The sequence below is a fragment of the Haliotis rubra genome, unplaced genomic scaffold, assembly GCF_003918875.1.
Source record: "Haliotis rubra isolate DU_JTF1 unplaced genomic scaffold, ASM391887v1 Scf1423, whole genome shotgun sequence".
In the NCBI taxonomy this organism is placed as follows: domain Eukaryota; kingdom Metazoa; phylum Mollusca; class Gastropoda; order Lepetellida; family Haliotidae; genus Haliotis; species Haliotis rubra.
In genome coordinates this window covers 721-70,468 of record NW_025765363.1, presented here as the reverse complement: position 1 = coordinate 70,468, position 69,748 = coordinate 721, and the positions used below count along the sequence as shown (strand labels likewise).

The 69,748-nt window shown below is 39.6% G+C and overlaps 3 protein-coding genes across 4 annotated transcripts; 2 read left to right on the top strand and 1 right to left on the bottom strand.

Annotated features, from left to right (window-relative positions):
- The first annotated feature begins 5,994 nt into the window (after positions 1-5,994).
- On the top strand, positions 5,995-17,837 carry LOC124269141. The gene is made up of 6 exons (XM_046704162.1): positions 5,995-6,067; positions 7,143-7,231; positions 7,879-8,042; positions 15,486-15,581; positions 16,688-16,785; positions 17,012-17,837. Exons 3-6 carry the CDS (start codon positions 8,000-8,002, stop codon positions 17,198-17,200), a joined length of 426 nt encoding a protein of 141 aa, XP_046560118.1. The 5' UTR covers positions 5,995-6,067; positions 7,143-7,231; positions 7,879-7,999; the 3' UTR covers positions 17,201-17,837.
- A 12,083-nt stretch (positions 17,838-29,920) lies between these two features.
- Positions 29,921-39,495, bottom strand: LOC124269145 (calpain-1 catalytic subunit-like). 2 transcript variants are annotated; one of them, XM_046704165.1, is made up of 7 exons: positions 39,457-39,495; positions 35,428-35,648; positions 34,538-34,669; positions 33,017-33,213; positions 31,383-31,557; positions 30,828-30,890; positions 29,921-30,085 (listed from the first exon to the last, which is right to left on the bottom strand). In XM_046704165.1, exons 2-7 carry the CDS (start codon positions 35,620-35,622, stop codon positions 29,936-29,938), a joined length of 912 nt encoding a protein of 303 aa, XP_046560121.1. In that variant the 5' UTR covers positions 35,623-35,648; positions 39,457-39,495; the 3' UTR covers positions 29,921-29,935. The 2 variants fall into 2 exon arrangements, with proteins under 2 accessions (XP_046560121.1, XP_046560122.1); XM_046704166.1 differs by lacking the exon at positions 39,457-39,495 and adding an exon at positions 39,109-39,170.
- Positions 39,496-54,787: 15,292 nt separating this feature from the next.
- LOC124269140 (calpain-2 catalytic subunit-like) lies at positions 54,788-66,481 on the top strand. Its single transcript, XM_046704161.1, has 9 exons — positions 54,788-54,986; positions 56,634-56,808; positions 57,296-57,358; positions 58,707-58,795; positions 59,752-59,921; positions 60,177-60,299; positions 61,652-61,734; positions 62,860-63,062; positions 65,875-66,481. Exons 1-9 carry the CDS (start codon positions 54,952-54,954, stop codon positions 65,912-65,914), a joined length of 981 nt encoding a protein of 326 aa, XP_046560117.1. The 5' UTR covers positions 54,788-54,951; the 3' UTR covers positions 65,915-66,481.
- The last annotated feature ends 3,267 nt before the right edge of the window (positions 66,482-69,748 follow it).

Sequence of the window (69,748 nt, the reverse complement as noted above, 5' to 3'; positions counted from 1 at the left end):
TTTGCGTTTGTAAGGCGGTGTCAGATGAATAGTTTTATGAGCCATGTTCCGACTGGAGTCATGGCATGTGACTTGTAGGCATTCTTCAGATTTTCATGGCACAGGTCCAATGTGTTATTCTGTATGCAGGAAACTTCAAATTCTGATGATAACTAAGGAGAACTTAGCACTTCTCTGAGAACATACAGACGATTTTCTATGGCAACAATATAAGCACCATCAACATCAGTGGGAATACACACGACTGTACATAATGAACACTTGTTCAAATTCTCAAGATAAATAGCATAGGCGGGGGCTTTACACATCAGTTCAATACCTTTTGTTGTAGAACCTGTACTGCACATAGTTTTCTGCACATTCTTCCGTTTATATGTATACAAATACCATCCAAACAGTTTTGCTAGTTTTCTGAATGTTCCTATTTAAACGTATTGTTGGCCGGAAACCGCTGATTTCAAGGCTACTCGTATTCACAGTATCATTCAACCAGGTTTCTGTAAAACACATCAAACTGCATTCTCTGAATTCCTACTGAGTTTTCGCACAGGCATCCACTTCAGATACTTGTTCACGAAGAGATTGCACATAAGACAACACTGGTTCTGTTACGTTTAGCTCGCGTATTCGGCAAATCAGACCGCATCCGTTCATGAATTCAATTCGTTTTTTCGTGTTCACTAGAATCCATGTTTACGAATATTTTGTAAAAGAGTCTTGTTCACTTGGAGACAGGCGTCTAACAGGATCGGGTGGTCAGGCTAGCTGACTAGGTTGACACATGTCATCGTATCCCAATTGCGCAGATCGATGCACATGTTGTTGATCAGTAGACTGTTTGGTTCAGACTCGATTATTTTCAGACCGCCGCCGTTTATCGGAATATTGCTGAGAGCGGCGTGAAAACAACAGACCAACGAACCAGCCAACTTCGAGCTAGTCTGTGTCTTATCTACGTGTAATACCCAAAATGAAATACATACAAGCCATGCAATAGTATAACGTGTCATTTTACCAAGACCCGGGGTTGAAAGGTCAGGATTCTCAAGTCTGTATCCTTTGTGATCAAATAATCACGGTCAGTCATGTCCTACTTGACAGTGTTGATTTTTCGATCACAAGGGATCGATATTTCAGTGTAAAAACAATGAACGATCTATTTAACCAGGTCATTATCATTTAATAATTGTGTTTTAAAAGACAGTGAATTGCTCTGAAAACGTTTGATATATATATTTTGCTGAAGCGATGTTGACAATCCATCTAGGGTCCATGCAGGAAGCAAACGACTCTATGGTCTTTAGTATCGTGATCTCTCTTCGATTTGTAGCTTGTTGTATTATGTTTTACAGATTAAAGATTGTATGCAGCAGAGAGGGTTCGGGTGATCCTGGCACAGTTAGGCTGGTAAAGCTCATCATCAGCTCAGGGCCCTTGCCCCCTCTACACGCAGCCCAGACAGCGAATGGGACTTCTCCCAGGAAACGCTGCCTAGTCGAACCCACCAAGAACTTTCCGGAGAATATGAAGGCTCCCCAAAACTGCAGCCTTCTTCATTACCCAGAGTGTCAGAAGGGCTGTACTCCCGGTGGAGAACCCGGGCACTCTCCTGATCTGCTCCAAGAGATCAGGAGGTACCAAACCAAGGGCACCGAGAACAATGGGGAGCCTGACGACAGTGTACTTGGGATGCAAGCGAGACATTTCAAAGGCGAGGTCTGCATATTTATCATGCTTTTCCTGAATCTTGCCAATCACATTGGTGTCAAAAGGGACAGAAAATTCAATGATATAAATAAATTCATTGGCTTTATCAAAAAGGACAATATCCGGTTTGTTGGCAGGAATTCTTCTGAGGCTGTATATGGGCCTATTCCACAGAAGTTTGAAAGCATCATATTATTATTATTATGTTTTACAGATTAAAGATTGTATGCAGCAGAGAGGGTTCGGGTGATCCTGGCACAGTCAGGCTGGTAAGGCTCATCATCAGCTCAGGGCCCTTGCCCCCTCTACACGCAGCCCAGACAGCGAATGGTACTTCTCCCAGGAAACGCTGCCTAGTCGAACCCACCAAGAACTTTCCGGAGAATATGAAGGCTCTCCAACACTGCAGCCTTCTGCATTACCCAGAGTGTCAGAAGGGCTGTACTCCCGGTGGAAAACGCGGAACTCTCCTGATCTGCTCCAGGAGATCAGGAGGTACCAAACCAAGGGCACCGAGAACAATGGGGAGCCTGATGACAGTGTACTTGGGATGCAAGCGAGACATTTCAAAGGCGAGGTCTGCATATTTATCATGCTTTTCCTGAATCTTGCCAATCACATTGGTGTCAAAGGGACAGAAAATTCAATGAATATTATTATTATTATGTTTTACAGATTAAAGATTGTATGCAGCAGAGAGGGTTCGGGTGATCCTGGCACAGTCAGGCTGGTAAGGCTCATCATCAGCTCAGGGCCCTTGCCCCCTCTACACGCAGCCCAGACAGCGAATGGGACTTCTCCCAGGAAACGCTGCCTAGTCGAACCCACCAAGAACTTTCCGGAGAATATGAAGGCTCCCCAACACTGCAGCCTTCTGCATTACCCAGAGTGTCAGAAGGGCTGTACTCCCGGTGGAGAACCAGGGCACTCTCCTGATCTGCGCCAAAGAGATCAGGAGGTACCAAACTCAAGGGCACCGAGAACAATGGGAGCCTGACGACAGTGTACTTGGGATGCAAGCAGAGACATTTCAAAGGCGAGGTCCGCATATTTATCATGCTTTTCCTGAATCTTGCCAATCACATTGGTGTCAAAGGGACAGAAAATTCAATGATATAAATAAATTCATTGGCTTTATCAAAAGGACAAGATCAGGTTTGTTGGCTGGAATTCTTCTGAGGCTGTATATGGGCCTATTCCACAGAAGTTTAGAAAGCATCATTTTCCATGACGCCCTGGACATGTTCAGGGTCGTACCATGGATGGACCTCGGAGTCAAAGCCACAGGCATGTCGGAGACGGTAGTAAAAGCAACGAGCCATGCCATCATGTCGTTTAAAGATATGCTGTTTGTGCCAAGGAAGGGCATCCACTGACAAGGTGTTCGACAGTCTCTGTGAATTCATTGCAAAGTCGACATTTCATATTGATATTTTCTTTAAGAATCACATTTAGGCGATTGCGAGTGGGAAGTGACTGGTCCTGGGCAGCAAAAAGGAAGCCCTCAGTTTCACATTTAAGACCAGCCGACTTCATCCAGGCGAAGGAGTCGGTGGGATTGCTATTCTGTTCCAAACACTGCATGTACACACGATGCAATGGTTTCTCAGAAAGCTTCTCCACAAAAGACCGACTCTGGGCAGACTTGGTGAAGGACTTCACCTGGTTTACTCCCATCACTGCACCGTCCAGCAGCACATCGCCATCAACAAAATCAACCTCAAATCTCAGATTCTGTCCAAGAACCTTGGCACGCTTAAAATAGCTGTGGAATTCCTTGCTTTCATCATGAATCTTGACATGCATCACCAGAGGATCATCTGATAAATAAATATGTGCAAAAGTACACAATAAAATTCTATCATGAAGAGCCTCCACATTAATCAAACCCCGACCTCCACAATTGATTGGCATGTATAAACGGTTAAGAGAGGAACGAGGGTGGTGGGCTCTGTTATCAGACATGATGCTTCTGGTCAGACGGTCAAGACTCTGGATGTCTTGTTTTGTCCAGTCAACTACTCCAAAGGAATAGGAGAGGACTGGCACAGCAAAAGTATTGGTGGCTTTGACCTTGTTTCGAGCATTTAGCTCTGAGCTCCAGATTTTCTTTAAACGAGATTTGTACTCGGCCCGAAGTTTTTCTTGAATTTGGGCATTCTGAAGCTTGTCTCGAACTTGCATTCCAAGATAGGTGTAGGCCTGATCTTCCACAAGATGCTCAATAACTCCTCTCCCTTGTAACTTGACCGATCCATCATTGCGCATTACCTTGCCGCGTTTCAAATGAAGAGTATTACATTTGTCGAGTCCAAATGTCATGCCAATATCATTAGAAAAGGACTCGACAAGGAGAACCTGTTCTTTCAAATTGGTATCTCCTTTGGCAAGGAGCTCGATGTCAGCCATGTAAAGGAGATGAGTAAGAGGTGTTGGGGATCTGTGCTGAGGAGGTCCGGGATGGTAACCCTCCTCTTTATTGAGCGGTAAGCTCAAAGGATATAAAGACAGACAAAAAAGCAAAGGACTAAAGGAATCCCCCTGGAAAATTCCCCTTCTGATTGGAATAGATTCCGATGTCTGCACCTGCCCTTGCGAGTACATCTCAAGTTGAGTCGACCAGCAACTCATTAAAGACTTGAGTAAATCAAGTAGTCGCTCAGGGAGGTCAACAATGAAGAGACTTCAGAATCCATTCGTGAGGAACAGAGTCGTATGCTTTTTTGTAGTCAATCCAGCACATGGAGAGGTTGCGGTGATATACTTTAGCCTCTTCCAAAATCATTTTTTGTACAAGAAGTTGATCCTTGCACTCCCAACATCCCTTTGTCGCCCCTTTCTGCTCTCTGTAAATTATATCATTGGAAGAGCAGTAAGATGACACGATGTCTGTCAAACACCCTGTGAATATTTTGTATTGTGTATTCAAACATGTGATAGGGCGGAAGTTTTTGGGATCAGTCAAGTCTCCTTTCTTGGGGAGAAGTCTTGTGCGACCTTTGCAGAACCATGGAGGAACATCACCTGTGTCCACGAGAGAATTGAAACAGTGTAGTAATGGTGTTTGGACACAGGGAAACAGTTTCCAATACCGGTTTCGAATGCCATCAGGCCCTGGAGCTGTATTAGATTTGGACTTTTTGATGACACTTTTCAGGCAATCTGGTGAGATGTAACAGACAAACGACCTATTTACTTTCTCATGCATTGCATGATCATAATCACGGACCCATGGTGCCTCAAGGTTACAGTCGCCGGGTACAGACCACAACTGTTTCCAGAACCGTTCATTGGCATCCATGGAAGGCCGTTTGTCATGTTCACCATCACTCTTTGTTTTCAGTTGCCTGTAGAAGTGCTTTTCATTGTTTCTAAAAAGTTTATTTTGTTTGATGAATTTACTTTTCTTTTCCCATTTTTCTTTCTTTCAGTCCAAACCTTATTTTGGCCTTAAGGGAATCGACAATTTGAAGAAGTACCTTTCCTTTTGTTGTCTTGTATTGTAATTTTAATTTTCTCCAAATTGCCTTTTGCCTTTTTGACATTGGACTCCTGATGATCTTAACTTCAGGCACAGCTCTATCCAGGAAATGTATTTTCTAGTTTCCGTTAGTTTTACTTGAAACCGGTTTTTCTTTGTTGTATTGTTCTTAGCATTGACTGACTATTATTATTATTATTATTATTATAGGATATTTATATAGCGCACATATCCACCCATCTAGTGCTTGCTCAAGCATGCAAAAAACGCCTTGAGCAAACACTAGTAGCGTGGATATATATATGTATTGGTTTTAGATTTACATGCTAGTTTTACATCTATATCTGTGATTTTCTGGTTGTTTTTAATGTAGACAATAGGTTCTTCAACATGTTTGTATATTCTCGATTTATGTGTCCTGAATGTATAGCGTGTATTGGTGACTATTGGTCATGGCTGAAATACCGCCGATGTGACAAGAAATCTTAACTCACTCACTCACTCATTAGGCTATAAGCGGCATGCAAAGCTTTTTAGCAAAACATATATCATTGTAATTTTCATATCACATTAAGTTTCCACAAATCTGTCCATTTTCAGGAGGTCACAGACTATTGTTATTTCACTGACTTGTCACAGTAAAACAGTTGCTCAAATAACCATATATTATGACTACGTGTCTCATTTAAAGTCCACATCGAACGAAAGCTCAAATCAAATCCTTCACATATTTTTCAACTCAGGTATATATGTTTCTCCTGTGATATAACCAGTTACCACAAATGTCGTTTCGTTTCAACACATGTATTATACCAGGTGCACTTGTCGCCTGTTGGGACCATGATGCCTACGCTCTGAACGCCTGAACAAACTGCCAAGGTAAAGACAACTAGTTCAGCTATATAGATCATAGATAATATCAACATTATTGTATTTTGATACCTGGACCTATTTTGTTTCTTTTAATTCTCTGTATTCATTGCTAAACATGCATCATAAACCTCAGTTGCCGGTAGGGACGTGTCTTTTCCATCGTTAGGTGAACTATTGTAATTAATGCCTAAGGGACAAAGTCCTATAATACGAACAGGCACTAATCATATTACACTACAGCATATGATGACTCCACGTACATTTCAATAAGTGAAAAGGTGAAGTTAAGCATTCTCACCCTGGTATCAGATACGATAGGTATAACTAGAGGATCTTTAGTATTTATGGCGTGCGTCGCGTGTCAAGTAAACAGAAGGAAAATATCGTTGATGTGGTGTATTGTTCTGTGTTTAGATATTTGGGTATGCATTGGGTCTGAAGTAAAAACAGAAGAAAAATATCGTTGATGTGCTGTAGTGTTTTGTGTTTAGATATTTCTATATAGATTTGGTCTGGAGTAATAGAAGAAAAATATCGTTGATGTGCTGTAGTGTTTTGTGTTTAGATATTTCTATATAGATGTGGTCTGGAGTAATAGAAGAAAAATATCGTTGATGTGCTGTAGTGTTTTGTGTTTAGATATTTAGGTATGGGTCGGGTCTTTAGTAATTGACGAACAACATCATTGGTGTGATAGTGTGTTCAGCATCTGAAATGTATGATGCAAATGTAGGTGCTGACATACCGCAATGAAGTTATTTCGATATGGGCCGGGTCTGAAGTAAACGGACAAAAATATCGTTGATGTGCAGTAGTGCTTTGTGTTTAGATATTTCGGTATTGTAATTAACGAAAAATATCGATGTCCAGTAGTGTTTTGTGTTAAGATATTTCGATATGGGTCGGGTCTGAAATAAACAGACAAAAATATCGTCGATGCGCCGTAGTGTTTTGTGTTTAGATATTTCTGTATAGTAATTGACGAAAAATATCGTTGATGTGCTTTAGTGGTTTAAACAGACAAAGCTAACATTGGTGTACGTAGTGGTTTGAACGTCTTAAATGTTTCATGTAAATGCAGGTGCAGAGATACAACGGTGAAGTTGTTTGTCTGATCAGAATAAGGAATCCCCATGGAACAAACGAGTGGAAAGGCAAATGGAGTGACCAGTAAGTTTGTTTCGTGTCTAACACCTTTCCTTTATGGAGTATTTTGCAGTTTTTAAACTTTTTGGGGTACATGGTTGCCCAGTCATACAATTCGCGTGGAAATATGCATCCATTTGGCATACCGAGTGTTCCACAAAAGGTTTCCCGTTCGCCGAGGTTATATTTCGTTCCTCATATATCAAGCTGACGCGCAGGATAGAACTGATAAATATTTCAACCCCAAAGTAATTCACCCAATAAATATTTCACAATGGGTTCATCATTTAGATCTATTAATTATAGCAATTCATTGTATAATTACTATTCAAATGTCACTGTATTCACAAATACATCATCCACGAGCATGAGCTTTTGAAAAACTTATATTTAACACGTCAAAACTTTGCATGGGCATTGGAAATCCACTATACGTGGAGTTACGCTGGCTGCATGAACAAATTGAACATGCTGAGGAAATCAAATATTTCAACACCGCTTCGTCACAGTTTTTATTTATTTATTCTCACCATAGTTCAACACACAGTTTGTGAAGAAACCGGGAAAAGAATAAAGGGACAAATGTGACAGAAAACGAATTACATTGTTTCTTTTTAGGACACCAGTAAGGGCTCAAGTTTGATTCGAAGAAATCATCATTTGTTTTGCAGGAGTCCTGAATGGGAGACTTTGGTCAAAGGCAAAAGATTTGAGACGAATTAGAGATGATGGGGAGTTCTGGATGGAACTGTCAGACTTAATGCAAAATTTACGCAAACTACAATTTGTTCCATGACTATTGATTTCGACAAAGATGGACAGTCCGATCCTTTAAGTGAGTAACTCCTGAATACAAGAATGTCTGTCTCTATTTGTAGATGTACGAAGCGTATGGAAATGGGGATCCTGACAAACAGGTTGGTGATGTGTTGTCCTGTACATAGAGCTCAGATCACAAATCAGTTGCAGATAAGCAGGGTTGGGCACGGTGATTCCTTGTATGGGTGACCGTGTTTGGAAGCTTGACTCCTGAGAGTTTCAAGGACTTCAGTCCTGCCCCACAACAAGTAGTGTCACGTTTGGCAAGTGAGTTTGTTCAAAATAGCCTCTGTTCACCCAGCAGGAAATGGGTACCAGTAGGGATAAGTCATGTGACTGTTAATCTTCTGGCACCTAACATGCAGTTTGGGTTATCCAAGGTGATCATGTGTTAGCACCTTGAGCATTCTTATGTGTGGATGTGTGCTCATTATCAATATTCACTATTATTATTATGTTTTACAGATTAAGATGAAAAACGCAGGGTTCGGGTGATCCTGGCACAGTCAGGCTGGTAATGCTCATCATCAGCTCAGGGCCCTTGCCCCTCTACACGCAGCCCAGACAGCGATTGGGACTTCTCCCAGGAAGCGCTGCCTTGTTGAACCCACCAAGAACTTTCCAGAGAATATGTAGACTCCCCAACACTGCAGCCTTCTGCATTACCCAGAGTGTCAGTAGGGCTATGCTCACAGGGGAGACCTCAGGCACTCTCCTGATCTGCGCAAAGAGATCAGGAGGTACCAAACCAAGGACATCGAGAAGAATGGGTAGTCCTGACGATAGTGTACTTGGGATGGAAGCGACACATTTCATTTAGCATGCTTTTCCTGAATCATGCCAATCACGTTGCTGTCAAAAGGGACTGAAAATTCAATGATATAAAGAAATTTAAAAGCATCATTTTCCATGACGCCCTGGACATGTTCATGGACGTACCATGGATGGACCTCGGAGTCACAACCACAGGCATGGCAAATACAATAGAAGCAGCGAGCCATGCCGTCATGTCTTTAAAAATATGATGTTTGTGCCAACAAAGGCCATTCACTGACAAGGTGTTGGACAGTCTCTGTAAATTCATCACACAGATGCCATTTCATGTTTCTTTAGAATCACACGACCGACTCTGGGCCAAAGTGGCGAAGGACTGCACCTGGTTTACTCCTATCGCTGCGCCGTCCAGCAGTGACAAAATCAACAAAATCAACTTCAGATTTCAGATTCTGTCCAACAACCTTGGCACGCTTAAATTACTGTGGAAGTCCTTGCGTTCATCATGAGAGACATGCATCACCAGAGGTTTATCTGATAAATAAATATGTGCAAAAGTACGCAATAAAATTCTATCATGAAGAGCCTCCACATTAATAAAAACAAACTTCCCGAATCGATTGGCATAAACGATTAAGAGAAAACGAGGATGGTGGGCTCTGTTATCAAACATGATACTTCTGGACAGGCGGTCAAAACTCTAGATTTATTATATTATTATATGTAAGTGAGATTGGGATTAATTAAAATCCAGCATATCCATGACGCTGTGTGATATTGAAACCTAAGAAGAAGAGAGTAGAAACTTGCCAGTGTTCCCCAACTGTAATTTCAAGAGACGCGTGACGCCAAGTCTTTTAAGGCTCCACCCCTTGGGCACGACAGAAACGTATGATCGTGATTTCGAGGCTTGGTTCGTCTGATTTTGTTTCTTAGTTTCAAACACCACAGCCGTGCTGGTGGTAAAAGCGAGATCTGCTTCACCTTCCGTCTTTCCTCCCCAATTAAGCTGATGTTCATTTGCAACGTGAATACTGTAATCACATTACTCCGCACTGAATATTGCATGGTAAAGTCAGTTCATTCATAAGGTAACAGAAAAATATCTTGGACAGGGTCGTGGGAAAACCCTAATGCAAACTTATTAGCTGTTAAGTTTCAGTAATATTTTGTTCGATATAGTATTAGTAATATTTTGTTCTGATTTTGTATTATCAAAGAGGGCATTCTGGGTAGGGCTTTTGTTGTCTTGTCTTTTTTCAGCCATTTTTTTTATCGGCCATTGTTTTTATTATGATGCCGCTGGTCTGTTCTTAAAACACCTGTGTGACCTCATTATGTTGATGTGTGTGACCTTATACATGACCTTATAACGCAGGGACAGACACTTCTGGAAGCTATGACCTCATGACACAGGTGCGTGACCTAATTACACAGAAACACAACACCATACACAATAGACATGTGTATTATACAGTAATTATTGTATACAATCATTCTGTATATGTGTAGTTTATACATTAGGTGCAACAACACAAATCTGTAGACATTTCTATCACAAATACATGATTCTTATTTACAAAAATACTGCTTGCCAACTACTTCACGGTTCAGTGAATTTCTATAGATGCATGAAATTTCTATAGATATTGTGTTTGACTGCTCAGGGGTCGCCTCACGAGGCGTGTGCTCACTATGTTGAACGTCTTCACAAGCGGCCACCCTGCTAATTCCTAGGCTGTTATCTATACAATGGAACAGCTCAGTGTGTACAACTCTTTTGTTAGCTAAACTATATTGTAACCAGTTTGTAGCCCGCCTCACTCATTGATAACAACGTATTTATTCAGGGGCATTTCAATAGATGTGAGTTGCCAAGCACTTAAATTGATAAAGACGCCATGCATGGTGAACATGCAGGGTGGCTTCAGTGAATTTGTGTACATGTTTGAACACACAGATTGAATGGGGTGGTGTGTCTTTTTGATTCTCGAATACTGACCATCAAAACTACATACCATTCGCATTTCCCACTCAAAGACGTTACAGAGACGACTTTGTCTCGATGTACGATGGCCTCAGTATAAGAACTATTATTTATGCTTTGCGAGAAAAAGGCATACTAGTCTATACATCTAGTTTAACGTACTTCCTACAAGAGGGATAATGGGGGATTCAACAGGTCATGTTTGTGTCATCTGGTGAAAACAGCTTGTCAATATCTTGGGGTATTATGTTATAACTATTCTACGTGTGAATCCTGGTATATGTCTGACACCTGGTCACATCCCAACTGTCATCTTGAAAGTGTTAAAGTTTGAATGATAAAACATTGCATCCAAGACATTAATATTGAATGCTATTTTCACATTCCTGTATCTAAATAGTTTTGTCTTGCCCATTAATTAGTTGTACAGTATTTAAACCTACCTGGTGCTAATCAATAATCATTTTGATTATAATAACCGATTTAAAGGCCTAGTGGCAGTTGACTGATCAAGGTAGAAGAGCCCCTGTTTTCCATTTACAATACATGGTCCTTAGAGGGGTGGTCTACCTTCAGTTGTTGGAGATCCTCAGTCTTTTTTATATTGTATTGTCCTAATCTGAAATCCTATTTTAGAGATATATGCTAGTTTTATTTCTTGATATTGTGATATTCTAGTTGGCACTCACTCACTCCATTTACAATAATATCAGGTTGCTCTCTATCCTAGATTCTCTCTATCCTGAATCTTTTTACTTTGATTGTTTTAAGAAATCAACACCCGTCACGATATGGCTGAAATATTGCCGATGTGACGTTAAATATTAACTCACTCACTAAGAACTCAACATGTAATTTAACGGTTTATGCAGAGTTGGGTTGTGACCCGTTTTTATTCCACAAGGAGTATTATATGATTAACTACTGGTGTAAGCTTCTTGTGAATGGTAATAGTATTTTATGGGGTTGTTTAGAGTATCTTGTATGAGGAGGTGGAGACTTGTGATGTACAGTATTGGGTATATCCAGTTAAATGTATTTTGACAGGCATTGGATTCAGTGAAATATGGTTACGGCAGGAATTGCCAATAGATTATTTATCAGTTATTAAAAGAAAATAGTGATCCTTACTCAGTTGTACAACTAACAGTTGATTAATGTCAGTCTTTCAACAATAGATATACATCATATGATAAACAAACAAGAAAGGTATGCAAATTTCATGTAATATTTATAAGATCTGTTTCCATCAGTAGACATTAGTATAGGAGCATTCCCAAAATCTACTCTACATCGTTTGTGAATAACAATGTCTCATTCCCCCTCTTCCTCCTCCTGATATATATTATTCGTGTCTTGTACTTACTACCGTATGTCTTCCTTTTGAGACCCAGTTGATTTTGAGAAAGTTGATTTTAGGTTTTAGGTTCTTTGTAAGAAGAAGAAGGCTGTCCTTGTTCTTCTTTTCTCTTTTGTTCTTCCAAGATATTAGGCAATTCAGGATCATACAGTTCCAGCATTCTATCTACAGACAGCATACCTGTTCTTTGACCACCTCTTATAACAGAGTAATAAGGATCAAGTTGACCATTGGCTTGTAACATATTACATCGAATCTATTTTTCTGTATCTTGCACAAACAGATTTCATTTTGTGGAATATTCAAGATGAAAACGGCCACTGCACTGGTCCACAGATAAATGAAGCTGGATTGACCGTGTGCCCTTCTATATAGATTTCCACAGTCTTAATGGAGCTTTGACCTTAACAACATCACTACCAGCATGTTCTGGATCGTAATGGATCTTATTCAAGTACTCTTCCCATGAAGCCATGACTCCAAATTACGAGAAGATTCAAAGACTAAACTATTTACATGAAACAGATCTCAAATGACATTTAATGTTCAATGTTTTATTCAGGTATAAAAAGCAAGGTACAATATTTACAACAACAACCTTTCACGGACGTAACGGTTTTCCCCCAGCCATTTCCAAGGTTGATGAATATCAGGATGAGATACATCTATTCCTATTCCCCATCTGTTACCAAAGGGCTTCGTCGGCTAGCTGCTTTGGATATGATTCAGTCAATACATGTTTCAAGTCACTGTTCTGAGACAATTTAGCCATTAACGCCTTAGTCATAACATGAAGGTTGGCAGTATCCCACACTTTGTGAGTAAAGCCTTTCACACATGTCCCAAGAAGTTTTTGCTTGGCTGGTGCAGTCTCTTGTAAAATACTTGCAAGTGTATGATCACCAAAGCAAATTGTCTTAGACTTCCATCCATAAAACAAATGGTCAGTCACTCCAACATGCATTGTCATTAGGGATACAGAAGATTTTGATAATTGATTTTGATAATCTTCCTGAAAGAGACAGGGAACCATGTCTTTGAGTTCGGGCACAAAGTCTGTCATCACATCACAACAATCCCTCAGTATTCTTTACTGGTCTAGGCACAATAAGATACTCTTGGAAGTAGGTACGACTTTGTCTTTGGTCGTTTCCCATTGTCTGAGATCCACACCATGCTGCTCCAATGTAGCATACATGTTAACCCCCATATGTGCAGAAGAACCTGAGGGACCAGACTTCGTGAGATCTTCTATTTGCTAGAACACACTGGGTAGTTCCAGCCAGTGTTTGCAAGGTGAGTACGATGCCACTTCGAGTAGGATAACTTCTAACACTAAAATACACATCATACTTCCTGATGTGAATATTCAGTACATTATCCCAAGACTTGGCTGTCACGAACACATGTTCACCAAGATCCAGATGACAGCGGAGATCCTGTGACAGGGTCAACGATTTGTCAGTAGGGTCAGAGTCTCAAGACCCAGCCATGTCAAGGTTTCTGTCTCTCCACTTTCTTCAAACTTAAAACTGTATGTCTAGGTAGGGTACACAATAGTTCTGCAACACTGTCAAAGGGGGTTTGAGTTTTTTCAATAATATCAGCCTTCATGTAGTTCGTTATGACTTTAAACTGTACCAGTTTGTTGACCACATTATCTACAAATTGTATAGCTGTCACTAGTCCACAGTGATTCTTCCTGAGAATATCATGGTGAACTGATTCTATTTTCTATGTGCCAACAGAACCGTTAGAGTCAAGAGCTTGGAATTGTTTTCATGGAGGAGACATTCACTTCAAAGATTTAGTTGAGAATGAATTTGTCAAACACTGTTTGGAGACCTTATATTGCCAAACGAGAATCTAAAGAGGTCATCCAGGTGTGTAACTAGATCACATAGGTGTGAGAAACAAAATGATAGACTTATGCTATACCCCCCTGTGTACAACAATCAGCAATATGTCCAATAATTGACATTTTGACCATCGACTTATCCAACATGCATTTGACAAGCAAATTGTTATGTAAATAAAAAGTGTTCCTCTATTCACGGCATGGGTTGCTGTAGATCCTGATATGGGCAGGTGGGTCCACTGCCATCCATACGCTTGCGGTTACTTAACAGATTATGTCGTGAAACATTTGACCAATTATTTCAGACACGTCATCATATATTTCCGACTACCCTAATGCAACGAGGGGTGGTGGGGAAGAAGTGTTGGTAAACGTGTCTGCCCGTCACCATTTCGATTCCCCTCGTGAGCACAATGTGTTAAGTTGATTCCTGGTTTTCCCCAATAATTTTGCAATATTGATATAAGCGGCATAAAACTTAACTCGCTCACACAACCAGCTCCATGAAGATTGCAGGTTTGGTTAAACGGTCATTTGGATTATGTGATTAAACTGGGTCATTTCGTTTTTTGTGTGTAATTGTATCCCATTGGCGTGGATAAGTGTTCAGACTGACTGACTGAGTTTAGTTTTATGCCACTTTTAGCAATATTCCAGCAACATTACGGCGGGGGGACACAAGAAATGGGCTTCACACATTGTGCCCATGTTGGGATTCGAACCCGGGTCTTCGGTGTGACGAGCCAACGCTTTAACCATTAGGCTACCCCACCGCCCCATAAGTGTTCAGAACATAAATCACTAGATTGTCTCATCGTGTGTATATATTTCACTTTCTAAGATAAGAAAACACTTTTGGAATGACCTACAATTCCATCTGGTCAATTATATTGCCTAATACTGTACGATGTATCAATTTCATACTTTCATATAAATACGAAACTCTAAGAGGCTGCACAGCTGCAAAGAAAATATATTCCCACATTCGAGGGGTGGTGGGGTAGTCTAGTGGTTAAAGCATTTGCTCGTCACCCCTAAGGCCTGTGTCCGATTCTTCACATGGGTACAATGTGTGAGCCCCATTTCTGGTGTTCTGTGATATTGCTGGAATATTGCTTAAAGCGGCGTTAAACAATACTCACTCACTCACTCCTACAGTTGTGCGATTTCGTTACTATAAGCTCCCCAAATCAGATGTTTTGAGTGGGTAATTTGGCTTAACGGCGTCATCGTTGCTCAGAATGACCGTGACAGCGTGGATCTTTGTTCACAATATCTATAACTTGATTGATTCGATCATTTAGAAACCGCCGTCACATATTGGTAAACAATCAATAAAACAACGTTTTTTAATGATTTAGTACAATACGTGTATGACTAGAAGTCAAAGGCAGCAGAGTCGCGCAGGTTAGAATCCTCTTTGAGTTGTTTTCGTGTTTAAAAGTGCCAGATTTATCAAACCTTTCTTCCTTTTTGTCAGACTATGTGCTCAGGATATTTGGAGAGTGGGGAACGGAGGTGAAAGTCAAGATCCCAAAGATCTGCAAGAAGCCGGAGTTTTCCGACAAGTATAGAGGTTGTAGTGTTAATTAATTCTCTTACTGTGATATCATTGTTATGTGTCAAAGTCTCAACAAACGATAAATGTTTTATGCAATGTTTTGTTTTTGGACGGTTCATAAAGACACAAGGAGCTCGTGCCAATTATGTTAAGGACAGAATATGTAAAACAATAACATTCGTGGCACTGAGCGTTTTCGACAAGTTGACATTTTTTATACATAAAGCTTCGTTCCGGACGTGACGTCACAGTTTCCATCACCCACAGGCAGAATCTCGCATGTGACCTTGAACTCAGCCACAAATCAATGTCACTCTTCTAACTGAGGAATTATCATAGATTTACATTCAAAGTATCGGTCTTGTTCGAGGGAAATCCCAATACATTTTGCCCTGAGTACTTCTTGCTGGAACTGTTTTCTTCAGTATAATAACATAGGGAGACGAGCCCAACTTTTACCATGTGTTTCCATTTGTATCTCAGAGATAGGAAGACGAAAGAATGGTTTCAGGTCGAACTGTTTAAGAAACTGTTTTTGGCTGGCACCATTATATATGTAGACGCAGTTACACTTCCATGTATGTATGTATGTATGTATGTATGTATGTATGTATGTATGTATGTATGTATGTATGTATGTATGTATGTATGTATGTATGTATGTATGTATGTATGTATGTATGTATGTATGTATGTATGTATGTATGTATGTGTGTATGCGTGTGTGTGTGTGTGTGTGTGTGGATGGATGATGGATGGATGGATGGATGGATGCATGCATGCATGTATATAATGTTCTGGCATAATAGTTTTTTATTTTTATATTTTATAAAAACATCTTTTGAAGAATATGTCCAGAAATAGTTTTGTCTGTGTTGTTACAGGATATTCTTGGTTACCGCGTTTCAATAGCATTTAATTTTCCAACAGTAGGGAAATATTTTAAGAGACTAAAAAGTTGTGTTGATGAAAGTGTGTTTGATACACAACTGCGAAACCTTAAAAAAATTTATGAACATGTTATGTGTTGGGAAATTATTTCTAATACCTAATTGGGGATAATCGTTAGATAATCGAGGATGGGTAACTGTTTCTCTGACCCTGAACGTCTATACTGTCAGGCCTCACACCGGAAGGAACTGTCCCTGTCGTAGTTCAAGTCATACAGGATGAACTCCGGCACGACAACTTCAGCAACATCGGCTGTGACGTATTAACCGTGAGTGAGAAGAGCTCTGGTCCTTTAAAACGAAGTAGGGTGACGAGGTTTCGTTAATGCTTCAGTAGCTAACCATCGTCCGCTTGTTGTGCAGAGTAAAACTCAAGTCTGATCAGTTTATATTTCACACTTAATGATCATTAACTGTTTGTATTACAGGAAATGTTCATGCAACACACATGATGTTAAAGTTTATTTCATTGTCAAAAACATCGCTCCATTGCAGGGGGATGGTCGTACACCTATTCAAGACATTGAGGGAAAGCCACAACACTCTGTTGAACTCCAGCGTGTGTTCCGCTACATCCTGTCACCTGGGACGTACATTCTGCGTCCTTCCAGAGAACGTGGAACCAGCAGGGAGTTCCTTGTACGGATCTTCTCACCCTGTCCAATCTATGAAGACAAGTATTAAGTGTCAATGAGTACATCACTAGTACTCAAGTAGTGATGGACTGTACACCGAAGTGTCACTACATTTCAGAGGAGAATTGGTCATTTATAGTATATGACGTATCAAATTAGTTTCGTTAACATAGGAGATATAATTTCATTGTCCAAGTTGGCTACGGTGATAGCACGACATGTCATACTTCATATAATTTGAAGTGTTTCAAGAGACAAGGCACCAGGGGCCGATACCGAGCACTTACTTCTATGTATTTTACTTCTATTAAACACACTTCTCAATATTTGTGTTAGAAATGTTCAGCCTGTGGTTTCTTATCTTGTCTATTGTTGGCCATCAGTTAATTGAAAACATTCCTAAACATTGATCACAACCTATTGTCAAGAACATTCCTCAAAATGCCTTCAATGAAATGATAATGATTACTTTAGAGAGGAAGTTAACTCTAAAATGGAATATATAATTCGTTCATTATAATTTCTATTACAGTTTATATCACTTGTTAAGCTCACAAAAATGTCATCACCCTGATCGCCTTTGGCATAAATCGGGTCAGTTACATCCCAGATTAAATATTCTTAAAGGACATTATATCCACATTCACCACTAATTTCCTTTAAGAATATAACGTTACCCTTGGTAGCCCCAAACACCAGTACTCAGTATTGTCAATTGACTGTCAAAAATATATAATTAAAAAAATATAAAAGATGCTGTCTTCGTGGTCACACTCGGTGACAGGTAATATATAAAGGCTACCACTGTTAAAACAATGGCAGTGTAAATTCATTACCCGTTAGAATCAGTGGTATGTGAGTCCTGAAAATGAACATGAAATATGTTGGGAAAACTATAAGATGCTATACGAAAACATTATAACCATCAACCCTTGTGGGTCGGTTTGAAAACTATTGACAAATGCATTACCCTCATTGTGATAGTGTGCCTCTCATAATTATTGACTATATTATTTCCAATAACATGCATAAAATGTTATGCTTATAGCAGTGCGAATTAAACCATTTGGATGAAATATATTTCGAATGAATTTGATCAATTAAATACAAGCTGTTCAATTTCAGTGGTTTATAGTTGTGTATCTCTCGATGATTAAAATGATTTTTTTTATTTCTTGTAAACTGACACATAAATGACATTTTACAATTTTAAGTTGGCATTGGTCTCTGCGAATGGCTGGCATATGTCTGTGAATATCATTAGTTTCTTGAAGTGTCCTCTTTCCCAATGATTGATGTTTGATGGGATATTTTACTTTGTGTGTTTAGGATGGGCAGGGTTTTATAATTATTATCTTGGTTATTTGCTTTTTAGTTGTAAGCATATAAGCATGCATATATAGTTGCTCAATTCTGGACTTCTAGTTCAAACTCGACTTTCAAACGTATATTCAGAGAATAAATCAATAATGTTCATGAAACAGTCCCGCGTTCATTGTCTGTTATGTTTCGTCATACGTGACTCACTGGATGGGCTCTAAAAATGATGAATGGAAACATCAGCATCACATCCGTAGATTTTAATACACAGTAGATACAAATATACACGACGAGGAATGACACAATCATGTCCGGTCTCACGGCGTTTCCTCCGAGTGACACATCCTGCTTGTTGTCATCCGCACACAAGCAGTTGGGTATCAGACAATGTGAATATCTACAGCAAGTATTACAAAGTCACACGCATTACACTTTAACATGAATATTGCAATTGCTCATTCAACAAGTGGGGAATTTTTAATAGGAATGGAATTTAAAACGTAACAATGAAAGTTGGTTGGTTGGTTTGTTACTTTACTTCGCACTCAGCAATATTCCAGCTATATGGCGGCGGTCTGAAAATAATCGAATGTGGACCAAATATTCCAGTGATCAACAGCATGAGCATCGATCTACGCAATGGGGACATGGTGACATGTGTCAACCAAGTCGGCGAGCCTGACCAACTGATCACGTTAGTCGCCTTTTACGACAAGCATGGCTGCTAAAGACCAATTCAGCCCGAATCCTCACGGGTTATAACACTAAAGGAATGTCTAAATTAGTTCTGTTATCAGAATTAAGCAATGTATGCTCACCAAAGCATGAAAACACTTATGAAGGACATGTGGAGCATATGTAGCTATATGAGACAGGGTATCCTAGTTTGATTTGTAGCTTGTTTTAGTTGAATAAAGGTCGCCACTGCTGGGCCACGATACGCTTATGTCTTTGTAAATACCTGGCATCACGATTTTTAAACAGTGATTCAGAAATACGTTCAAATAGGGATTATACAGTCGGAAGTGTGAAATGGACTCTTGTTTCTTATGATTAATATTTCGTTCTTATGAAACTGCTTTTGTCGATTCTGGCTTTGCAGTATGAGTTGGATAGCAACAGCAAATGGCGAAGGAAGCGCAGGCTTTTGTCCGATTAAAGCTGAGATAAACTAAAATGTATAATACACAAACATATCAAGCATAAGTCATACTTTAATATTGAGCTAATCCATGCAAGTAAAATACATGCAGCCAGATGACTGATTGGTAGTACACATGTATGCAGCATACTTTCTGGTAAGGTGATCACAGTTTCAGCTCTAAAACTCCGTTAATTTGTAGAGATTTGCTCAGCGTCGTCCAAAAACGTTTTGTTACTGTAATGTCTCCGATTATGAAGGGGCTGTTCAGTGGATCAAATATTAGAATCTCAACATGGCCACGGGGAGGCCATCTTGGTTAAAGGAAAAATAAGTTATTTTCCAAAGGTGACAGGATCAGAGGCCAAAAACTCTGTTGGACAAGAAGATTCGAATTAAAGACCCCCAAAACGTACCTCTTACATCCATATTAGTAAACGAATATTAAGCATAAAACATTGAAGCATTGAAGCATTAAGAAATATCTGAAGAAGGTGGATTAAGCTGCTAAATGTCACATCTGCATGACATCACTGTTCAAGTCAGAAACAAAACGCTCCTAAGCCTAATTCTGACTGTAACATTGTAAGTAAAAATCTATACTAAATACTTCTTGGTCATATCTTACACTACTGTGTAGCTATGGAACACGTATTAGTACACATACAGGATGAATTTGATTGATTGAGTGAGTGAGTATGCAGCTTTTAGAAAAATCCCAGCAATATCACGGCGGAGGACACCAGAAATGGGCTTCCTACATTGTACCCATGTGGAGAATGGAACCCCGGTCTTCAGCATGACGAGTAGCCGCTTTAACCATTAGGCTACCCCAAAGCCCCAGAATGTATTTGAAGGGATCCAGTTGCTTGATGCAAGTTGTATAGACAGGTGAGATATCGCCCATACTGCAAATGTATCCTTTACATGGTTGCTTATTTGTCCACTTTGTGTATACATTTATTGAGATTGGTATTAAAATGTAAACGGAAACATCGCTACAGTTTCAATAAGCATTAGCATCTATACTCACATATGTAAATGTCATACAAAGAGTTTGTTTTTATCTTTGAAAGGAGGAAGTGAAGAATTTTGTTTTTCGCAAAACATTTTCTTCTCAGGACACCCTCTGATCATCATGCTTAGGTATTATTCGGGAAACTTATCTTTATGTATTAACTATTGAAAATCTATTAGGTCTTTGAATGGCATTTAGAAGACAAACATGAGGAAGAGAGTCCGTAACGTTGTGTTCCTCGTAATGAAGAAGTTGACATCCATAAAAATTATCTTCCTTGTTAAAATATACTGTTATAAAATCAAGTTGTCTCTTCCGTGACATCCCTATAGAGTCATTATGCCATATTAATCTGCTGGATCTCCTGTTGTCCCTTGAGCACACCAGAAAACTAGGAACATGGGTTTAAGTCCCTAGTCGGTTCTTCACCACCAACGCCCGTGCTTGTGGGCTTCAGTAAAGTATTACACGTTTAGGACCAGCATCACGTTGAGCTGGCCAACGTACCCTGACAAGCCGTGATATACCTTGGATTCGGTTCAAAGTGCACTCACTCACTTACTCTCTGAGTCACGTAAGATGTGGACACTGCCACATTTGACATTGCTCCGGGAATAATGGCGCCGTTACTGCTCCAAGACTATGTCTGTGTTGTCGGCTACTTGGCTGAAAGAATAAAACATTGTTTGGAATCTAGTACGTACCTTGGGCGTGACGAGAGAACCCAATTACCCCATCAAACCTACCCTACTGCCCCATAACGTTTTGTATTTACAAGCGCGTCATGTACACATGCGTATTATTGTGTGTATTATTGCTAGTTACAGTCTACACATATGATCAGGACAATACAGCAGTAGGTCGGCATCTAAATAGAAAACTTCACTTAGAATGTTTTCGGTAGGAATGAGGAACCTGTCGAGCAAATGTGGTTTCAAATACCCTGAAAAAAACGATATGTGATAGGTACGAAAATTTCGAGTAATCTTTTGAGAAAAAAACACATTATCAATAGAATGTGAACTGGCTGCCAGATATTTTTTACAAAGGATTTCTACAGAATTAACTGACGACCAAAGGAACTATTACCAAACTGAGGAAATTTAAGAACAAGTTCAAAATAAATCAATGCAAACCGTATCGTCCACATACAACAATACTCTACGCTGTTAGTGATACACAATCACTGCGCTTTTGCTTGTAGAAACTGCGTAAAAGTTATGTTATACCGAAGACATGGGACACTCATTCTGAATAAAACACACGACGGACACCCAGAGGCGCCCATGCCCACATTGATGGAACTGTCGGATTATCCAGTGTTGTTGTAACTAACCTGACGATACGTTACAGACAGACAGGGTAGACATCAGATTAGTTTATTTTCTGATGTCCGGAATTACGGACTCGGGGATTACAGCTATAGATAGTGCGTCGGCAGAGACTGGCAGCGACGTAACTGGCAGAGGATCGTCTACACTGATGAAATGCGATTCTGAGCTGACAGAAGACTGCGTGTTTAACACCGGAAGGGACAACAAATGGCGGCATGGTGCGTATAGGAGGTCGTGGTATGTGGTAGAGGGGCTGTTGTGGTGGGAGGAGGAATTTGTTGGCAGATGAGAACATCACTTGTCATCCTACAGCGTTACATGGGAGACATTCTTCATCCAATCCTCTTACCGTTCCTAGAACAATTTCATCTGCATCACAACCCCAGAACCATTGCAGCCCACAATGTCAAGGTCTTGCCTTGGGCTGCGCTACACAAATTTGTCCCTTTTGAAATACGTTTGTGATGGTATGGATAGTCGTGTACGACAGTAGATACATCTTCCAGCTAACCGGCAAGAACTGATCCAGGTCCTCCAAGAACTTATCCCGGTCCTCCAAGAAGATTTTTCACGTATCCCATGTGACGTTTTCAGAAGACTGACTTTTCTTGGTTAATTGCTTGTCTTATCAGGAGCTATTAATGTGTCAGTGAACCGGAGCCATTTTTAGATGTATGTGGTCATTTTTCGTTACGTTGAAAGCTTACTTCTGCCACCCTACATCAATCCCGGCTAGCGCCATGCCAGTATCGGTCGTTATATGAATGTCTGGATTTATGAATTTCTGTTGAGACATTTGGCAATACATTTTACTTTCTTGTATCTGTTGTTTGTGTTTTTGAAAACAAGTTTGTCGAGTTTCCTTTGGTCGTCACTTAATTTGTTTAATCTTGAATACAATACAACGTCATCAGATCAGCAATACAACGTGAAGCAAAGAGTTTCGTTATCTATACAATCCATATATGAGCAGTAAGATGATTTATACTACGTTAAATCATAAGACATTTATTAGTGGACTCTGTACAATCCGACACACACTGGGACCCGGGAAAAATGTCGAATTATACAGAGTATCGGGTAGTTCAAATGTCTCCTTGTTGAATGTAGGAAAGAAGTAACAGGAAAATACGAAACAGGAAAAGTAACAAATAAAAGTAACAAAAAATGTGCTTGTAATTGTTTTGTTATACTTTGATATAAAAAATAAAACAAACAACTGAAAAAGTGTTTCTTTTGTTTCATTTTTTCCTAGCAAAATCTGTTACTTTTTCCGTTTCTTTATGCTGTTATTTTTTTCGATCACCCTCCTTGCTTGAATATTTTGCAAACAGTACCATAGTAACTGGCTTGTATCATGAAATTAATGCTTAATAGCTATTTTCTTGGTAAAAAAGGGAAAAACAAATTCTTTATTTACGTGTACAGGCGACATTGCTATTGGCTACGTCATTGTACACCAGACCTGACTGTCGATATAGATAATGGAGATCGGTAATCGTTAACTCAATAGCAATTGATTATCGATAATTATCGGAGACGTAGATTTGAGCAAAAAGGTCTGAACAAATTAATATTATTTACATCACTGGTAAGTAGCGACATGCTTTTGCATGGGTTATTAACAAAAAAGCGTCCTGAAAATAATTTAGAAGCAAGTCTTTAATACAGTCCTAAAAGTGTAATATATTGTGTATATCATTGGATTTATCATCTTCAGTACAATATACAAACATGTACTACTATCACAATCATATTCACACTTTGATATTTGATTAAATAAATTAATAGATCCCTTTTCACAGCCCATTCATCCTATGCTTGACATAAACATCCTTCGGAATGTACAGATCACGGATAATTCAATGTTTAAATGATGATAATATAGGAGAACGCTGCTGGGACCCTAAAAATATGTCGGAATTCACAGATTGTCGGATAATTCAGATGTGGGATTATACAGAGTCCACTGTATACAACTTGAAATCATAAAGGCATTTATACAACGTGAATGAGTGAGTGAGTGAGTGACTTTAGTTTTACGCCGCACCCAGCAATATTCCAGCTATATGGCGGCGGTCTGTAAATAATCGAGTCTGGACCAGACAATCCAGTGATCAACAGCATGAGCATCGATCTGCGTAATTGGGAACCAGTGACAACCAAATCAGCGAGCCTGGCCACCCGATCCCGTTAGTCTCCTCTTACGACAAGCATGGGTTACTGAAGATCAATATTCTAGCCCGGACCTTCACGGGTAGAGTGACAATTAGAAGTGATACATACAAAGGGGAGGTGGGAATGGGTCGGGTGGATTATGGAAGCCATCTGCAATATGCGAAACACAATGTTTCAAAAACTCTGAAGCAAAGTTACCTGCAGCTCGAGAGTGGATATGGTGAATACACCCGTGTGCTAGAAAGTCTCTGTTTCCTTCAAGTGATCGCCTGTGGAAGGAACCAGAATGTAACGACCCGGGGTGAGTTCGAAACGGAAATGTACGTCTGCCGCATTTTAGCGTAGTGTCTCTCATCCTGCTCCCGCTTGACGGTAGTGACTACTGTCTCATCGTCAGGACTCTTCGTCTGAAAGTAAACATTTATTTTGCTATAAGGCGCCACTTTTTTAATTTTAAGCAGATCGAAACAGCAGCCTTTTAGTAATTTAAAAGTTCAGAACATTTGGAGTGGATTGTCCACACATTCAGCGTTTTCGATGTTCATTGACATGTCATTCGTGTATGTTATTTACACTGCTACTGCATCGTACAGCAGATGTACAACTTGAAACAGATGGCCTTTAATATTGTACATGTTGATGTCAATACCTACTCACTGCAGGCTACTTTAAACAGGCGACATTGACGTAGGTGAGGTGAGGTTAGGTGAAATTGGGTTTTACGTTGTGCTTGAGAATATTTCGCTCATATGACGACGTGCATGCGTGTGTATGTGTATGTGCGGCTGCTTGTACTAACACAGACTTAATCTGGTTTTAGAGTGCTAGCCCACTGAGATACCATGCCGCAGTGAAGCATGAATACCCCACTCAGACACATTATACTGACTCCGAGCCGACCAGTCCTTGATGTACCCATTAATGCCGAGCGCCAAACAGGGACCAACAAGTACCATATTTTAACGTCTTTTGGTATGACGCGATCGGGGATCGAACCCGCGACCTTCCGCTCTCCGGGCGGACGCTCTAACCACTAAACCACGGAGGCGGTCTGCGATAAAGATAATGGAGATCGATAATCGTTAACTCAATAGAAATCGATTATCGATAAATATCGGAAACGTAGATTTGAGCAAAAATGTCTGAAAAAATTAATATAATTTACATCACTGGTAAGTGGCGACATGCTTTTGCATGGGTTATTAACAAAAAAGCGTCCTGAAAATAATTTAGAAGCAAGCCTTGAATACAGTCCTAAAAGTATATTGTGTGAAATATTTAACCTTTTTTCTATCAAAAAAGTTGATATACGATGTTATCGATGACACATTCAATTTTCATTTCGATATTCGTTAAAACTATTTCCTATCGAGGATATTTTCAATTATTGATCATTTTAGTCAGCCGTATTGTACATCTACTTTCAAAAGATGACAAGGCTTGTTGTACATTTCATCGCCACTGGCTATGTCATTGTACACCTACCTTGAACAGATTACATTGAATGTTGTACATTTCATCCCCACGGTCAGCACGCTGGATGGTGTTTACGACGATAGGTACAGAATCTAAGAATAAGGGTGAGTGAGTCAGTGAGTGTGGTTTTACACCGCTTTTAGCAATATTCCAGCAATATAGAAATAGGCACCAGAAATGGCTTCACACATTGTACCCATGTAGGGAATCGAACCCGGGTCTTCGGCGTGACGAGCGAGCGCTTCAACTACTAGACTACCCCACCACCTTGTGAATCAGAAGAAATCATCAAACTGATTTAAATAAATACATACGTACTGTCACAATCTGGCTGCACTACAATGAACATAATTTACACTAAAATGAAAATTTTCTGTCATGTGTAGTCGTTCAACGAAGCGATCTCAACATGCTTTTAGATTATATGGTTCGAGTTTACAGACGCACACATGGTTCGAGATTAGCTATACACACACGGTTCGAGATTTCAGATGTATCCCGGATCTCTTTCAAAACAAACATTTCTCGGATCGTGTTGCCTTGTGAAGATAACGTAAAACAAAACATAATTACTTTAGGATCCGAGACGGGTCTTTGTAGCATTGTCGCACTTTGCGAAACTTAAAGAAATATTCAACGCAGCGATTTATTTATCCAAGGTGAGTGATACATGAGAGTATGGCAATCTTTCATGCCATCTTTCATTACTGTTATATATGTTCGTAATCGTTGGTGATTCTCCATCATCACCATAATTCTGAAAACATCTTTCGACTTGTGAAGATCCGGGTGAGAATTTGTCCTCAACAACCCATGCTTGTCGTAAGAAGAGACTAACGGGATCGGGTGGTCAGGCTCGCTGACTTGGTTGACACATGTCATCGTATCCAAAGTGCATAGATCAATGCTCATGTTAATCACTGAATTGTCTGGTTTGACTGGATAACAGGAATATTGCTGAGGTAAACAACAAACAAAAACAAAGAAACAGACAGAAACATAAAGAAAAACGTCTTTTTATGCGTGGTTCAAGAACATCTGGTGTTAGCGATGAGTGTCAGTTGTCCATTCACATATTTTTCACTGCATTTTCACTTTTACGTCCATTCAAATCTCTTTTTACCAGATTATAGAGACTGCTTATTCTCGACTTATTTAAATACATTTGACAATACAAGCTAGAAAAGTAGAAGGTAATGAAGCATACAACCTTTAGATGACAATTTCTTTTTTATTGCAGAGAGCGACGTTTCGGTTTAGATTCTTATACCGAAACGTCGCACCCTATATAGAAGAAATATATAGAAGAAACTGTCACCTAAAAGTTGTATGCTCATTACTGACTCACCAACTTGTCGATCAAACAATTAAACTTGTAAAAGTATTCGCCATATTTATATGTCATATGATTATAAAACTTTTAATTTATTGGCACATGTTCTATACCATACCCTGAAAACCGTCTTCATGAGGAACCGTGAATGCCAGTCTTGGATTGTCTTGCAGTATCTGCGCATCGGATTCATCATCTCTGGAACCTCCCTTCCACTCCCCGAATATCCTCAAAACGTAATCTTTGAAAGATTAAAAGAGTGAGTGAGCATGTTTTACGCCACTTTTAGCAATATTCCAGCAATAGCACGTCGTCATATTAGCGAAATATTCTCAAGCACGACGTAAAACCCAATTTCACCTCACCTCACCTCCAGCAATAGCATGAATGGTAATCATGTGTGGAATCAATTTAGGAAATTACTAAATTAGGATAGGTAACCATGATCATGAGTAATTAAGATGGAAAACATTTTTACAAATGTCTTGAAACTTACGTAACTGCTCGGTTTGTCCATTAATGTCGAAATCGGGGGTTAGAGAACACACAGTCGTAATGAAGAAAATATCTCTGAAATCTCCGCAGTGCCATCCAGAACACCCTGTCCTCTTTGTCCCTCTAAGAGGTTTTTCCTGTCCAAACTGTTAACTTCTTCCAATTAGGGACTCCTGGAAACCATGGCAACATGTGTAAATACTAAAACTGAATCAAAATGGAAATGAAAGGAATTGGAGAACAATGTAAGTAGGGCTTGCTAAAATGATCGGTTATCGGAAATATCATCGATAGGAAATATAATAAATCATTATCGATATGAAATTGCGTTATCCATAATATATATTGATTGTTAGCTTATGTGACAGAATCTCACACAATATACAAATATTTAGGACTTTATTCATGGCCCGTTTCTCAAGGCGCCATTTTGTGAATAGTCCATGCAAAAACATGTCTCCACTCACCAGTGATGTGAAATATATTAATTTCTTCCGGACATTTTTGCTCAAAGTTACGCCTCCGATATTTATCGATGATCGATTGATAGTTAGTTGATTATTGATCTTTATTACCCATACGGGTGAGGAGATCCCGTGTAACATCTTTTTGATATTTGCACAGTGTGCAATTTAGTGATTCTCGACGTTGATTGGTTGATCGTATATTTGTACATTTTCATTGGATGCCGGAACTACTTTCACACACTACGTTCATTCATAAAGTTTCATCGATTCATTGATAAATTGACATTAAGTAATGTAATCACACATTCCGAGATCTAAAAAAGAAAACATTAAGGTTAAAGAATATGAATATTCTTTTTATTAGACGTTATTATTTTGGAATAAAACTGCGTTATAAATAGTAGTCTTTTTAAATTATATAATCTTTAAAAAACACACCAAACAATCGTTTGCATTGTTTGTAAACAAACATGGCCGCCGTTAGGCTAACCCCGATCAAGGTCATTTACCTAGTTAAAGTTGACGGTGACCAAATAGGAAGAGAGATAAGAATTTAAAAGGCCTTGAATTCCCAAAACCTGTTTGTTGTTGAAACTGAATTCGGGGAAATAGAAACAGCAAGATACCGACTAAAGATGTCATCTGAAAGTGTAACAAGTAAGTCGGACACGGCGTCCATGCCATCGAACCAGAAAACAGCTCCTTTCTTACCGGAATCAGTGCTAAATGTTCTTCTTCAAGATGACTTTTTATATCCATGCATTCCTAATCAATCTGAGAGGTTGGTCCTAGTAGAATCGGATTCCGACTAGAGTTATCCTTCTTGGAACTGCTGTACTCTACTAAGACGAGAGTGTAACACGCCTTCCACAGAACAAAATGTTGTTTAATCTTCAAACTTGGTGAGTTTCTTGACAGAAATCTTTTTCTAGATGTATTCGTGGGATGGTTGTCTTTTAGATTTCCCAACTTTTAACCGTTGACTTTCCCAAAAATTGACAGGTTTTTGCCAGAGTGTGTTTCAACACTACACCGTCACCCGTCACTAGAAAACACGTCAGTCATGAATGAACGATGTTCCGTCGAACTGACTTGATCGAATAATGTTTAGCTCTTATTAAGTTCAATGATATATTTCAAAGATCATTTTTATCATATTAACAAATGTTAATTAATTATTCCAGGCATAATAATTTTGTTGTATTTTAAAGCGATTTTATGATGTACTATTTCCATAGCGTAGTTATGTTATTACCGCTGGAGAAGTTAGGTTTAATACGCGCATGAATACGAATCAGCTGTTTAAGGTCACAAGTCCTGTCTCCGGGTGGTTTTTATTTCGTGGTTCTTCCTTTTAAATGGGTAATAAATAGAATATCAACGAGGTACGAGGATTATGAATATGCTCGTTAAAATAATGTTCAGTGCCTCGCCAAGGCTCGGCACTGTGAACATTATTTCAACTCGGGCATATTTCCCGTAATCACTCGTACCTCGTTGGTTATTCTCTAATTATTATCCATATCGATGGTCAGCCCTAAATGTTAGTAGATGCCTGTTTCGCAATACAGCATTGGTTACCTAATAGATAAACGGCTATCTGTTGACAGTCGTCTCAATCTCATAGTTTTTTATCAAATGTTATCATTGCATCATCACGATATGGCTGAAATATTGCCGATGTGACGATAAATTTTAACTCACTCACTCAGTTAACTCACTATCATTATACCAAAGGGTAGAATACTGTATATCCAAGTGTGTTCAATTCCTTTTAATGGAAAAAGTGTGTGAATATTATGTGCAACGCGCTAAAGCAGTTCCAATTAAATGAAATAATTGCAGATTGAGCCCAGTGACCAAACGTCGAAACAGCCGATCACATATTGTCATAATTGAACACAAATGTATGTGAAATGTGGATAAATCCGAACGGTTTCGTATGTTGCTGGAACACACCCGAGAAACATAACCGGATTGTATGAATTATTTACAGACCAATCTCTTATAGCTGGTCAATGGCTAAGTGTAAACAATATGCAAACAAAGAAATCCAGAATCAAATATCTCATAAAATACCAACTTGTCACTCCACTTTCCTGTCCATTCATCCGACCCCCATGGGTTGCGCATCTGCAAGAGGAAAACCCTCTTCCCGTTCTTTTTCGTTATCTTTGAAAAAAGAACACGAAGTTAGAGTGAGTGAGTGTCTTCCTCATAGTCTGGTCGGAGTGATGCGTGATACAAAGTTAGTATTACAAGCTCCAGGTTCCGTTTTGCTTTGTAGCTATGTTATAACGTGGTATTTCTTATCTTCGCCCATTATGTAAGTAGAAAAGACGTATTCCACATCCGTTGGAATCTCTGCTAAAAACAGAGTAGAATGTACCATTCTGACTGTATCGTGAGTTGGTTGGTTGGTTTAATATTTAAACCATTTGGACCAGACAATCCAGTGATTAACAACATGAGTATCGATCTACGCGATTATACAATTGGGACAAAACGATGACATGTGTTAACCAAGTCAGCGACCCTGACCATCAGATGCCCTTACTCGCTTCTTTACAACAAACATGGGTTGCTTAAGGTCAATTCTGACCCCGATCTTCTAAAGGATAATATCCCGACGCGGTTGCATGGCTGCTGGGTGAGACGAATGAATGTTGTTTTATAACAAATATATAATGGCAGCCACTAATCCAGCCTGGATTACACAATAAGGATAATTACTCATGACATGTTATCCAGACACTGGATGGCATTCAATCAGTTGAATCACCGAGTCTGACCAATGGATCAAATGTAATCAGCTTTTCTCATCACTATCTCTGCCCCGGAATCAACGCATTGGTGATAACACGTTTTATGTATATACATCTGTCATCATGAATCAGCCACTAGTCATATTTACCTCATGTGCACTAATCAGAGAGTAGGCGTGACCTGGAACTATTCCGTTTGATAATGACGTGCCCTGGAAGTTGCAGGGAACGTTTTATAACGGAGACAGTTTTTTTTATTATTCATTATTTCTCCGCATTTAATAAATATCTCAGCAAAGGTACACACCTATGCCATTCTCAAATTGTCAAACTGCTTTTGGTTCATGCAAGATAACACATGATAAACACAAGTATAGTTACATATAGCACATGTTTTGATGCTATCACCAGTTGGTATTCATTCACAAAGAAATCGTAAGAGTTAATATGGTTGGTTGGTTGTTGGTTAAATCCACACTCAGCAATATTCCAGCTACATGGCGGAGGCCACGACCAGACAATCCAGTGATCAATATCATCAGCATCGATCTACGCAATAGGGATACGATGACATGTGTCAACCAAGTCAGCGAGCCTGACCACCCAATCTCGCTGGCCACTTCTTAAGACAAGCAAATACGAATTATGAACATTTACAATGACTTTGCCATATGAAAGTCAAGACATAGAAACAAGGAACCTACTGATTTCGTGGAGCAAGTCACAAAGGCTCCACACTTCAGTGCATTGACTATACGTTGAAACAGGACGCTGTGATTGGTGTATTCCATCACTACCGTCTCTGGCACACCTCCTGTCAATGCTAGATAGGCATCACTTGGCATGCCACCTTCAGCAACACTGTACGAGTCGTGACATTTGTTCAAAAAGACATACTGAGGCATATAAAAATAAGTATATTGAACCTACATATTGGGCGAAGGTTATCAATATATGTTGAAATATATATTTCCAGGGGGATCAGTATGTTCAGCAGTTTCATTATTCAAGTTGCAATGAACATTACAAAGCACAGTGAACATGGTACAATGAACACCCAAGGTACACTGATCATCCAAGGTGCAGTGAACATCCAAGGTACAGTGAACACCCAAGGTACGGTTTACACCCAAAGTGCAGTGAACATCCAAGGTACAGTGAACATCCAAGGTACAGTGAACATCCAAGGAACACTGAACACCCAAAGTGCAGTGAACATCCAAGGTACAGTGAACATCCAAAGTACAGTGAAAACCCAAGCTACAATGAACAGCCAAGGTACAGTGAGCAACCAAGGTACAGTGAACATGGTTCCATGAACACCCAATGTACAGCGAACACCCATTGTACAGTGAACAACCAAGGTACAGTGAACATCCAAGGTACAGTGAACACCCAAAGTACAGAGAACATACAAAGTACAGTGAACATCCAAGCTACAGTGAACATCAAAGGTACAGAGAACACCCAAGGTATATTGGTAAGAGTATACAATAAATAATCATATATAGAATTGGAATGCTCCAACATGGAATTTAAATGTGGTAATGGTTTTGCTATGCATCCTTCATGTCAATGAAGATATTAAACGTTTATCGAACAAGTTTTATTAAAGGCATTTAGAAGTGACAAACATAAAGGCGAAACATTATGTATACAGTATATGTGAACTTCTTTAGGTTGAGGAAAACAACGTTTCGGGATATATTCTAAATTCTTCATCAGATAAATGTTTAATGAAGGAGTAGCAACATATCTCGAAGCATCGTGTTCCTCAACATAAGACGTTGACATCCATAATTGTGTTGCCTTTAATTCTTTTTGTCTGCAAGTATTAGCCAGAGGCAACCAATCTCGGATATCCGAGGGAACATAGCGGTAGCACTCAATGATAAAGTAAAGATCAGGCCTGGCACGTTGCTGTAAACTTTAGAAGATGTTGCTATTAGGATTGGCTAACATTATCCATAATCGGAAATATCGTCGATGGGAATATTATCAATGATTGTGGATATGAAAATTTGTGCTCTCGTGAATATCGTATATATATTTGGTGATCTTTTAAATTATTTTTCTCACACAATATATCAATTTAGGTCTGCTCCTAAATTATGTTCAGGATGCTGTTTTGTTAGTAATCCTTTCAAAAAAGATGTCACCACTCACCAGTGATGTGAAATATATTCATTTCTGTCTGACATGCTTTGGCATTATTGCTAAAAGTTACGTCTCCGATACTTTTTGAAAATCGATCGATATTTAGTTAACGATTATCTATCTCTATAATCTATATCGAAAGCCAGTCCTAGTTGTTATCCATTAACGTTTTCTGACTTACCCTGCAAGAGCCTTCTCCATCAGCGAAACCCACATTTCGTTAGTTCCTGATTTTGACTGAGCTCCGAATAATTCATTTGGTCCTTTTACTACAGGCAGGATATCATCAGTGTATACGTCCTCCCATTCCCCGAACCTCCACAGTCTGCAGTGGAAGATTCCGTCTGTCTTGGGCTTGAAGGCATTCTTGTCAATCACCTGAAATTTAATGGCATCAAGTATCAATTTGTTTCAAATTTAGTAAATTACGAATAATGAACACGTTTATATGACCAACTGTAGATGGTTTGGTTTGGTTCGGTTAATGTTGTAATGCAAGAGGTGAGCTGAAATTGGGTTTAACGTCGTGCTTGAGAATATTTCGCTCATATGACGACGTGCATGCGTGTGTATGTGTATGTGCGGCTGCTTGTACTAGCCCAGACTGAAGCTGGTTTTATAGTGCTAGCCCACTGAGATACCATGCCGCAGTGAAGCATGAATACCCCACTCAGACACATCATACTGACTCCGAGCAGACCAGTCCTTGCTGTACCCAATAATGCCGAACGCCAGGCAGCGACCAACAAGTACCATATTTTAACGTCTTTTGGTATGACGCGATCGGGGATTGAACCCGCGACCTTCCGCTCTCCGGGCGGACGCTCTAACCACTACACCGCGGAGGCGGTCTGTAATGCAAGACGGAACCTTTGTTATTGGACGAAAGGTATAGTACATCTGGTTCATACAATCAGATCAGAAACCCCGTGTATGCATTGCTTGGTTATTTGTTTAACGCCATACTCAGCAGTATTCCATCTATATTGCAGCGGTATGTAAATAATCCAGTCTGGGCCAGACAATCCAGTGATTAACAGCATGAGCATCGATCTGCGAATTAATGATTTTGGGAATCTTATTTTAGACAGCTTATACATGTATATGAGGGTTGGTTGTGTTAGATCAATTCTAACCCAGATCTTCACGGGTAGATTACGTGTGAGACTATGCGGTCATGTGGGAATGTACGGTGATGGAGCAATGGTATATCAGCACGTTTGTCTCAGGCTAGAAGAGCTAGTTTAGGAAACTTTGGTTCAACCGACGTTACGCCGAAATATATTAAAACCTGCATACCTATCACTTCTTATAGTATAAGACCGCCTCCGCGGTGTAGTGGTTAGAACGTTCGATCCCCGACCGCGTCATACCAAAAGACGTTAAAATATGGTACTTGTTGGTCGCTGTTTGGCGCTCGGCATTAATGGGTACAACAAGGACTGGTCTGCTCGGAGTCAGTATAATGTGTCTGAGTGGGGTATTCATGCTTCACTGCGGCATGGTATCTCAGTGAGCTGGCGCTATAAAACCAGCTTAAGTCTGGGCTAGTACAAGCAGCCGCACATACACATACACACGCATGCACGTCGTCATATGAGCGAAATATTCTCATGCACGACGTTAAACCCAATTTTACCTCACCTCACCTCACCTCTTACAGTATAAAATGCTGAAGAATACACGTAAAATCCAGAGATACCTTTTTCATGAGTTTCGGTTTTTCGGCGAGGTTTGCCAACATGGACAAGAACCAACATGTTCCAAACGTGCCTTGGTTGATATCTTCCATGCAAGCATCGCCATGAAACAGCACAGGGTCCGGGACTATCTCCTTTTATAACAAAACATTGGAGTAAGATGCATAGGTGAGTTAAGACGCTTATATGAATCACCGTATCATACTCCGTCCTGTGAATGAAATATGAAGTTTCAGTTTGTCTGTGGTATTAACGTCCTACTCAGTGAATGAATGAGTTTAGTTTGACGCCGCACTCTGCAATATTAGAGCAATCGATACATGTATGTTTGTATGGATGGATGTATGGATGGATGGATGGATGGATGATGTATGTATGGATGGATGCATGCATGTATGTAACTGTTGTCGTCATATATTACATTCTGTGACTGATTTCATTTTCTCTCACCACAAACCAGTTTCAGGACCTTATTCATTGCCTGCTTCCAAATTATGTCCAGGAATCTGTTTTGTTTATAATTCATGCAAAATCATGACGTGACGTGACGTGACATGACGTGACGTGACGTGACGTGAATATATTCATTTCTATCAGACATTTATGGCATTTTTGCTCACAGTTACCTCATTTATCGATAATCGATCGATATATAGTTGACGATTATCGATTTGTATTATCTATATCGATAACCAGTCCTTGATATGACTGCCGTCAAAAGTTAGCAAACCTATCGCCATCTTCATTCATGAAACACCAAATTAGGAAATCTATGAATGGTCAATTGAAACGAAACAAACATCAGCCTATCAGGATGATATGCTTTGCGATGTTTATTTTTTTGTAAAGCCAGGTGTCGAGCTACGTGGTAATAGTTGCAGGCAATACTCACATATGATCTCTTCCATTCTATTAGATGCGCAGTTTCATTAACGTTTATTATCGCCGGTTTATCGAAGTTGGGGTCTGTCCACTCCTGCCCAGGTGCAACCTCCGGACGTTCTGTCTTGCGTGGTACTGGGGCAGTCCTGAAGTCTCTCGTCCAGAACTGGAGTCCAGAACCTTCAGGATCTTCCTCGTAATTCATGCTTCGGTTTAGTAGTCACCTGGAACCTGTTAATTGTGTGTGTCACTTTGTACATAAATAAATAAATAATGTGCATCATTAGTTTACATGCAGACGAAAATACAGGATACATATTTGTACACATTTGAGTGAGTGGCTGAGTGAGGTTGGTTGAAAGGTTGTGTAAGTGGTTGAGTGAGTGGTTGTGTGAGTGGTTGAATGAGTGAGTGAGTGGTTGAGTGGCTGGTTGAGTGAGTGGTTGAGCGAGGTTGATTGAAAGGTTGAGTAAGTAGCTGAGTGGTTGAGTGAGTGGTTGTGTGAAAGGTTGAGTGAGTGGTTGTGTGAGTGGTTGAATGAGTGAGTGAGTGGTTGAGTGGCTGGTTGAGTGAGTGGTTGAGCGAGGTTGATTGAAAGATTGAGTAAGTAGCTGAGTGGTTGAGTGAGTGGTTGGATGAGTGGTTGAGTGAGTGGTTGAATGGTTCAGGGTTTGAATGGTTGAGTGGCTGGTTGAGTGAGTGGTTGTGTGAGTGGTTGAATGGTTGAGTGGATGGTTGAGTGAACGAGTGAATTTTTGAGTGAGTTGTTAAATGAGTTTTATCTAGTTTTATCTAGTTTTACCACAACATATTAGCTTAATGTTGAGAAAAGCCAGAAACAATGCATGTCTCAGAGGTTTGCCATCTTGGCATAAACCGCAATCACGGATATGGTCCTACAAAACCTGGAAACAAAATCGGGGCGAACCGGAATTCGAAACCACAATCATATGGACACAACTCTGCGGTGCTTTAGACGACTGAGGCACCCGTTCCCCGGGCCTGTTTCAAGAATCCCGTAGTGTTCCAGTTCCCGGTGGAAACTATGTAGTGTACAAAACCATCAGCTGACTGCTGTTCAACTTCCTTCAGCACTGTCTCAGATTATTAAATCGTCATATAGCCCTTCGTGTGTTTGTCAAAATTCACAAACCCATGAAGACCCGGGTCAGAGCTGTCTTCTTCAACCCATGATTGTCGTAAAAGGCGACGGGCGAGATTGAGTGGTCAGGCTCGGAACACATGTCATCGTATCCCATCTGCGTACATCGATACTCATGCTGTTGTTCACTGGATTGTCTGGCCCAGACTCGATTATTCATAGACCGCTGCCACATAGATGGAATATTGCTGAATGCAGCATTAAACAACAAACCATGCAAGCAATCATAATTCACAATCGAAGTTTGTGGTTTGTGCCAAGTTATATAATTATCATAAACATTTCCTTTTGGGTTGGGTGTTTGAAACATGGAAGTTCAGTTTAGTTGTTATTGTAGGGCTGGCTTTCGATATAGATAACAGAGATCGATAATCGTTAACTAAATATTGTAAATGGATCGGTTCACTCGAAACATTGTCAATGGATCGGTTCACTCAAAACATTTCCTATCCGTTATACCATTGAGCGAAATTACCTTTCAAACATTGATACTTTCAAGAATGTCATTCTGATCCTCCGATATTATCAATCTTGCAAATTTCGGTATTGTATATATTAAATATTCGGAATAGATCATTGGTTATAGAACACACTTGATATGGATGTGCAACTCCTTTGTTATTTACACACGACGTTTCTTGGCTATTACTTGCCCCTTTATCATTCACCTGATGAAGAGGCAGGCATTAGCCAAGAAACGTCGTAATTCACCTGATGAAGGAGCAAGTATTAGCCTAGTAACGTCTTGTGTAAATAATAAAGAAGTTGCACATCCATATCAAGTGCCTTGTATTACCCTACCAACTTCTAAATGCCTATCAAACATCTAGAACATGGGTTGCTGAAGATCAATTTCTAACCTGGATTTTCACAGGTCTTTAGCAAGTTTGATTGCACAACTAGCTCATGACACCTCGGGCATTGATGCGAGTCAAGGGAGCCTTCGATGATGCAAACTGTCGAGAGCATCATAAACAAAGATTACATGTGTAGTCGGAAAGTCACCCAACCATATCTTTGAAGAAAACCATATCTTTGAAGAGAACCATGTCTTTGAAGAGAACCATATCTTTGAAGAGAACCATATCTTTGAAGAGAACCATATCTTTGAAGAGAACCATGTCTTTGAAGGGGCCAAGGTGAAGGTTGAGCATTGAATCAGCGCATAATATAGAACAGCTAAAGTGTAGTTTGCTTCAGGCATGGATGCTACGTACCTGTCATACTGAGTGGAAAGGAATGTGGACATCACATTACTTGTGCTTGTAATATTTTATTGAGATTTGTAAGCCCAAAACTGAACTACTTTGCAACTAAAGCAAAACACTTTAAACTTCGATTGGTCTAAAATATTACAAAACTTATCTAATGTTACAAAGCTGACTACAATCGCCGAATGTCTGCAAATCCAAGGTCCCAAATGCCACTTGATACATGTTGTTCAATACACAACCATCGGAGAACTAAGTTAACGGGCAAACGAAACGATACCAAATCGAAATAACTGAAATTACAAAACAACAAACCACCATTGTGAAAAAGGACAGTGAATTTTAAAAAACAGGTGTATGGGCAACATGCACTCAGACTGACTCAGTCATGTCATTGGAGTGGCAACAATAACCAGTCCGTTTAGTCACTGTACATTAAGGATTGAAGTCCAAATTATCAAAGTAAATTTTGTATCGTTTCTTTCGTCCGTTAGTGTATTTACAGTGCTCAACGCAGCAATCATTATTTTCTGCAGCAGCTATTCATTGGAGTTTATATTGATAATATACCCTGCATATTAGCATGCATTAGCAACATGTACTTCTCGTTGTAAAGATGGTGTTGACAAATCTCATTGTATGGATGAATAAATCCATATATTGTCACCATGGGTAAGTGACAAGGGTCAAGTTACATATGACGTTTCACAAGTTATGTGCGGCTACGTGTCCTGGACGATCATGATTCCTCGGACAATGGGCAGTCCGTCTGTCTTTACAACTATCAGACACACACCTACCGTTATTTGAAGGCAAGTGTGTGTCACTTGCTATGCACTAGTTGAAAACCGCCCGCGTCAACGAAGCTACAAAATAATAAATATACTATCGCCTACACACGGACAAGTTCTTTCCCTATACCTGGACAGTGGACAGTCTGTTTTTGTGTACAATTATCACGCTGACCCTATCCACTGTTGGTGGTCACGGCTTTGCAACACCTTAAGTGCTAGTAGAATAACGAGAGACAGGACATTTATCGACTGAACATGGATGATTAGTTTCCTGCATTAATGATATAAAATGGTTTATCTATTCTCACAGATCACATAATGATTACTCTTAGACATAAGAATAACACGATTTTCCAACGAAGACCACCAGCAATAATTGATCCTTCACTTAAAACCCACTTCAAAGCATTTTAATAGAATACAGAGTTCATATAAACACACTCGAGATATATTAAATATTCAAATACAGGCTTTCATGTACATACGCACTTGACAAATTCAATGTAGAATGAACCAAACGTTACCTTAGCTTGTGACAGTTCTATCTGACTATAGCGTCTGTCACAGTCAAGTGTGTAGCTCATATATCCTGTTCAACGGCGGTTCTATATACATGCAATGCATTCCGGATCCCTGCGTCACACGACAGGTGACAGCTATTCATAGCCAACTGCCAAGGTATTCAGTCAGAGCATTAAATATGGAGTCTCAACCCAACAGAGCGTATAGTCTGCGTGGGGAGGTTAGTTTGTCGAAAAGCAGGTTATCATATGGATGTAGCGTGATAACACTACATCGAAACCTGTTTAAACAGTATATGACACTTAGATAGGGTACGAGCTTCATCTGACATACATTTTTGTATTACTCACCCGATGTTCTGTTCAATACCATACAGCTGTTGCATGCCCAGCAGGCACATCAAGGTTGTATATGAAAGTTTTTTAGACGTAGATGTCCGACGTGGAATCAACGTTGAAGTTTGACATACTATTAACGTTGAAAATGGGTTGTTCCGTGGTTGTATATGAAAGGTTTTTAGACGTAGATATCCGACGTGGAATCAACGTTGAAGTTTGACATATTATTAACGTTGAAAATGAGTTGTTCCGTGGTTGTGTCTGGGAGGTATCACGCTTTCCTGTAAATAGACTCGCACTTCATCTTTAAACTACACTAACGTAGCACCAAACTCATGCATCCAGCTAAAATAGCCAAAAAGCTACCTGCAACAAACAGTGTTCAAACATAAAATTGCAGTAAAAATATTTACCTGATAAAATACTTGGTTAAAATTCTACATTCAATATAATGTTCATTTAAGTTTTATGTCAGTTGGACGTATAATTCCAGTAAGAAGAAAAGAGTATTCCAAATTAATAAAGACTATTTACTGTTGTATTGTTATCTTGAAAAGGTGGAAATTGTCCCGAGAAGACATTTTGTCTGAATATCAGCTATTAGACAGACCCCTGAATAAACACAATGCAACTACTTTCACCATGAAAGGGTTCCAAGATGAACAGGAACTATACCTGAAGACAGCACATAAAACCAGTCACTGTTTATGAAATCTTTATGAACACAAACACACACAGAGAAACGTGGTTTAAAGCATAATGTAAAACATCACACATGACATAATCTGTAGGTGATCTCTGTTGTGATAATAACACAATATCATCTGCATATAGCATTAAACTGACATACAGCTTCTCTTCTTTCTGCCACTCCCTGCCTGGCGGTCAGGTGGATACTTCAGAAACGTTCCTAACTCTTTCTTGAAATTTGCTTTGGATGCATTCCCATCTCATTCCCATGAGATAGGACACATTCTGAAATTTTATATTTTAATACATGAATAATTTTATATGGAAGATATATTGTCTCAAATGATTCAAGTATTTGTTTAATCAATCACTTGAAAGGTTCATTTCACTGCTGTAACTTGCCATGTGAACATATGAACAGCATCAATACAAAATGTGACGAAAAATGTAAACAATTTATATTTTCAACTAAAGGAATGGAAGTTTTCTTAAACATTTTCAAAGAAAATCCTCAATTGCAAGTGGATTATTCAATAAGACTATGAATTAGACGATGCTTTATTGTCATATATTATTTGCTATGGTCATGATGAAAATGCTGCATTTGGTAATTAAATTACCCGAGATGATTGAATACAACCTTGTATTCTTAAAAGAAAACTTTTTGCCCATCAACATTCATTCTTGACATCAAATTGTTTGACATTGTCCTGCAAAACAATGGAAGATTGTTGTTATTCTGTCAGATTTAGTTTTCTTTAGAGATTCTCAGAAACGATTATTTCAAATTAAATAGGAGTTGTACTGATGTAGCAATTTAGCAGGAGTCATAAATTGTAACAAAAGCCATTTTACATTAAACGATAAGAAAACACAATGGGTGGTGGTTCACAGGTCAAAGAACAAGTCCATTGTGGGAGGTCTTCCAACACCATTTGTTCCCAAACACAAGGAAGTATGGATCATGGAGTTCTGAAAACAATAATGAGCTCTCATAAGTATACAATATATTCCCTATTATCTACTCTGATTCTCTTTGTCATTTGTACACTCATAAAACTCAGATAAATAACTTCTTCATAATTCAGAAATGTTTACACTTAATCTCTTATAGGAACGCTTAGAAAATCTCTCATATAATGAATTATGTTTGCCTATAATATCTGCGACGTCATAACTATGCTTCTCTGAATCATGAACAATAAAACAATGAGATTAAACTCTACACTGCCAGAAATAATCTATCATACCCTGAATAATATGACACTGAATAACATCTCTTACAACTCCGATCTACACTCAAAAAGACTTAAATGTACTCGTAAACAAACATCGCTGGCACACGCAAATTCTTGGAAACAGTGTATCTCTGACTCTCAATTCCAAGAAATGGAAGTCCTACTGTATTTGACCAAAGGGGTGACAGGTGGCCAAAACATATTGAAATGTAGGTCATACACTGAAAATAACTCTCTAATATACTCGATAGATGATCTTGACAAGGGAACATGTACATAAAATGCTGATATCTAACAATACCTGTACTCTAAATAATGGATTCTTCCAAATCTCAGTATGTTTCACTGCACACGCACTTAAATGCAAAATAATGAAAAACCTACACTTTGACAATAATAAAGAAACATCATATTCAAATTCTACAGCTGACCAAATACCTGAAGAGTGTGTCTCCCAGCAATAAACATCTATATATCTCTATAAATTTATGACTTTTGTCCTCTCGCGTGCTTTCTCGCATCCAGCTCTTTACGGCGAAAAACAATATGGCGCCAAGCAAGGGAGTGCTCATTAAACTAAACATCTCCGGGAGAAATCATTGTCAACTTATTCTCTTACATGATCAACCTTTGTGGTTGATATACTGGAAACAAGTGAAATGTTAAAAACTTGTTACCTTAGCATTGCTCCTTTTATGTGATCCACAAAATTGATGCCACCCAGTCTTCGAAGATGAGATTTTGGGGTGACGTTCGCTTCATTATCGATTAACCTGTCATGCATTCTTTGCATCATAAAGTAGACATTTACCCTATAAAGAGCAATTTGATGCAAACACCACCAATAATATTAACAAAAACGAAGCCTGAGGAAACATAATACTCATTCACTTGTCATTGATACAATGCCAGAACATCCTTGGAGGGTTTCAGCGATGGCCACTGGAAGTATTACTACCAAGTAACCTATTAAAAACCACCTACGTAGTACAACATAGGACACCTGATAACGAACGTGGGGTATCGAACTTCACACGGTCATTAAAACCTGAAAAAATGATGAGTTTAGGGGCTCGCTGAGGTAGGTCGTTAAGTCTCTGTCGCGCGCACTATCCGAAATGACGGTGCAACTGGCAATGACTGGGACTATAGTACCTATATTGTCTGTCTCATGTAACAGATAACAGCAATAGGAATTCAAAATTGTTATAAAAAGTCAGGCATTGATAGAGAAAGTCCTGATAATTTACAAATATACAAAAGGTAAGTGGTATTCAAGAAAAGGGTACCACAACTATAGTCATTTTAGCTGTGCATCAGGGTTATCTGGTTATAATTTTCATTAGTTGTTGAACGTCAGATAGCTTTTGTAAGATGATCGGCCATAATGTCCTGCTGCCCATTTATCATTCCCGTGGGCGGATCCAGGAATTTTGAAAAGGGGAGAGGAGGGAGGGGGGTCAGGGGGTTCGAACCCTGACACACAAACACCCCCCTTCTGGATCCGCGAATGATTCCAATATTTGTGAAACCAGCTCAACGCTTAAAACTAACAAGGATTCGGTAAGGCGAAGTACTTATCAAAGTCTAATGTCAACTTGGTTCATCTCAACCCATTCTGACCCGTGATGGTCCGGGTTAACCCATGCTTGTCGTAAGAGGGTTAGAAATGGTCTTAATAGGTGACTAACGGGATCGGGTGGTCAGACTCGCTGACATGATTGACACATGTCATCGGTTCCCAATTGCGTAGATCGATGCCCATGCTTTGATCACTGGATTGTCTGGTCCAGACTCGATTATTTACAGATTGCCGCCATCTAGCTGGAATATTGCTGAGTACGGTGTAAAATTATACTCACTCACTCACGCACTTCAACCCATTCTCCCTGCAAGACAGCGCCAAATTTCATTGAGTGTTATCGATGATTGTTGACGGTGACGATATCCCAGACATGCTCGGTGGGTGACAAGCCTGGACTGTGCGCTGGCCATGGCAAGATGGTTATGTTTTCCTGAGGGAATTATTCAGAAACAACACGAGTCCTGTGTGTTCTTGCGTTATCCCCATTTCTGGTGTCCCTCGCTGTGATGTTGCAGGAATATTGCTAAAAGCGGCGTAAAACAAAACTCAGTCAGTCAGTCAGTCTTGCGTTATCATCCTGAAACACAAGACCACGTCCATGTCCGCGCAAATGGCATCACGTGTGCCTCCAGGATGTTGTCACGGTAGTACTTCGAAGTTGCACCTGCGTAAATAACATGTAACGGTATTTTGCCAGTCACAGTGATCCCACCCCACAACATTACTGAGCCACCCCAATCGTGGCCAACGTAAACTGCATGACAGCAGCCATTCCGTCTACGCTACACTCGCTGCTCCTGTCACGGAAGTTCAAAATAAGCCCTGATTCATCCCAAAAACATCCCAAAAGGGAAGATTGACACCGGCGACATCTTGCAGTCATGTGACGCTCTATCAATCCCGTGATAACACATGGACGTCGGGCAGGTCGTATCTGAGAAGCTGATTACAAATAGTCTGCCCACTCACTCAAACACCTGTAGCTCTTTGAAGCTCACCTCCATTCTGGGGTGGTTAAGCTTTCGCTAGTCAGACAGAAGACCCAGGTACAATATGTGAAGCCCATTTCTGGTGCTCCCCGTCGTGATATTGCTGGAATATTGTTAAAAGCGGTGTAAAACTAACTCGCTCACTCACTCATCTCGAATCTGAGAGACCCGTGAAGGTCCGGGTTAGAATGAACCTTCAGTAACCCAGTGAGGCGACTGACGGGATCGGGTGGCCAAGCTCGCTGGCTTGGTTGACACATATCATCGCAGATTGATGCGCAGATCGTTGCGCAGATCGATGCTCATACTGTTGATCACTGGATTGTCTGGTCTAGACTCGATTATTTACAAACCGCCGCCGTATAGCCTGAATATTGCTGAGTGCGGCGTAAAACTCACTCACTCACTCACTCACTCACTCACTCACTCACTCACTCACTCACTCACTCACTCATCACTCACTCACTCCTCACTCACTCACTCACTCACTCCTCACTCACTCACTCACTCACTCACTCACTCACTCACTCACTCACTCACTCCTCACTCACTGGAGCCAAGTCTACTTTCATTCCTGACTACCCTTTGAGAAAGAAACCGCGTGGATCCGGGTTAGAAATTGTTTTCAGCATGTTTGTCGTTAGTGGCGACTAGCGGGACCGGACAAATGCCAAATGTGTAGATCTATGCGCGTGATGTTAGTCACTGGATTGTCTGGTCTAGACACATATATTTACTGACCGCCGTCATATCTTAGAATGTCATGTAGCGTATATTTGTATTTCGGAATACCCCATGTTCGAGGGTGCATGATAAAAAACATACTGTCGATTTCGTGATTTAGAAAGCGACGCGCTGCTTTGTTTATTTGTTGTTTAACGCCGCACTCAGCATTATTCCAACTCATGGCAGCAGTCTGTAACAATCGATTTTGGACCAGACAGCCCAGTAATCAACATCACGAGCATCCTGGCGTGACCCCTAATGGAATATCCTCGGCTCGCTGCTTTGCAGTAGCAATACCCAAGATTTGATTTAATAAGAAAGAGAGGGAACACATGTTGGCTGATGCATGATGGGAGTCACTGATCATAACCATGTTGACCATTTGGAGTGTATTGTCGTGCAAAGCGTTATATACACCTGCAGCGGAAATCCAACATAACTTGGTGTGATTAAAGAAAACGAACGAAGAGATTGGGCAACATGGAGTCACACAAATGACGGAACTGTATTTCAGTGAGCGAAAATCTAAAATATTGTGCTGTCCTGTGACAAGAGGAGGTTCCTGTTTACGATGAAGAAACATCCAAACAAAGAGACGCTATTCAGAAAGTGGGTTCTTATAATCATTGATGGTTCGTTAGACTCGCAGTATTACTTTTATCTCAGCACTTCAATGCGCTACATTTGAATGACAAGATCAGGCGTCAGGTTTGCTGTATTGTTCAATGCGTATGGTGTCAATCACCGGATTGTGTGGTCCAGATTTACACAGTCGGAGTCATATAGTTGTAAGTTTACACTTTTACATACCTTCTTAGAAAGAGCGTTCTTGTCACTCCGAATGTTTATGCATAGATCATTTAACCTAAATTCAAGTGGAAGCGAATTGTTCATTTCACATGTCTTGGTCATCTGAAGTGAAATACAATTAGTCATGCATGTCACTTTACCTGACAATATCCCTTTACAAGATATGTCACCAGACTCCAAACAGAAAGATGTAATGCATCTGTCATAAAGTCTGTGTCTCAAAATTAATTTGTCCCCATATCAGTCATTACATTCCAATGACAACCATTTTTAGTCAAGGACTGCATATTGTCGAACACAAAAAAACTTATCCCGAAGCTTTCACAGCTTTTGTCTTGATTTTGTTGTGAACGTAGTTATAAGGTAAGAACTTCAAACGATGGAATGAAGTAGGTCTACTCCATATAAAAACAGATGACATATTTCGTAATTATGTGTAAAGCAAATTGTTCAAATATTACATAAAAATGTACCATATCCCATCCTGTCAAGGTTACCCATTAACTTGACGGTAAAGTTAAGGGAACCTCGTTCTTTCAATCAACTTAACGGTAAAGTGAAGGGTACCTCGTCATTTTCATTAACTTGACGGTAAAGTGAAGGGTACCTCGTTCTTTCAATCAACTTTACGGTAAAGTGAAGGGTACCTCGTTCTTTCAATTAACTTAACGGTAAAGTTAAGGGTACCTCGTTCCTTCAATTAACTTAACGGTAAAGTGAAGGGTACCTCGTTCTTACAATCAACGTAATGGTAAAGTGAAGGGTACCTCGTTCTTTCAATCAACTTAACGGTAAAGTGAAGGGTACCTCGTTCTTTCAATCAACTTAACGGTAAAGTGAAGGGTACCTCGTATTTTCAACTAACTTAACGTAAAAGTGAAGGGTACCTCGTTCTTTCAATCAAGTTAACGGTAAAGTGAAGGGTACCTCGTACTATCAATCAACTTAATGGTAAAGTTCAGGGTACCCTCGTTCTTTCAATCAACGTAATGGTAAAGTGAAGGGTACCTCGTTCTTTCAATCAACTTAACGGTAAAGGTAAGGGTACCTCGTTCCTTCAATAAACTTAACGGTAAAGTGAAGGGTACCTCGTTCTTACAATCAACGTAATGGTAAAGTGAAGGGTACCTCGTTCTTTCAATCAACTTAACGGTAAAGTGAAGGGTACCTCGTTCTTTCAATCAACTTAACGGTAAAGTGAAGGGTACCTCGTATTTTCAACTAACTTAACGTAAAAGTGAAGAGTACCTCGTTCTTTCAATCAAGTTAACGGTAAAGTGAAGGGTACCTCGTACTATCAATCAACTTAATGGTAAAGTTCAGGGTATCCTCGTTCTTTCAATCAACGTAATGGTAAAGTGAAGGGTACCTCGTTCTTTCAACTAACTTAACGGTAAAGGTAAGGGTACCTCGTTCTTTCAATCAACTTAACGTAAAAGTGAAGGGTACCTCGTTCTTTTCATTAACTTGAAGATAAACTAGCAAACTGGAAACCATGTTCTTTTCATTAATTTTAGGGTAAAGTGTAGGATACCTCGTCATTTTCATTAACTTGGAGGTAAAACGAAGGGTACCTCGTTCTTTTCATTAACTTGAAGATAAACAGTAGCATGCTGGAAACCTTGTTCTCTTCATTAACTCTTTGTTTTGATAAATTCACTATATCATGATATGATAGGCTGTTCACTTTCGCAAAAGTGCAATAAATGAATTGCGATATCAAATCATATAAAAACGCTTTGTTATTTGTTTATTGCTTATCAAGTGTGACATTTCGTACAAAAAACGCACTCACTGTTTTATGCCATTGTGTTAAAGTTGTACTAAAGCAATATAACGGGGACTCCCCTTCTCGAAAGTAGTTCCGGGTTGTATGAATACGCCTTGTCTACCGTTAATGAAGCATAACGATCCATTGTGATTCAACGTCCAATCAGAAACACGGAAGATATGATCATTTAACAATCAGTTACCATATTAATAGTTCGGGGAGTGTTCATATGCAAGCGTTAGTCAATACGCGTTTCCGAAATAGGTAATCCGCCATAGAGAAAACCGGATGTATAGCTGTGAGCAAATATATTGTCATTTCAACACGGGAGAGTAATACGCACTACATGCATGCAACAGCTGTATGGTATTGAACAGAACATCGGGTGAGTAATACAAAAATGTATGTCAGATGAAGCTCGTACCCTATCTAAGTGTCATACACTGTTTAAACAGGTTTCGATGTAGTGTTATCACGCTACATCCATATGATAACCTGCTTTTCGACAAACTAACCTCCCCACGCAGACTATACGCTCTGTTGGGTTGAGACTCCATATTTAATGCTCTCCGTGATTGAATACCTTGGCAGTTGGCTATGAATAGCTGTCACCTGTCGTGTAACGCAGGGATCCGGAATGCATTGCATGTATATAGAAGCGCCGTTGAACAGGATATGTGAAAGGTATCGAGGAAAGGTGTCCGTTTGTTGTAGTTAAGATACCTGCTGTGACAGTTGTTCCATATAACGGTCCAGGTGTTTGCTGTGAACGGGACGCTATCGTGAGGTATGTACTCGGTGGCTTTCATGACCTAGATTAGTCGATGTTCATGTCAAGCTCAAGGCCATGTAAACCCAACACCAACATGAGCTACACACTTGACTGTGACAGATGCTATAGTCAGATAGAACTGTCACAAGCTAAGGTAACTTTTGGTTCATTTGACATTGAATTTGTCAAGTGCGTATGTACATGAAAGCCTGTATTTGAATATTTAATATATCTCGAGTGTATTTATATAAACTCTGTATTCTATTGAAATGCTTTGAAGTGGGTTTTAAGTGAAGGATCAATTATTGCTGGTGGTCTTCGTTGAAAAATCGTGTTATTCCTATGTCTAAGAGTAATAATTATGTGATCTGTGAGAATAGATAAACCATTTTATATCATTAATGCAGGAAACTAATCATCTATGTTCAGTCGATAAATGTCCAGTCTCTCGTTATTCTACTAGCACATAAGGTGTTGCAAAGCCGAGACCACCAACAGCGGACAGGGTCAGCGTGATAATTGTACACAAAAACAGACTGTCCATTGTCCAGGTATCGAGAAAGTATTTGTCCGTGTCTAGACGATAGTATAGTTATTGTTTTGTAGCTTCGTTGACGCGGGCGGTTTTCAACTAGTGCATAGAAAGTGACAGACACTTGCCTTCAAATATAGCGGTAGGTGTGTGTCTGATAGTTGTAAAGACAGACAGACTGCCCATTGTCCGAGGAATCATGATCGTCCAGGACACGTAGCTGCACATAACTTGTAATACGTCATATGTAACTACAGTGGAAACCTGATAAGTAAAATTTTAAGGGACTCGCCAAAATTGTTTACTAATCAGGTATTTTACTTATCCAAACTTATAAAAACCTGCAAATGACAACCATATACATGTATATGTATGCATATGTAACAATGAACAACTTATCAGGGATGGCCTCCAGTTGTCAGTGTATTGCCAACTGCTTGACGCCAGCGAGCTGTAAGTAGGATGTTTGTTTGACTGGAGACTGACACGACTGCCCCTCATGTCGGATATGTGGTGATCGCTAATTTAGTTATCCAGTATCTTTTGTTAAGTAATTTACTTCCAGGGACCGTGAGAAGACGTTCAGTTAAGCGGTATTGTTTACTTATCCGAGTTTAGTTAACCAGACTCTAATAGTGATAATTAATGAAGAAATTTGCGGGGACCAAAGAAAAGTGTTTACTTATCAGGTCTGTTTAGTTAAGCTGTCTTTACTTAGGCGGTTTCCACTGTATATTCATTCATTCATTCATTCATTCATTCATTCATTCATTCATTCATTCATTCATTCATTCATTCATTCATTCATTCATTCATTCATTACCTTGTCTGTTTGTCTATCTGACTGACTGTTCTATTTGCATTTAGAGAGAGAGAGAGGGAGGGAGGGAGGAGGAGAAAGAGATAGAGAATGGTTACTGCCCATTGTCCCTTGTCATTTACCCATGGCGACAATAGATGGATTTATTCATCCATACAATGAGATTTGTCAACACCATCTTTACAACGAGAAGTACATGTTGCCCGTCCATTTCTGTTCATAGAGGCATTGGATACATTCGGCAAATATAAATTTATGTAAATTATATATCATATTGTCGATTATACATAAATATATGCAGATGACATACACAGCAACACACGTGTAATGCATGCTAATATGAAGGGTATATTATCAATATGTACTCCAATGAATAGCTGCTGCAGAAAATAATGATTGCTGCGTTGAGCACTGTAAATAAACCAACGGGCGAAAGAAACGATACAAAATTTACTTTGATAATTTGGACTTCAATCCTTAATGTACAGTGACTAAACGGACTTGTTATTGTTGCCACTCCAATGAAATGACTGAGTCAGTCTGAGTCCATGTTGCCCATACACCTGTTTTTTTTAAAATTCACTGTCCTTTTTCACAATGGTGGTTTGTTGTTTTGTAATTTCAGTGATTTCGACTTGGTATCGTTTCTTTTGCCCGTTAATTTAGTTCTCCGATGGTGATGTATTGAACAACATGTATCAAGTGGCATTTGGGACCTTGGATTTGCAGACATTCGGCCATTGTAGTCAGCTTTGTAACATTAGATAAGTTTTGTAATATTTTAGACCAATCGAAGTTTAAAGTGTTTTGCTTTAGTCGCAAAGTAGTTTAGTTTTGGGCTTACAAATCTTAATAAAATATTACAAGCACAAGTAATGTGATGTCCACATTCCTTTCCACTCAGTATGACAGGTACGTAGCATCCATGCCTGAAGCAAACTACACTTTAGCTGTTCTATATTATGCCCTGATTCAATGCTCAACCTTCACCTTGGCCCCTTCAAAGACATGGTTCTCTTCAAAGATATGGTTCTCTTCAAAGACATGGTTCTCTTCAAAGACATGGTTCTCTTCAAAGATACGGTTCTCTTTAAAGATATGGTTCTCTTCAAAGATATGGTTCTCTTCAAAGATATGGTTGGTTGACTTTCCGACTACACACGTAATCTTTGTTTATGATGCTCTCGACAGTTTGCGTCATCGAAGGCTCCCTTGACTCGCATCAATGCCCGAGGTGTCATGACCTACTTGTGCAATCAAACTTGCTAAAGACCTGTGAAGATCCAGGTTAGAAATTGATCTTCAGCAACCCATGTTCTAGATGTTTGATAGGCATTTAGAAGTTGGTAGGGTAATACAAGGCACTTGATATGGATGTGCAACTTCTTTATTTTTACACACGACGTTACTAGGCCAATACTTGCTCCTTCATCAGGTGAATTACGACGTTTCTGGGCTAATGCCTGCCTCTTCATTAGGTGAATGAACGTCGTGTGTAAATAATAAAGACGTTGCACATCCATATCAAGTGTGTTGTATAACCAATGATCTATTCCGAATATTTAATATATACAATACCGAAATTTGCAAGATTGATAATATCGCAGCAACAGAATGACATTCTTGAAAGTATCAATGTTTGAAAGGTAATTTCGCTCAATGGTATAACGGATAGGACATGTTTTGAGCGAACCGATCCATTGACAATGTTTCGAGTGAACCGATCCATTTACAATATTTAGTTAACGATTATCGATCTCTGTTATCTATATCGAAAGCCAGCCCTACAATAACAACTAAACTGAACACCTAACCCAACAGGAAATGTTTATGATAATTATATAACTTGGCACAAACCACAAACTTCGATTGTGAATTATGATTGCTTGGATGGTTTGTTGTTTAATGCTGCATTCAGCAATATTCCATCTATGTGGCAGCGGTCTATGAATAATCGAGTCTGGGCCAGACAATCCAGTGAACAACAGCATGGGTATCGATTTACGCAGATGGGATACGATGACATGTGTTCCGAGCCTGACCATTCAATGTCGCCAGTCGCCTTTTACGACATGCATGGGTTGAAGAAGACAGTTCTGACCCGGGTCTTCATGGGTTTGTGAATTTTGACAAACACACGAAGGGCTATATGACGATTTAATAATCTGAGACAGTGTTGAACAAAGTTGAACAGCAGTCAGCTGATGGTTTTGTACACTACAGTGTTTCCACCGGGAACTGGAACACTGCGGGATTCTTGAAACAGGCCCGGGGAACGGGTGCCTGAGTCGTCTAAAGCACCGCAGAGTTGTGTCCATATGATTATGGTTTCGAATTCCGGTTCGCCCCGATTTTGTTTCCAGGTTTTGTAGGGCCATATCCGTGATTGCGGTTTATGCCAAGATGGCAAACCTCTGAGACATGCATTGTTTCTGGCTTTACTCCACATTAAGCTGATATGTTGTGGTAATAAAACTAGATAAAACTCATTCAACAACTCACTCAACCAGCCACTCAACCATTCAAACACTCAACCATTCAACCACTCACTCAACCAGCCACTCAACCATTCAAACACTCAACCATTCAACCACTCACTCAACCAGCCACTCAACCATTCAACCACTCACTCAACCGCTCATCCAACCACTCATTCAACCACTCAACCATTCAACCACTCACTCAACCAGCCACTCAACCATTCAACCACTCACTCAACCAGCCACTCAACCTTTCAACCACTCACTCAACCGCTCATCCAACCACTCATTCAACCACTCAACCACTCATTCAACCACTCACTCAACCAGCCACTCAACCATTCAACCACTCACTCAACCGCTCATCCAACCACTCACTCAACCACTCAACCACTCATTCAACCACTCATTCAACCACTCATTCAACCACTCATCCAACCACTCACTCAACCACTCATTCAACCACTCACTCAACCACTCATCCAACCACTCACTCAACCACTCAACTACTTACTCAGCCTTTCAATCAACCTCGCTCAACCACTCACTCAACCAGCCACTCAACCACTCACTCACCCATTCAACCACTCACACAACCACTCACTCAACCACTTACACAACCTTTCAACCAACCTCACTCAACCACTCACTCAAATGTGTACAAATATGTGTCCTGTATTTTCGTCTGCATGTAAACTAATGATGCACATTATATATTTATTTATCTACAAAGTGACACACACAATTAACAGGTTCCAGGTGACTACTAAACCGAAGCATGAACTACGAGGAAGATCCTGAAGGGTCTGGACTCCAGTTCTGGACGAGAGACTTCAGGACTGCCCCAGTACCACGCAAGACAGAACGTCCGGAGGTTGCACCTGGACAGGAGTGGACAGACCCCAACTTCGATAAACCGGCGATAATAAAAGTTGATGAAACTGCGCATCTAATAGAATGGAAGAGATCATATGTGAGTATTGTCTGCAACTATTACCTCGTAGCTCGACACCTGGCTTAAAAAAAAATTAACATCGCTAAGCATATCATCCTGATGGGCTGATGTTTGTTTCGTTTCAATTGACCATTCATAGATTTCCTAATTTGGTGTTCCATGAATGAAGATGGCGATGGGTTTGCTAACTTTTGGTGGCAGTCATATCAAGGACTGGTTATCGATATAGATAATACAACTCGATAATCGTCAACTATATATCGATCGATTGTCAATAAATGACGTAACTGTGAGCAAAAATGCCATAAATGTCTGATGGAATTGAATATATTTCACGTCACTGGCGCGTGGTACATGATTTTGCATGAATTATAAACAAAACAGATTCCTATACATAATTTGGAAGCAGGCAATGAATAAGGTCCTCAAACTGGTTGATGGTGTGAGAAAATGAAATCTTTCACAGAATGTAATGTATGACGACAACAGTGACATACATGCATGCATCCATCCATCCATCCATCCATCCACACACACACACACACACACACACACACACACACACACACATACATACATACATACATTTACCGATTGCTCTAATATTGCAGAGTGCGGCGTCAAACTAAACTCATTCATTCACTGAGTAGTGCGTCAATACCTCAGACAAACTGAAACTTCATATTTCATTCACAGGAAGGAGTATGATACGGTGAACCATATAAACGCCTTAACTCACCTATGCATCTTACTCCAATGTTTTGTTTTAAAAGGAGATTGTCCCGGACCCTGTGCTGTTTCATGACGATGCTTGCATAGAAGATATCAACCAAGGCACGTTTGGAACATGTTGGTTCTTGTCCATGTTGGCAAACCTTGCCGAAAAACCGAAACTCATGAAAAAAGGTATCTCTTGGTTTTACTTGTATTATTCAGCACTGTATACTATAAGAAGTGATAGGTATGCAAGTTGAAATATATTTCGGTGTAACGTCGGTTGAACCAAAGTTCCCTAAACTAGCTCGTCTAGCCTGAGACAAGCGTGCTGATATACCATTGCTCCATCACCGTACATTTCCACATGACCGCATAGTCTCACACGTTATCTCATCGAAATTAGGAGGATTCTCCATATTGTGTTCTAGGCTTATTTTCATGTGTGATGTATCGTTCAGAAGAATCCTTGTTATGGGTTGAAGTAAAGAAGTAACATGTCAACGATATGAAAAGATATTTGAATCTGAATTCTAACACAACCTCATATATAGGCTTTCTAAAATGTGATTCCCAAAATCATTAATTGGCAGATCGATGCTCATGCTGTTAATCACTGGATTGTCTGGCCCAGATTATTTGCAATATAGCTGGAATATAGCTGGAATACTGCTGAGTATGGCGTTTAAACAACAACCAACCAATGCATACACGGGGTTTCTGATCTGATTGTATGAACCAGATATACTATACCATTCGTCCAATAACAAAGGTTCCTTCTTGCATTACAGACCGCCTCCGTGGTGTAGTGGTTAAGGCGTCCGCCCGGAGAGCGGAAGGTCGCGGGTTCGATCCCCGACCGCGTCATCCCAAAAGACGTTAACATATGGTACTTGTTGGTCCCTGCCTGGCGTTCGGTATTATTGGGTACAACAAGGACTGGTCGGCTCGGAGTCAGTATGATGTGTCTGAGTGGGGCATTCATGCTTCACTGCGGCATGGTATCTAAAGCACTATAAAACCAGCTTCAGTCTGCATGGTATCTCAGTGCAGCCGCACTTACACATACACACGCATGCACGTCGTCATATGAGCGAAATATTCTCTAGCACGACGTTAAACCCAATTTCACCTCACCTCTTGCATTACAACATGAACCAAACCAAACCAAATAAACAAGGTCTCTACAGTTGGTCATATAAACGTGTTCATTATGAACGTAATTTACTATATTTGAAACAAATTGATACCATTAAATTTCAGGTGATTGACAAGAATGCCTTCAAGCCTAAGACAGACGGAATCTTCCACTGCCGACTGTGGAGGTTCGGGGAATGGGAGGATGTATACACTGATGATATCCTGCCTGTAGTAAAAGGAACAAATGAATTATTTGGAGCTCAGTCAAAATCAGGAACTAACGAAATGTGGGTTTCGCTGATGGAGAAGGCTCTTGCAGGGTAAGTCAAAGATGTGTATGATGATAACTGTTCTTGAGATCTTGTCGAGGCATTCAGATGATGGAAGAACATGTAGACAAAAAACGTTAATGGATAACATCTAGGACTGGTTTTCGATATAGATAATAGAAATCGATAATCGTAGACTAAATGTCGATCGATTTTCGATAAATATCGGATACGTAGCTTTGAACAACACTGCCAAAACATGTCTGAAAGAAATGAAAATAGTTCACATCACTTGTGAGTGGTGACATGGTTTTGCATAGATTATTAACAAAACAGCATCCTGGACATAATTTAGAAGCAGACTAATTTGATATATTCTGAGAAAAAAATAATTTAATTTTTTTTTCTAACACCAAATATATATACGATATTCATGAGAGCACACATTTTCATATCCATAATCATTGATAATATTCCCATCGACGATATTTCGGATTATCGATAATGTTAGCCAATCCTAATAGCAACTTCTTCTAAAGTTTACAGCAACGTGCCAGGCCTGATCTTTTCTTGATCATTGAGTGCTACCACTATGTTCCCTCGGATATCCGAGATTGATTGCCTCTGGCTTATACTTGCAGACAAAAAGAATTAAAGGCAAAACAATTATGGATGTCAACGTCTTATGTTGATGAACACGATGCTTCGGGATATGTTGTTACTCCTTCATTAAACATTTATCTGGTAAAGGATTAAGAATATATCCCGAAACGTTGTTTTCCTCAACCTAAAGAAGTTCACATATACTGTATACATAATGTTTCGCCTTTATGTTTGTCACTTCTAAATGCCTTTAATAAAAGTTGTTCGATAAACGTTTAATATCTTCATTGACATGAAGGATGCATAGCAAAACCATAACCACATTTAAATTCCATGTTGGAGCATTCCAATTCTATATATGATTATTTATTGTATACTCTTACCACTGTACCTGGATGTTCACTGTAGCTTGGATGTTCACTGTACTTTGTATGTTCACTGCACTTTGGGTGTTCACTGTACCTTGGATGTTCACTGTAGCTTGGATGTCCACTGTACCTTGGATGTTCACTGTAGCTTGGATGTCCACCGTACCTTGGATTTTCACTGTAGCTTGGATGTCCACTGTGCCTTGGATGTTCACTGTAGCTTGTATGTTCACTGAACCATGGATGTACTCTGTACCTTGGATGTTCACTGCAGCTTGGGTGTTCACTGTACCTTGGATGTTCACTGTACCTTGGATGTTCACTGTAGCTTGTATCTTCACTGAACCATGGATGTTCTCTGTACCTTGGATGTTCACTGTACCTTGGATGTTCACTGTAGCTTGTATGTTCAGTGTACCTTGGATGTTCTCTGTACCTCGGATGTTCCCTGCAGATTGGGTGTTCAGTGTACCTTGGATGTTCACTGTACCTTGGATGTTCACTGCACCTTGTATGTTCACTGCACCTTGGATGTTCAGTGTACCTTGGGTGTTCATTGTACCATGTTCACTGTACCTTGTGATGTTCATTGCAACTTGAATAATGAAACTGCTGAACATACTGATCCCCCTGGAAATATATATTTCAACATATATTGGTAACCTTCGCCCAATATGTAGGTTCAATATACTTATTTTTATATGCCTCAGTATGTCTTTTTGAACAGATGTCACGACTCGTACAAAGTTGCTGAAGGAGGCATGCCAAGTGATGCCTATCTAGCATTGACAGGAGGTGTGCCAGAGACGGTAGTGATGAAATACACCAATCACAGCGTCCTGTTTCAACGTATAGTCAATGCACTGAAGTGTGGAGCCTTTGTGACTTGCTCCACGAAATCAGTAGGTTCCTTGTTTCTATGTCTTGACTTTCACATGGCAAAGTCATTGTATATGTTCTTAATTCTTATTTGCTTGTCTTAAGAAGTGGCCAACGAGATTGGGTGATCAGGCTCGCTGACTTCGTTGACACATGTCATCGTATCCATATTGCGTAGATCGATGCTGATGATATTGATCACTGGATTGTCTGGTCCTGGCCTCCGACATGTAGCTGGAATATTGCTGAGTGTGGATTTAACCAACAACCAAACCAACCATCTTAACTCTTACGATTTCTTTGTAAATGAATACCAACTAGTGATAGCATCAAAATATGTACTATATGTAACTATACTTGTGTTTATCATGTGTTATCTTTCATGAACCAAAAGCAGTTTGACAATTTGTGAATGGCATAGGTGTGTACCTTTGCTGAGATATTTAGTAAATGTGGAGAAATAATGAATAATAAAAAACTCCGGTATAAAACATTTCCTGCAACTTCCAGGGCACGTCATCATCAAACGGAATAGTTCCAGGTCACGCCTACTCTCTGATTAGTGCACATGAGGTAAATATGACTAGTGGCTGATTCATGATGACAGATGTATATACAAAAACGTGTTATCACCAATGCGTTGATTCCGGGGCAGAGATAGTGATGAGAAAATCTGATTAAATTTGATCCATTTGTCAGACTCGGTGATTCAATTGATTAAATGCGATCCAGTGTCATGAAAACATGTCATGAGTAATTATCCTTATTGTGTGATCCAGGCTGGATTAGAGGCTGCCATTATATATTTGTTATAAAGCAACATTCATTCGTCTCACCCAGCAGCCATGCCACCGCGTCGGGCTATTATCCTTTAGAAGATCCGGGTCAGAATTGGTCTTAAGCAACCCATGTTTGTTGTAAAGAAGCGAGTAAGGGCATCGGGTGGTCAGGGTCGCTGACTTTGTTAACACATGTCATCGTATTGTCCCAATTGTGTAATCGCGTAGATCGATACTCATGTTGTTAATCACTGGATTGTCTGGTCCAAATGGTTTAAACATTAAACCAGCCAACCAACTCACAATATAGTCAGAATGGTACATTTTACTCTGTTTTTAGCAGAGATTCTGTTATAGGGACTAATTCAGGACAGCCATCGTCCAAATATTTATAAAGTCCAAAACTATGTACTCAAGACATGTGAGACTTTATTGTAATATATATATGACGCTAAGCTGTATTTTTAATCACTACTGTACATCCTTATCACTACCGCATTGTAAATTGACTTGTCAGCCCATTAATTATTGTATAAGACATTTATAACCTTCATCGGTAATCCCCATCGGTGTCTGCCATCACATCAACTGGTCAAGGAAGTGCTATTGTTTTTCTGTCTGTCCATTGATGAGTCATCGCCTGTCCATTGTTATCAAAAACTGTATATATATACTTAGTATGCCTACATCTAGACACAAAAAGGGTACGAGTCTGGTATTCCGACTGTTTGTGTTGGGACGACCACGAGCAGGATAATGCCGCCCGTAGGAAACGCCCTGGGGTTGAGCAGGAACTCCGCTCACCTAATTTATGTCTTGTGTATTGTCTGTCATGTAACTAAAGAAGTTTGAGCTCAACGTATTCTTTCGTCTTGTCAACGTATTGTACCTACACTTCGTCTTAATTCCGAGCTAATTCCCCAGTCGACCACATACCACGCGTTGACAATTCCAACGGATGTGGAATACGTTGTGTCTTTTCTACTTACATAATTGGCGAAGATAAGAAACACCATGTTATAACATAGCTACAAAGCAACACTGGACCTGAAGCTTGTAATACTAATTTTGTATCACTCATCACATCACAGACTATGAGGAAGACACTCACTCACTCTAACTTCGTCTTCTTTTTTTCAAAGATAACGAAAAAGAACGGGAAGAGGGTTTTCCTCTTGCAGATGCGCAACCCATGGGGGTCGGATGAATGGACAGGGAAGTGGAGTGACAAGTTGGTATTTTATGAGATATTTGATTCCGGATTTCTTTGTTTGCATATTGTTTACACTTAACCATTGACCAGCTATAAGAGATTGGTCTGTAAATAATTCATACAATCCGGTGATGTTTCTCGGGTGTGTTCCAACAACATACGAAAGCGTTCGAATTTCACCAACATTTCACATACATTTGTGTTCAATTATGACAATATGTGATCGGCTGTTTCGACGTTTGGTCACTGGGCTCAGTCTTCGATTATTTCATTTAATCTGAACTGCATTAGTGCGTTGCACATAATATTCAAACACTGTTTCCATTAAAAGGAATTGAACACACTTGGATATACAGTATTCACCCTTTGGTGTAATGATAGTGAGTTAACTGAGTGAGTGAGTTAAAATTTATCGTCACATCGGCAATATTTCAGCCATATCGTGATGATGCAATGATAACATTTGATAAAAAACTATGAGATTGAGACAACTGTCAACAGATAGCCGTTTATCTATTAGGTGACCAATGATGTATTGCGAAACAAGCATCTACTAACATTTAGGGCTGACCATCGATATGGATAATAAAGATCAATAATCAACTAACTATCAATCGATCATCGATAACTATCAGAGGCGTAACTTTGAGCAAAAATGTCCGGAAGTAATTAATATATTTCACATTACTGGGGAGTGGAGACATGTTTTTGCATGGACTATTCACAAAATGGCGCCCTGAGAAACGGGCCATGAATAAAGTCCTAAATATTTGTATATTTTGTGAGATTCTGTCACATAAGCTAATAATCAATATTATGGATAACACAATTTCATATCGATAATGTTTATTATATTTCCTATGACATTTCCGATAACCGATCATTTTGGCAAGCCTACTTACATTGTTCTTCAATTCCTTTCATTTCCATTTTGACTCAGTTTTATTATTTACACACGTTGCCATGGTTTCCAGGAGTCCTAATTGGAAGAAGTTAACGGATTTGGACAGGCAAAACCTCTTAGAGGACAAAGAGGACGGGGTGTTCTGGATGGCACTGCGAGATTTCAGAGAGATTTTCTTCATAACGACTGTGTGTTCTCTAACCCCCGATTTCGACATCAATGGACAAACCGAGCAGTTACGTAAGTTTCAAGACATTTGTAAAAATGTTTTCCATCTTAATTACTCATGATCATGGTTACCTATCCTAATTTAGTAATTTCCTAAATTGATTCCACACATGATTACCAGTCGTGCTATTGCTGGAGGTGAGGTGAGGTGAAATTGGGTTTTACGTCGTGCTTGAGAATATTTCGCTCATATGACGACGCGCTATTGCTGGAATATTGCTAAAAGTGGCGTAAAACATACTCACTCACTCTTTTAATCTTTCAAAGATTACGTTTTGAGGATATTCGGGGAGTGGAAGGGAGGTTCCAGAGATGATGAATCCGATGCGCAGATACTCCAAGACAATCCAAGACTGGCATTCACGGTTCCTCATGAAGACGGCTTTCAGGGTATGGTATGGGACATGTGCCAATAAATTATAAGTTTTATAATCATATGAAAAATATGGCGAATAATTTTCTAAGTTTAATTGTTTGATCGACAAGTTGGTGAGTCAGTAATGAGCATACAACTTTTAGATGACAGTTTCCTGTATATATTTCTTCTATATATAGTCCGACGTTTCGGTATAAGAATCTATACCGAAACGTCGCTCTCTGCAATAAAACAGAAATTGTCATCTAAAGGTTGTATGCTTCATTACCTTTTACTTTGGCGGATGAAGCTTGTAATGACAAATGTATTTAAATAAATCGAGAATAAGCAGTCTCTATAACCTGGTAAAAAGAGATTTCAATGGACGTAAAAGTAAAAATGCAGTGAAAAATATGTGAATGGATAACTGACACTCATTGCTAACACCAGGTGTTCGTGAACCACGCATAAAAAGACGTTTTTCCTTATGTTTCTGTCTGTTTGTTTGTTTGTTTTTGTTTGTTGTTTACCTCAGCAATATTCCAGTTATCCAGTCAAACCAGACAATTTAGTGATTAACATGAGCATTGAACTATGCACTTTGGATACGATGACATGTGTCAACCAAGTCAGCGAGCCTGACCACCCGATCCCGTTAGTCTCTTCTTACGACAAGCATGGGTTGTTGAAGACAATCTTCAGGAGTCGAAAGATGTTTTGAGAATTATGGTGATGATGGAGAATCACCAACGATTACGAACATATATAACAGTAATGAAAGATGGCATGAAAGATTGCCATACTCTCATGTATCACTCACCTTGGATAAATAAATCGCTGCGTTGAATATTTCTTTAAGTTTCGCAAAGTGCGACAAAACTACAAAGACCCGTCTCGGATCCTAAAGAAATTATGTTTTGTTTATGTTATCTTCACAAGGCAACACGATCCGAGAAATGTTTGTTTTGAAAGAGATCCGGGATACATCTGAAATCTCGAACCGTGTATGTATAGCTAATCTCGAACCATGTGTGCGTCTGTAAACTCGAACCATATAATCTAAAAGCATGTTGAGATCGTTTCGTTGAACGACTGCACATGACAGAAAAATTTCATTTGAGTGTAATTTATGTTCATTGTAGTGAAGCCAGATCGTGACAGTACGTATGTGTTTATTTAAATAAGTTTGATGATTTCTTCTGATTCTCAAGGCGGTGGGGTGGCCTAGTGGTTAAAGCGTTCGCTCGTCACGCCGAAGACCCGGTTTCGATTCCCCACATGTGTACAATGTGTGAAGCCCATTTCAGGTGCCTATTTCTAATATTACTTGAATATTGCTAAAAGCGGTGTAAAGCACACTCACTGACTTACTCACTCTTATTCGTAGATTCTGTACCTATCGTCGTCCACATCATCCAGCGAGCTGACCGTGGGGATGAAATGTACAACATTCAATGTAATCTGTTCAAGGTAGGTGTACAATGACATAGCCAGTGGCAATGAAATGTACAACATGCCTTGTCATCTTTGGAAAGTAGATGTACAATACGGCTGACTAAAATGATCAATAATTGAAAATATCCTCGATAGGAAATAGTTTTTACGATTATCGAAACGAAAATTGAATGTGTCATCGATAACATCGTATATCAACTTTTTGATAGAAAAAAGTTTAATTATTTCACACAATATACTTTTAGGACTGTATTCAAGGCTTGCTTCTAAATTATTTTCAGGACGCTTTTTGTTAATAACCCATGCAAAAGCATGTCGTCACTTACCAGTGATGTAAATTATATTAATTTTTTCAGACATTTTTGCTCAAATCTACGTCTCCGATATTTATCGATAATCGATTGCTATTGAGTTAACGATTATTGATCTCCATTATCTATATCGACAGTCAGGTCTGGTGTACAATGACTTAGCCTATAGCAATGGCACTCAATGTAGCAGACCGCCTCCGTGGTGTAGTGGTTATAGCGTCTGCCCGGAGAGCGGAAGGTCGCGGGTTCGATCCCCGACCGCGTCATACCAAAAGACGTTTAACTATGGTACTTGTTGGTCCCTGTCTGGCGCTCGGCATTAATGGGTACATCAAGGACTGGTCGGCTCGGAGTCAGTATAATATGTCTGAGTGGGGTATTCATGCTTCACTGCGGCATGGTATCTCAGTGGGCTAGCACTATAAAACCAGATTAAGTCTGGGTTAGTACAAGCAGCCGCACATACACATACACACTCATAAACGTCGTCATATGAGCGAAATATTCTCAAGCACGACGTAAAACCCAATTTCACCTCACCTCACCTACCTCAATGTCGCCTGTTTAAAGTAGCCTACAGTGAGTAGGTAGTGACATCAACATGTACAATATTAAGGGACATCTATTTCAAGTTGTACATCTGGTGTACAATGCAGTAGCAGTGTAAGTAACATACACGAATGACATGTCAATGAACATCGAAAACGCTGAATGTGTGGACAATCCACTCCAAATGTTCTGAACTTTTAAATTACTAAATGGCTGCTGTTTCGAACTGCTTAAAATTAAATAAGTGACCCCTTATAGCAAAATATATGTTTATTTTCAGACGAAGAGTCCTGACGATGAGACAGTAGTCACTACCGTCAAGCGGGAGCAGGATGAGACACACTACGCTAAAATGCGACAGCGTACATTCCGTTTCGAACTCACCCCAGGTCGTTACATCCTGGTTCCTTCCACAGGCGATCGCGAAGGAAACAGAGACTATCTGGCCCGGGTGTATTCACCATATCCACTGTCCGACTGCAGGTAACTTCACTTCAAGTTTTGAAACATTGTGTTTCGCATATTGCAGATGGCTTCCATAATCCACCCCGACCCATTCCACCTCCCTTTGTATGTATCACTTCTGATTGTCACTCCACCAGTGAAGGTCCGGGTTAGAATATTGATCTTCAGTAACCCATGCTTGTCGTAAGAGGAGACTAACGGGATCGGGTGGCCAGGTTGCTGATTTGGTCGACACATGTCATTGATTCCCAATTGCGCAGATCGATGGTCATGCTGTTGATCACTGGATTGTCTGGTCCAGACTCGATTATTTACAGACCGCCGCCATATAGCTGGAATATTCCTCGATGCGGCGTAAAACTAAACTCACTCACTCAATCACTCACGTTGTATAAATGCCTTTATGATTTCAAGTTGTATACAGTGGACTCTGTATAATCCCACATCTGAATTATCCGACAATCTGTGAATTCCGACATATTTTTAGGGTCCCAGCAGCGTTCTCCTATATTATCATCATTTAAATATTGAATTATCCGTGATCTGTACATTCCGAAGGATGTTTATGTCAAGCATAGGATGAATGGGCTGTGAAAAGGGATCTATTAATTTATTTAATCAAACATCAAAGAGTGATAATGATTCTGATAGTAGTACATGTTTGTATATTGTACTGAAGATAATAAATCCAATGATATACACAATATACTTTTAGGACTGTATTCAAGGCTTGCTTCTAACTTATTTTCAGGACGCCTTTTTGTTAATAACCCATTCAAAAACATGTCGTCACTTACCAGTGATGTACATTATATTACTTTTTTTCAGACAGTTTTGCTCAAATCTACGTCTCCGATCATTATCGATAATCGATTTCTATTGAGTTAACAATTATCGATCTCCATTATCTATATCGACAGTCAGGTCTGGTGTACAATGACTGAGACAAAAGCATGCACTCAGTGTCGCCTGTACATGTAAATAAAGACTTTGTTTTTTTCCTTTTTTACCAAGAAAATACCTATTAAGCATTAGTTTCATGGTATAAATGTAACTGTAAATGCCTTATAAATGTAACGTAGTATAAAAACACTTTACTCGCCCTCATGGATTGTCTAGATAACGAAACTCTTTGCTTCACGTTGTATTGCTGATCTGATGACGTTGTATTGTATTCAAGATTGAGCAAATTAAGTGACGACCAAAGGAAACTCGACAAACTTGTGTTCAAAAACACAAACAACAGATACAAGAAGTAAAATGTATTGCAAATGTCTCAACGAAATTCACATAAATCAAGACATTCATATAACGACCGATACTGGCATGGCGCTAGCCGGGATTGATGTAGGGTGGCAGAAATATGCTTTCAACGTAACGAAAAATGACTACACACATCTAAAAATGGCTCCGGTTCATTGACACATTAATAGCTCCTGATCAGACACGCAATGAACCAAGAAAAGTCAGTCTTCTGAAAACGTCACATGGGATACGTGAAAAATCCTCTTGGAGGACCTGGATCAGTTCTTGTCGGTTAGCTGGAAGATGTTATTTACTGTCGCACGCGACTATCCATACCATCCCAAACGTATTTCAAAAGGGACACATTTGTGTAGCGCAGGCCAAGGCAAGACCTTGACATTGTGGGCTGCAAGGAAGCTCGGGCTGTGTGGGATCTGGGGTTGTGATGCGGATGAAATTGTTCTAGGAACGGTAAGAGGATTGGATGAAGAATGTCTCCCATGTAACCCTGTAGGATGACAAGCTATGCTCTCATCTGCCCACAAATTCCTCCTCCCACCACAACAGCCCCTCTACCACATACCACGACCTCGTATACGCACCATGCCGCCATTTGTTGTCCCTTTCGGTGTTAAACACGCGGTCTTTGTCAGCTCAGAATCGCATTTCATCAGTGTAGACGATCCTCTGCCAGTTACGTCGTTGCCAGTCTCTGCCGACGTGCTATCTATAGCTGTAATCCCTGAGTCCTAAGTCTCCTGGTCACTGTCTGTCGCCTTACCATATGCCCAAAGCCATTTGCCGCTTATGACGAAACTGTAAGGAAGAATTCCGGAGATCAGAAAATACACCAATCTGATGTCTACCCTGTCTGTCTGTGACCTATCGTCAGGTTAGTTACAACAACACTGGATAATCCGGCAGTTCCATCAATGTTGGCATGGGCGCCTCTGGGTGTCAGTCGTGTGTTTTGTTCAGAATGAGAGTCCCATGTCTTCGGTATAACATAACTTTTACGCAGTTTCTACAAGCAAAAGCACAGTGAATGTGTATCACTAACAGCGTAGAGTATTGTTGTATTTGGACGATACGGTTTGCATTGATTTATTTTGAACTTGTTCTTAAATTTCCTCAGTTTGGTAGTAGTTCCTTTGGTCGTCAGTTAATTCTGTAGAAATCCTTCGTAAAAAATATCTGGCAGCCAGTTCACATTCTATTGGTAATGTGTTTTTTTCTCAAAAGATCACTCGAAATTTTGGTACCTGTCACATATAGTGTTTTTCAGGGTATTTGAAACCACATTTGCTCGACAGGTTCCTCGTTCCAACCGAAGACACGACACATAGTCATGTGTCGTATTCTAAGTGAAGTTTTCTATTTAGATGCCGACCTACTGCTGGATTGTCCTGATCATATGTGTAGACTGTAACTAGCAATAATACACACAATAATACACATGTGTACATGACGCGCTTGTAAATACAAAACGTTATGGGGCAGTAGGGTAGGTTTGATGGGGTAATTGGGTTCTCTCGTCACGCCGAAAGGTACGTACTAGATTCCAAACAATGTTTTATTCTTTCAGCCAAGTAGCAGACAACACAGACATAGTCTTGGAGCAGTAACGGCGTCAATACTCCCGGAGCAACACGGATCCCATGACAGATGGATGATGCCAAATGTGGCAGTGTCCATATCTTACGTGACTTAGAGAGTGAGTGAGTTAGTGCACTTTGACGCCGCTTTGAACCGAATCCAAGGTATATCACGTCTTGTCAGGGTACGTTGGCCAGCTCGACGTGATGCTGGTCTTAAACGTGTACTACTTTACTTAAGCCCACAAGCACGGGCGTGGTGCTGAAGAACCGAATAGGGACTAAAACCCATGTTCCTAGTTTTCTGGTGTGCTCAGGGGACAACAGGAAATCCAGCAGATTAATATGGCATAATGACTCTATAAGGATGTCACGGAAGAAACAACTTGATTTTATAACAATAGATTTTAACAAGGAAGATAATTTTTATGAATGTCAACTTCTTCATTACGAGGAACACAACGTTACGGACTCTTTTCCTCATATTTGTCTTCTTCATGCCATTCAAAGACCTAATAGATTTTCAATACATAATACAGAAATATAAGTTTCCCGAATAATACCTAAGCATGATGATCAGAGGGTGTCCTGAGAAGAAAATGTTTTGCGAAAAACAAAATTCTTCACTTCCTCCTTTCAAAGATAAAAACAAACTCTTTGTATGACATTTACATATATGAGTATAGATGCTAATGCTTATTGAAACTGTAGCGATGTTTCCGTTTACATTTTAATACCAATCTCAATAAATGTATACACAAAGTGGACAAGTAAGCAACCATGTAAAGGATACATTTGCAGTATGGGCAATATCTCACCTGTCTATACAACTTGCATCAAGCAGCTGGATCCCTTCAAATACATTCTGGGGCGTTGGCGTAGCCTAATAGTTAAAGCGGCTACTCGTCACGCTGAAGACCGGGGTTCCATTCTCCACATGGGTACAATGTAGGAAGCCCATTTCTGGTGTCCTCCGCCGTGATATTGCAGGGATTTTTCTTAAGGCTGCATACTAACTCACTCATACAATCAAATTCATCCTGTATGTGTACTTATACGTGTTCCATAGCTACACCGTAGTGTAAGATATGACCAAGAAGTATTCAGTATAGATTTTTACTTACAATGTTACAGTCAGAATTAGGCCTAGGAGCGTTTTGTTTCTGACATGAACAGTGATGTCATGCAGATATGACATTTAGCAGGTTAATCCACCTTCTTTACATATTTCTTAATGCTTCAATGCTTCAATGTTTTATGCTTAATATTCTTTTACTAAGATGGATGCAAGAGGTACGTTTTGGGGGTCTTTAATTCGAATCTTCTTGTCCAACAGAGTTTTTGGCCTCTGATCCTGTCACCTTTGGAAAATAACTTATTTTTCCTTTAACCAAGATGGCCTCCCCGTGGCCATGTTGAGATTCTAATATTTGATCCACTGAACAGCCCCTTCATTGTCGGAGACATTACAGTAACAAAACGTTTTTGGACGACACTGAGCAAATTTCGACAACTTAACGGAGTTTTAGAGCTGAAACTGTGATCACCTTAAAAGAAAGTATGCTGCATACATGTGTACTACCAATCAGTCATCTGGCTGCATGTATTTTACTTGCATGGATTAGCTCCATCTTAAAGTATGACTTATGCTTGATATGTTTGTGTAGTATACATTTTAGTTTATCTCAGCTTTAATCGTACAAAAGGCTGCGCTTCCTTCACCATTGGTTGTTGTTATCCAACTCATACTGCAAAGCTAGAATCGACAAAAGCAGTTTCATAAGAACGAAATATTAATCATAAGAAACAAGAGTCCATTTTACAATTCCGACTGTATAATCCCTATTTGAACGTATTTCAGAATCTATTTAAAAATTGTGAAGCCAGGTATTTACAAAGACATAAGCGTATCTTGGCCCAGCAGTGGCGACCTTTACAAACATATGCAAAGGCAAGACCAATATACAACTAAAACAAGCTACAAATCAAACTAGGATTACCCTATCTGACATAGCTACATATGCTCCACATGTCCTTCATAAGTGTTTTCATGCTTTGGTGAGCATTCATTGCTTTATGCTGATAACAGAACTAATTTAGAGTTATAACTCCGGGTTAGAATTGGTCTTTAGCAGCCATGCTTGTCGTAAAAGGCTACTAACGTGATCAGTTGGTCAGGCTCGCTGACTGGGTTGACACATGTCACCATGTCCCCATTGCGTAGATCGATGCTCATGCTGTTGATCACTGGAACATTTGGTCCACATTCGATTATTTTCAGACCGCCGCCATAGAGCTGGAATATTGCTGAGTGCGAAGTAAAGTAACAAACAACCAACCAACTTTCATTGTTACGTTTTAAACTCCATTCCTATTAAAAATTCCCCACTTGTTGAATGAGCAATTGCAATATTCATGTTAAAGTGTAATGCGTGTGACTTTGTAATACTTGCTGTAGATATTCACATTGTCTAATACCCAACTGCTTGTGTGCGGATGACAACAAGCAGGGTGTGTCACTCGGAGGAAACGCCGTGAGACCGGACATGACCGTGTTATTCCTCGTCGTGTATATTTGTATCTACTGTGTATTAAAATCTACTGCTGTGATGCTGATGTTTCCATTAATTATTTTTAGAGCCCATCCAGTGAGTCACGTATGACGAAACATGACAGACAATGAATGCGGGACTGTTTCATGAACATTGTTGATTTATTCTCTGAATATACGTTTGAAAGTCGAGTTTGGACTAGAAGTCCAGAATTGAGCAACTATATATACATGCTTATATGCTTAAAGCAAATACCCAAGATAATAATTATAGAAACCTGCCCATCCTAAACACACAAAGTAAAATATCCTATAAAACATCAATCATTGGGAAAGAGGACACTTTAAGAAACTAATGCTATTCAAAGACATATGCCAGCCATTCGCAGAGACCAATGCCAACTTAAAATTGTAAAATGTCATTTATGTGTCAGTTTACAAGAAATAAAAAAAATCATTTTAATCATCGAGAGATACACAACTATAAACCACTGAAACTTGAACAGCTTGTATTTAATTGATCAAATTCATTCGAAATAAATTTCATCCAAATGGTTTAATTAGCACTGCTATAAGCATAACATTTTATGCATGTTATGGGAAATAATATATTCAATAATTATGAGAGGCACACTATCACAATGAGGGTAATACATTTGTCTATAGTTTTCAAACCGACCCACGAGGGTTGATGGTTATAATGATTTCGTATAGCAGAAACGATGTAGTTAAAAATGCAATCTAAGCATTTTGAATGAATATCCAAAATTGACATCAACATTGAAGAACAAAATTAATGGGTCAGACAGGACTAAAATGGCATTTTATAGTTTTCCCCACATACTTTCATGTTCATTTCAGGAAAGAATGGGGAGCGCTTAGTGATGGACTCGCATACCACGGATTCTAACGTAAGTAATAAATTTAACAGTGGTAGCCTTCTTATATATTACCTGTCACCGAGGTGACCACGAAGACAGCACCTTTATATTTTTAATTATATATTTTTTGACAGTCAATTGACAATACTGTGTACTGGTGTTTGGAGGCTACTAAGGGTAACGTTATATTCTTAAAAGGAAATTGAGTGGTGAATGTGGACATAATGTCCTTTAAGAATATTTATCTGGGATATAACTGACCCGATTTATACCAAAGGCGATCAGAGGTGATGACAGTTTTGTGAGCTTAACAAGTGATATAAACTGTAATAGAAATTATAATTAACAAATTATATATTCCATTTTAGAGTTAGCTTCCTCTCTATACATTTATCATTTCTGTTGAAGGCATTTTTAGAAGAATGCCTCTAT

What these genes read in the sequence shown, in the direction of transcription:
- LOC124269140 (XM_046704161.1), top strand. Translation starts at nt 54,952, where the DNA reads ATGTGGGTTTCGCTGATGGAGAAGGCTCTTGCAGG. An exon ending in TGACTTGCTCCACGAAATCA is followed by an intron (nt 56,809 to 57,295) that starts GTAGGTTCCTTG and finishes TGCAACTTCCAG; the next exon opens with GGCACGTCATCATCAAACGG. An exon ending in CTCTGATTAGTGCACATGAG is followed by an intron (nt 57,359 to 58,706) that starts GTAAATATGACT and finishes TTTTTTTCAAAG; the next exon opens with ATAACGAAAAAGAACGGGAA.
- LOC124269145 (XM_046704165.1), bottom strand. Translation starts at nt 35,622, where the DNA reads ATGAATTACGAGGAAGATCCTGAAGGTTCTGGACTCCAGTTCTGGACG. An exon ending in TAGAATGGAAGAGATCATAT is followed by an intron (nt 34,670 to 35,427) that starts GTGAGTATTGCC and finishes TTGTTATAAAAG; the next exon opens with GAGATAGTCCCGGACCCTGT. An exon ending in ATGGAGAAGGCTCTTGCAGG is followed by an intron (nt 31,558 to 33,016) that starts GTAAGTCAGAAA and finishes CTTTTTGAACAA; the next exon opens with ATGTCACGACTCGTACAGTG.
- LOC124269141 (XM_046704162.1), top strand. Translation starts at nt 8,000, where the DNA reads ATGACTATTGATTTCGACAAAGATGGACAGTCCGATCCTTTAA. An exon ending in GTTTTCCGACAAGTATAGAG is followed by an intron (nt 15,582 to 16,687) that starts GTTGTAGTGTTA and finishes CTATACTGTCAG; the next exon opens with GCCTCACACCGGAAGGAACT. An exon ending in TCGGCTGTGACGTATTAACC is followed by an intron (nt 16,786 to 17,011) that starts GTGAGTGAGAAG and finishes GCTCCATTGCAG; the next exon opens with GGGGATGGTCGTACACCTAT.